A 72089-nucleotide genomic window follows, 5' to 3' on the forward strand; every position below is an offset into this window, starting at 1 on the left:
ATATATTAATTACTTTGACTAAAAGCTAAATAGAAAGTTAGTTAAGAGTGTCAAATAATATTGTTTGATGAATTTTTAATATAATTAATTGTATTAGTAATTTCTCTCATTTTTTGTGCGGATATGTCAAAAAAACAATTATTATATATATATATATATATATATATATATTAAAGATGAGACAATCATATTTTTTGGACATGTCCGCACAAAAGGGGGAAGGGGGATTTGAACTAGTGACATCCACTTCATTAAGTGTGGTCTCAACCGATTGAGTTACCTCTTGGGGACGAAACAATCATATTTTGATATGACTGTCTTATTTATATGTTTTTTTTTTTTTTTTAATGAGACAGTCAGATTTCGATATCATCTATTCTTTTTAAAGATTGGAAGATGAGATTTTGATATGATCATCTTTTTTCTTTTTTTTTTTTGTTTAAATGATCGGACACTTAAATTTTGATCTAATCATCTAAATTATTTATTTTAAAAGATCATACGGTCAAGTTTCATACGATCTTAGACTCTCATATAATGATTATATAAATCATATAATACAACCACCAACAAAATTTATTTCCTTAAACGTAAAACTTTATATTGTAAGGGGTTAATTTCCATATATATATATATATATATATATATATGATAATATGAGGCATTAAAATTTTGAAATTTATGTTCATTTATATCAAAATATCGCATTAATTAATGACTTAGACATAAAACTATTCATGCATGCATGCATATTGAATTAACCAAAATAAATTCAAATTTAATGTATTTTTTTTAAAAAAATATTATTTGATAAGAATTATAACGAATCTTGACAAATTAATGTAAATATGAGAAGTTAATAAACAAAAATTTCTTTCTTTCAAATAAAATTTGAATTTTTAATTCAAGATTGATACCAAATTTTCCTTAACTATCCTTGAATGTGCATAATAATTGCTCAACGTTTAAATAACCTAAACAATAAAGTTATATTATTTGAATTTCATTAAACTCTAAGTCAATAGTAATTAATGCTAAAAATAAAAAATGGTGCGTTTTGGTATTGGCTAATTAAGGATTTGTATTTAAATCACCTAAATTCTCGTGAAAACGCATTCAATTTTGTTTTGATTAAATGTGAGTCGTTGATGCCGATGCGTGATGGGATATGCACAAACTCAAAAGGCAATAATCTTATGTCCCGCATGTCCATCAAAGCACAAAGATCCAACGATTTCTTTTAATCATCAACTAATTAAGATCTTTTATTTTACAGTTCGGATCAATCATTGGGCGACGTGGAGCGTAAGTGCACGTGGAGAAACTCACAGTTAATAATTTCTCTGTGCCTAACGATAACGCTTACCAAGGCCAAAAATGCAATGTTGATTTTTAATATGAGCCGTTAGATTATTTTCTGTTTAATCTGACCCGTTGGTGAAGGGAAAATGGGATCCAGCTGTAGGCCACCTCATGCTCTGCAAATTTTATGGTGCTTTAAATAACCATGAGCTCAATCTTATAGATTTGATCCAACGATTTAAGTTAACTTTTAAAATTGATTATCATAATTAACGCTCAGGATCACAACATCCACTTATTTAAGCTATATATGGCCATATTGAATCATTAATATTGTTTGACTCTTGCGTTTATGGGCAAAGAATGTGTCTTCCTTTTTTATCTTGAATTTCATTAAACACATTACCTTAAGAAATTGAATTAAACAAAATAAATACAAATTTAATGTATTTTTATATTTCAAATATTATTTGATATTAAGTTATAATATGTAAATATGAGAATGCTAATAAACAAAAAATTCCTTCTTTAAAATAAATTTTTTATTTTTAATTGAAGATTTATTACCAAATTTTTCTTAACTATCCTTAAATGTGTATAATAATTGCTCAACATTTAAATAACCTAAACATAAAATTATAATATTCTTGAATTGCATTAAACACATTACCTTGAAAATTACATTAATTAAAATAAATAATAATTTCATAGATAAATATTAGTTGAACCCACTCTCTTTTATTTTATTTTTTGAATTCTTTTTTCTTTTCTCTTAGTAAGAATTAATATTATGTTAAATTGTTAATGACAACAGTAGGAATTTACAAATATAATATGTTAGTCATATAATTAATTAAATCGTATATGATATTGCTGAAAAAGATCAGAGCAAGATATTGATTTGATTTAGGAGTACTGTTGATTTGCAGAGATTTTTGAATATTTAAATCGTTTAGTTGAACTTAATTTTCAGGATCTGGCTTGCCCTTTCAGGATTCGGAGAAGGCGTTTAAGCCTTGCCCTTTCATATTAAATTAACATAAATTTTGGAGAAATCTTTGTTTAAGCCTTGCCCTTTTAGGATCCGACTTTTGTGTAGTCACTACAAGAAACTGACTCATTAGGGGCGACTTATTAGGGGCGACTTTATAGTCGCCCCTAATACTCAACTATTAGGGGCGACTTTTAAAAGTCGCCCCTAATAGTCAATTATTAGCGTCCACATAAAAGTGGACGCTAATAATGGGTCGAAAGGTTGACTATTAGCGTCCACTTTACAGTGGACGCTAATAAGTCAACCCTAATATACACGCGGGAATTATTAAAGGGGCGCGAAAAACTTAAGGGGCCAAGAAAAAACTTTTAGCGTCCACAATAGTCGACCCTGATAGTACACCAATAGCGTCCACTTCAGTGGACGCTAAAAGCTTAAAAAAAAAAAAAAAAAAAAAAAAAAAAGATCAATAGGGTCGACTCTCAAAGTCGACCCTAATACTTAAGTATTAGGGTTGACACAGTCGACCCTAAAGGGTACGTAGAAAAAATTAAAAAAAAAATTAAAAATTAAAATTGATGAGCAATAGTGTCCACTAAAAGTGGACGCTAAAGACGCATCATTAGGGTCGACTTTGAAAGTCGACCCTAATGGGTAACTATTAGGGGCGACTTTATCGCCCCTAAAGAGTAGGTAAAAAACAATTAAAAAAAATAAAAAATTAAAATTGATGAGCAATAGCGTTCACTAAAAGTGGACGCTAAAGACGCATCATTAGGGTCGACTTTCAAAGTCGACCCTAATGGGTAACTATTAGGGGCGACTTTATCGCCCCTAAAGAGTAGGTAAAAAACAATTAAAAAAAATTAAAAATTAAAATTGATGAGCAATAGCGTCCACTAAAAGTGGACGCTAAAGACGCATCATTAGGGTCGACTTCCTAATGGGTAATTATTAGGGGCGACTTTATCGCCCCTAAAGAGTAGGTAAAAAACAATTAAAAAAAATAAAAAATTAAAATTGATGAGCAATAGCGTCCACTAAAAGTGGACGCTAAAGACGCATCATTAGGGTCGACTTTCTAATGGGTAACTATTAGGGGCGACTTTATCGCCCCTAAAGAGTAGGTAAAAAACAATTAAAAAAAATAAAAAATTAAAATTGATGAGCAATAGCGTCCACTAAAAGTGGACGCTAAAGACGCATCATTAGGGTCGACTTTGAAAGTCGACCCTAATGCTTAACTATTAGGGGCGACTTTATCGCCCCTAAAGAGTAGGTAAAAAACAATTAAAAAAAATTAAAAATTAAAATTGATGAGTAATAGCGTCCACTAAAAGTGGACGCTGAAGATGCATCATTAGGGTCGACTTTCTATGTCGACCCTAATGCTTAACTATTAGGGGCGACTTTATCGCCCCTAAAGAGTAGGTAAAAAAAATTTAAAAAAAATTAAAAATTAAAATTGATGAGCAATAGCGTCCACTAAAAGTGGAGGCTGAAGATGCATCATTAGGGTCGACTTTGAAAGTCGACCCTAATGCGTAACTATTAGGGGCGACTTTATCGCCCCTAAAGAGTAGGTAAAAAAAAAAAAAAAAATTAAAATTAAAATTGATGAGATGTGCTTGAATCTTCTGTTGCTGCGATCGATCGCACCCAAGGTGCGATTGATCGTAGTAACAGAACGTTCAAACCCAATATTCGAGTACTAAAATTGTTTATGCATCATTAGGGTCGACTTTCCTAATGGGTAAGTAGGTAAAAAACAATTAAAAAAAATTAAAAATTAAAATTGATGAGCAATAGCGTCCACTAAAAGTGGACGCTGAAGATCCATCATTAGGGTCGACTTTGAAAGTCGACCCTAATGCTTAACTATTAGGGGCGACTTTATCGCCCCTAAAGAGTAGGTAAAAAAATTTTTTAAAAAAATTAAAAATTAAAATTGATGAGCAATAGCGTCCATTAAAAGTGGACGCTGAAGACGCATCATTAGGGTCGACTTTGAAAGTCGACCCTAATGCGTAACTATTAGGGGCGACTTTATCGCCCCTAAAGAGTAGGTAAAAAAAATTAAAAAAAAAAAAAAATTAAAATTTATGACCCAAAAATTAGGAAACTTTACTAATTATGACCCAAAAAATTAATTTTTTTTTTTCAATCAATTTTGACTTAAAAAAAAAAAAAACTAATATAATTGTTTTAATAAGTTCAAATAAAAAAAATTAAAAAGTGGACAATCAGCGTCAACATTATAGGTTGACGCTAATAGTATGGTTATCAGCGTCGACTAAGTCGACGCTGATAAAAAAATGTCAGTTTCGTACAAATTAGAAGGCGGGATCCATTGGCGCGGCGGATGAAATTTTTGGAAATTTTTTTTTTTGTATCTCCCCCTTTTTTCTTCTTCGCCTCTCTAACCCATTCTTCTCATGTTATCCCCTGCCTTCTGCAATTCTGCACAATACCAGGAGAGAGAGCTAGAGCGAGAGAGAGAGAGATCGACACAAGAGAGAGAGAGAGAGAGTGACGGACAAACGAAGATTGACAGATGAGACCGCGAGAGAGAGAGATGTGATTCAAAGTTGCAGACGCACAACCATGTATTTTCTCCCTCTAGTTGCAGACGCACAGCCAGGTTCTCTCTCATTCGGTCCTCTTTCTCGTTCTCCTCTCTCTCTCCATTTTGTTTTCTTAGGTTTTATTCAATTTTTTTACGTTAATCACAGACCTGATATATATCTCTTTGTCTCTCTCACTAATGAACATTTGTCTTTCGTTTTTATTTTTGTAGATTGGATTTTTGGTTCCTCTTACTCAAAATCTAGAGGAAGACACATCAATCCCAAAGCTCACTCTCTCCGAAGGCCCAAATGTCATCGGCCGCAACAGTGTCCCTGCGACCGACAAGAGGCTCAGCCGCAAGCACCTCACTCTAACCGCTTCCGCCGATGGCTCGGTCAACTTGTTTGTGGTGACTCACTAATCCATTTACGTTTTGCTTGTAGAGAATTATATATGGGGTTTTGTTTCAATTGTTTGACTGATTTCTTAGAGTGGGAATTGTAGGAGGGTACGAATCCCATTGTGGTTAATTCCGGGAATAAAAGAAGGAAGCTTTGCTCTCGAAAAAGCGCTTCCATTGTTAACGGTACTATCATAGAGCTAATTCCGGGGCATCATTTTGTGTCTGAATTGTACAGGATGGGGTGGAAAAGAAGAGCCTGGGAAAAGGAGAGAGTAGTGAGAAGGCTATCCAACGTTTTCAGGTCCCTAATGATAAGTTACCTTGGACCTTTCGCCTTTTGCAAGTGAAAGGGCTGCCGGCTTGGGCGAACACCTCTTGTGTTTCTATAAGGGATGTGATTCAGGTAACAATATTGTAAAATCTGCAAAGGCGTTTTCTGCCTGCTTTAATCTGTAAACTTAGTATGTAGTTTTTTTTCAGTCGAGAGTTTTCTGATGTAAATTGATGGTGTTTGTATCACTTTCAAAGAAATAAAGGATTGCCTATAACACTATCATACAAATTGTAGGAGATATGGAGCCACAGAGTTGGCTGATTGTTAAATTGGTTATTTTTTTTTGTTTTGATTATTGAATCAGCTATTTCTTTGGTAGGGGGATGTTCTCATTGCTATCCTTTCAAATTACATGGTAGATATTGATTGGTTGTTACCTGGTGAGTCCTGTTCACTTTGGTTCATCCTTGGTTTACTTTTGTTTCCTCTGTTTGAGATAGACTGTCAACATCTTAGACTAACAAATCCTGTTGAGAAGTAGTTATTTTGAATCCATAAAATCAATGTAAATAATGCGTGCATGTGTGCACACACAAGCACTTCACCTATAATATCTGAAATCATTTTCCAATTCCCATGTCTAGGTTGCAATTTGAAAGAGCTGAAGATAAACTTATCTGCACATTGTTATTGTTTGTTTATATTACTCTTGAGTTAGGCATACAGATTGCTATAGTTATTTTTTTTTGGCCCTTGGTTACAGGGATAATACCTGGTAGTTTTATTCATGAGCAAGTGGTCTTTTTGCTAATGCTGTTTGTGGTTTTTTTTTTTTTTTAAATGGGTATTTGTTCTGCTTCTTTGGGTGGTTTTTCACTGCTCCTCAGATAGGTTTGCTACATGTGTTGCCTATATTACAAGTAATATTTGCACTTACATAATTTGTTCCTGTTATTGTTACGCTTCCACTGCATTTTTTACTCTCATTTGCTGTTTGTGTATTATTTTGTATCTAGATGCAGTTATGGGCTAATCTCATCAGCTATTTGATGATTGCATTTTTCTTGAATCCAATGCATACATTCCTTTATAAGTAATGCTTTCTTTTTCTTTTTCCTGTTGTAGCATGTCCAACACTTGCAAAAATCCCTCATGTGTTGGTCGTTCATGGGGAAGGTGATGGAACATTGGATCATATGAAGGTTTGCCCTTTTTTTTTTTCTTCCAATTAAATGCTAACCTCTGCTATACATAAAGGTTTAGATTGGGGGAAACAGATGCTTACTTAGTAACTCTGATATTTTCTAGAGAAATAAGCCTGCAAACTGGATTCTGCACAAACCGCCCCTGCCTATTTCATTTGGGACACACCATTCGAAGGCCATGCTTCTTGTCTATCCTCGGGGAGTGAGGATTATTATACATACTGCAAATCTAATTCTTAATGGATTAGATTTGCTAATCTAGTTTTCTATTTTTAAGAAAACTGGCACTGTATCCAATTCTTAATGGATTTTGCTAATTATCTTGTATTGTTGCAGTTCTCTTCTCTTGGTTCTTTGGATGAGAAGTGGCTGGCTGAGCTGGCTTCCTCGATGTCATCAGGCTTTGCTGAAGATAAAACTCCTCTTGGTCTTGGGCAACCACGTATTATATGGCCTACTGTGGAAGACGTCAGATGCTCTTTAGAGGTACTAACAAGTAGGTCATTCTTGCAGACCTTTTTACCATACCTTGCATTACATGCTAGGTATGGTTATCTTGCAAAACCTCTTCCAGGTTTTGGACATTCGCTGTAGTTGGGTATTTGGTAGACTCAGCAATCGTTGTAGACAGCTGATTTCATGCTTATATTGATGGACGCATAAGACTTACAGCCATTGTAAAGCCAATAGCCAACAGACTCAAACACCTTATGAACAGCCATTGTAAAGCCAATAGCCAACAGACTCAACACCTTATGAACATAAGGCTTGACTGTAGATGAATTCTAAGAATAACTGGTCATTGAAGTTTTTGTAATATTATAATAGAAGCATCTTTGACTTACCAAAAAAATAATAGAAGCATCTTGGATGCTGACACATAAATTTGTTCTATGATTTGTTAAAATTTTCCAGATGTCTTAAAGCCAACTGTACAGTTCTTACTTCAAAGGCGAGTAAGAATTTTTGAAATGCATAAAAAGCCTATTAATCATGCCCATTTTCCAATGAGTTGGGACTAATCAAGTAATTTTGAACTCACGAAAGATGTGTCAAGTTGACTTAAGTTGACAATTTCTTCTCAAGAAAATAATTACAATGTAGAAATTGATTAACTCCAAATTTTTTCATGTAAATTTTAGAGTACGCATACCATATTAGATTCTTCTATTTGTCCATTTCTATACATTCTGAGTGAATTCTGTTTTTGTTCTTTCTTTCTTTCTTCCCCAGGGTTATGCAGCTGGAAATGCCATTCCAAGTCCACTAAAGAATGTGGAGAAAGAATTCTTGAAGATCACTGGGCAAAGTGGAAGGCAAGCCACACTGGTCGCTCGTATGTATATCTCATCACTAGAGAGAGTTTGTACCTTAAATGCTAATTAAGGTTGTATATTTCGATTGGAAGTCTAATATCAAATTTAGTCAGTTGCTGAACGAACTTGTTGGCTTCTTGTTATTTCATAACCATTTAGGCATTTAGTGAAAAAATGGTAACCAGAGAAACTAATAATTTTTTTTGGTATTTGTTATCTTAGATGTGTTGTACCTTCTGACTCAGAAATTCACAATATTTAGTGTTCCTACTTTCTATTTTTTGTTTCTTTAATTATTTTTATTAATTATACTTAACAGTAATTCTTTTCAATATTCCAGTTGTGCAATGCCACATATAAAGACATTCGCATGGTATAATGATCAGAAATTCGCGTAAGAGTTCATATTATGCCTGTTGGTTGGGTCATTAAATTTTCATAGATTAAGCATGGACCTTGAACTTTACTCTTCCCCAACAGTTGGTTCTTGCTGACCTCATCAAATCTTAGCAAAGCTGCCTGGGGAGCCCTCCAGAAAAATAATTCTCAGTTGATGATCCGTTCTTATGAGGTATGTATATCAATATTTGCACCAACTGAAAGATGAGAATTAAGTTACAAAATGCAAGTTAGATAATGAAGTTTGAAGAACATAGTTTAAAAACTAACCTCAGATCCGTAGACTGTTTTTCTTTGGATTAATGGTTATATAATTTGCCCCTTTGACATTATTGAGTCTTTTCCTTATTGCTCCAACTGAAGGATTGACATTGTATTTCTACCATTTTCTGTGTGTTCTTATTTCAGCTGGGAGTGCTATTTTTACCATCTTCTATTGAAAGACACGGTTCTGGATTTTCTTGTACAAATAATGGGGATGTCGTGGAGGTAATGACTATATCCTGGCTTGTGAGTTCTTTGATCATCTGAGCATTGAATTCATTGTCCGACATTTAGAGTGTTTTGTCATTTTTTTTCCGAATGAACTGAAAGTTAGTTCATTCGGCTACAATTTCTTTTACGCATACAGGGCAGCTGTGGGAGAATTGCCTAACCCAAAACACTTAGCTTAGGTTATTGGAATAAAAACGTATTACCTAAACAGAATGAGATAACCATAATCTATGATTAACTCTCCATATTCTTTTTATTGTCTTTTCTCAAGTAAGCTACCGAATTGAACAAGGATGAAAGTTGGAAAAGATATCCTTACCGCCAAACATGCACATCATTTTTCGGTTTAATGGATCTCTTAAACCACCATATAATGATTATAAAATAGAGCCCAAAATGGATTCTAAGGCAGCCAAGATAAATCTAAGTTCCACGAATATATGAATTTGTTTCCTGGTTTTGCGATCGATCGCACTTGGAGTGTGATCGATCGCAAAATATAAAAAACCTACTGGTACTGCGATCCATCGCACACAATTGTGCGATTTCCAGTGCGATCGATCTCAAAATGTAGAAAACTTACTGACGTTGCGATCGATCGCACTTGGAGTGCGATCGATCGCAACGTCAGTAGGTTTTCTACATTTTGAGATCGAAAACCTACTGACGTTGCGATCGATCGCACTCCAAGTGCGATCGATCGCAGATTTTTTTTTTTTTGATTTTTTAGGACCATTAGGGTCGACTTTGTGGACCCTAATGGTTAACTATCAGCGTCCACTTTAATTTGGACGCTGATAGTCAATTTTTTTTTTTTCAATTTTTTTGGACCATTAGCGTCCACAAAAGTGGACGCTAATGGTTGACTATCAGCGTCGACTACTTCCATCATCTTTAGGGTCAAAACATTGCGCCTTTTAGAGTCGATAAAGTGGACGCTAAAAGTGATCATTAGGGTCAACTCTAAGTGGACGCTGATAGTTAATTTGCTTGAGAATTTTTTAGGACCATTAGGGTCGACAAAAGTCGACCCTAATGGTTAACTATCAGCGTCCACTTTGGTTTGGACGCTGATAGTTATTATTATTTTTTTTTAAAGGACCATTAGGGTCGACAAAGTGGACCCTAATGGTTAACTAAAAGTGGACGCTAATGCTTGACTATTAGGGTCGACTTTCGCTTCCGTTTACATCATCTTTAGGGTCAAAACATTGCGACTTTTAGGGGCGATAAAGTGGACGCTAAAAGTGATCATTAGGGTCGACTTTTAAGTGGACCCTGATAATCAGACATTTGATCATTAGGGTCGGACTATTAGCGTCGACACCTTTAGGGTCGAAAAGTCGACGCTGTTGGCAACAGCGTCCACTTTAGGACCTTTAGGGGCGACTTTGAGTCGCCCCTAAAGACCTAATTTCTTGTAGTGAGTAGTGAAAAACTACAGCACAGATGCAGTTGCCCAAAATGGTACCGTTTTGGGCAGTAAAAAAATAAGATTTCTAAAAAATAATAAACAAATCATTAAAAATTAAAATTTATAAACAAATCAATAAAACAAAAGGGTTGGCTCCAGAAATCAATAAAACAATATGGTAAATCAATAAAACAAAAAAGTAGATTGTGAGTCCTTGGGTGGAGGTAGCGAGAGGCACCTCCTTCGTAACGAAGAAAGTGAAGGAGGTTCGGCCACTCCATACCGGCCGTGGGGGGTGGCCGAGACAATGGGTTTGAACCCCTTTGTAATTTCTTTGTTGGCTTTGTTGAGGTTTGGAGATGCTTGACAACTTTTCAAGGTCTGGAATCAAAGTTTTCTGGAATTTGTTGGGTAAATCTGCTGAATCTGTGAACCCCGAAACAAAATCATCTTGATCATCTTGGTCAATCCAGCTGGGCTGTGGGTTGTTTCTCTGTCTTCTGCTGGTTAGGTCTTTTATCTGCCATCTGGTTCTTGTTTGGTTTTTGGGGTGGTCCGGCCACCCCAAAAACCAAACCCAATTTTTTTTTTCTTCTGCCCTTTTTGCCTTTTGGGGTGGCTGGACCACCCCCAATGGTCATGGGGTGGTTTGTCCACCCCAGACCGGCCATGCGAGGTGGCTGGAGCCTTTGGGGTTTTTTTTTTTTTTTTTTTGATTTTTTTAATTTTTTTAGTTTTTTATTTATTAATGTTTTATATTTTTTAATTTTTAATGATTTATTTATTATGTTTTTTAAAAAACTTAACGAGTGGGTGGGACCCACAATTATTTCCTTCCCAAAACTTAATGAGTGAGTGGGTTGGACTACTGCAGCGCTATGCGGTAGTGAAGCAGATCCGCCCTTTCAAAAAATAGTCTGCAGCTACTTACAAAAAATAAAAATAGGAAAAAATATAAAATGGCCCATCAAACTACCAGTTATTTGCAATTTAACCCCCTAATATTCAAAATGTAATAAAATAGCCCCTCAAACTATCAATCAGTTGCAATTTGGCCACTCCGTTAGTTAGTACTGTTAAAATGGACGGAAAATGTAAAATGACGTCGTTTTGTTGATATTAAGTTACTAAAATGCCTTTTTTGAAAAAAAAAATCAAATTAAAAAAAAAAAAAGCCCATTAAAAGTTGTCGTTTTGCTCTCAAAAAAATCCCTTGCACGACAATTATATTCCAGCAGTTTCTCATTTCGTCTTCTTCGTCAGAACCCTTCCAGGGAGAGAACAAATAATTGGCTTGGGTCCCTCCTTGTGAGAGTGGCCATGGTGGCGGCGACAGAATAACCAAAGCAGAAAAGCGGAGAGAAGAAGCAAAGCAGAAGCTCCAACGGCAACACCCACGAATACCCACCTTTTGTTGTTGTTGTTCCCGGACTCGGAGCCAGTGTTGATGGGGGTGGCTGGTGGTGGAAGAGGCGGTGGAGACGGAGAAACTGATTTGTGAATTAGAGCAGGCTTGGTCTTAAGGGGAACCAGAAAGGGGGTGAAAGGGAAAATGACAGTTTGGTTAGGCAGCTGGTTTGCGTCGAGTTCGCACTGCTTGTCCACGCGGAATAGTTGGGCAATAGAATAAATGTCGTCATCCCAGGTGATCGTATATGTGAGCAAGTAGTTGACTCCAGCAGCTGTCTGGTTTGGAGTCGGGCAAGCACACCTGAGGGGGACCTCCAGATTGAGCCCCATTGTCAGATTGCGGTCGCCGTAAGGGTTCTGGGCCATCAAGGCCTGGTAGGTGGTGACGAAGAAATAAGTATCGGACTTGCTGCTCAACTTGTAGGAGGTATTGTGCTGGTAGTAAGGACCAGAACATGAACAATTATTGATCGGGATGAGGATCTGGGTGTCTGCCGGAATGGTGTCGAAGCTGGATATGTTGTTGGCGTCGGCAACAAGGGAGAGTTCGGAGCCCAGGAGCAAGCCGATTGTTGCTGGAGAATTGTAAGGAGGATTGGATCTGAAGGTGAGGTAGGCTTGGCAGGAGGTTTGGATCTGAAGGTGCATAAGAATAAGTAAGATACCAGGGAGAGAACAAATAATTGGCTCCCATTATTCTCATTATTACATAATGGATAATCTCGAAACAGCAAGATCATATGTTATGCAATCTATCTGCCATTAGTATGACCAACTGATTTGGAACGTTCAAGCTCATCTATCTGGAAGGGTTCCTAACGTAGAAGACGAAGTGAGAAACTGCTGGACGGAAGTATGATATGTAGTCGTGCAAAGGATTTTTTTGAAAGCAAAACGACACTGTTTAGTGGGTTTTTTTTTTTTTTTTTTTTTTTTTTTTCTTCTAAAAATGGCATTTTAGTAACTTAACCTCAACAAAATGACGTCGTTTTGCATTTTTCATCTATTTTAATGGTGCTGACTAACGGAGTGGCCAAATTACAACTGATTGGTAGTTTGGGTGGCTACTTTATTACATTTTGAACATTAGGGGGCTAAATTACAAATGACTGGTAGTTTGGGAGGCCATTTTATATTTTTCCCATTAAAATAAAATAATAATAATGCTTGCCAGCTGTTAAGCATTATACCAATTATGCTTGCCAGCTGATTTCATCCACCATGCAATTAGCTCCACGTGTCCAACTTGATTGAATAAGCTGCAGACCTATTTTCCCTTCCTTCCTTTCTCTTTTCGGAAACCAGACTCTTGTCGCAAACCAGACGTACGTCAATCTCCTCCTTCTTCCTTTCTTCTCGCCCTAGTTCCATCTCTTAGCTAGTTAGGATTAACTCCTCAGATTAAACTCTACCAAAGAAACACCTTACCCCAAAATGGACGGCGTTTTTTTGGCAAACGCGGATCCAGTGACAGCGTTTCATTTAAAAACGCCGCCATTGCTGGCCCATTATCGGCGGCCGCACAACACGCCGGCATATGATGTTTTAGACAGCGTTTCTATAAAACGCCGGAATTGGAAACGCTGGGAGAAAGTGTTTTTTTTGTACTGATTAGAAGTAATTGGAAGCTTCATATTTATGTGCTAGTTCACTTTACACTGTTTTCAAAGTTATGATGTAGCATGTCTTTTGTAAGTAATTAAACTTTGAAATTCCAATTCATTGTGAAGATGTAATTTATCTTTTTAAGCTTGCTAATGAATGAAAATCATGGTCTTGAGTTTACCTTAATTTTTGGATAACATGAACTTTTGCATAATGTTTATGGGTAACATTTTTGGAAAACTCTCATGAGACTTCACTTGTCCTCTAGGGAATTCATAGGGGTTTAAAAGGCTTGTTGCATATGCTAAATGCAATCGTACATCCCACGAAAGATGGATTTATCTTTTTGTTTTTTGTTTTTCTATTTAGTTTTTAGTTTTGTATTGCTAAAGGACTAGCAATATGTAAGTTTGTGGGTGTGTTAAATGCCAAAATATTCATATTTTAGCTCTTAACTTATATTTGTTAATCCTTTAGTTTTTATTAATTTATGTCATTTTAGTTCTTTTATGTGGTTTCTTTATTTTTATAGGCTTTTGGAAGAAAATGAAGCAATTTTGGAAGTTTCGGGCTTAAAAAGCTATTTTGGGAAAAGCTGGATGCTCTGGTAGTGCGATCGATCGCAGTGGAGCTGCGATCGAGCGCACTACAGGTGAAGACCAAGACGAGCGCAAGGCGTGCGCTCGTGCTCACAAGCAGTAGCCTCGATCGCACCTGCGATCGAGCGCCCAGCATAGAGGATCGATCGCAGTCCTGCGATCAATCGCACATGGGCTGCGATCGAGCGCACCCGTGCGTGAGGAGCAAGACAGCCGCCAACCTTTTTATGGAAAATGTTGATTTTAGTGTTTTGAGCTTTGTGAGAACTATGGCTCAAACCCTACATTTTTTTAGGGTTTCTAGAGTATTCCTAAGGCTTATAAATAGACTCTTCAACCTTTAGAATAAATACACAATTTCTAAGGAGAAGAATTGGAGCTCTTCAAGTTCAAGTTTCGGTTTATTCTTTCCCTTTTTATTTTATTTTATGAAGATGTTTAACATCAAACTCATGTGTAACTAATTTACTTAGTAGGACTAGATTGAATCCCTAATTATGTTTATTTAATATTTCAATATTGGCGCCTTTGTGATGATCATATCATGATATTTAACTTGATTAATTCATATTTTCATGAATTCCTCATATGTGTTTGCCTGATCAACATATGCATGTGGTATGGATTAGTTAGTTAAATCAATTTGGATGACCGAGTCTTGGGTTTAATAAAAGTAACAAAAGAAATCCTCACCGGGTTCTTGGGTTAATCAACATGGAAAACCAGGCCTATACACCCATGCCCTAGGTTCCGTGTGTTTGTCGATTTCCATAGAAACATGCTTTCTTAAAGAACAACTTAGTAGACACTCATGCTAAATCCTTTAAGAAAGAAAAGAGTTAGAATATACACCCATGCCTAACTCGTTGCTTAGTGAACTCTATAGCTTAAAAAGTATACACCCATGCCCTTAGGTGACAAACATTAGATATGCATAACATGATCAAAGCATTGACATATTGTTATATTATATAAGCATGATTAGTGGTGCATATTAAAACCCTACATTTTTATTATTATCAACTCAAAATCAATCTTTGTTTGTTTTACTTATGGGATTTATTTTACGCAAAATTTAGCGATCCTCGTGGGAATGATCTCGTGCTTGCACCATATACTACAATATTGATCTTGTACACTAGCGAGTAAAACGTACAATTATTTACCTATTAATTTAGGTAGATATTTGCACAACAAACATGTTAGGAAAACCTAACTTGTTTCGGATAGGTTCCAATTTAACTCCATGTAATTTGGTTTTCATTAGGAAAACCATTATGGGTCTCTTTTGCTTCACCACATGGCTAAGCTTCCGAACTGTCCAAAGGTTCCAAGCCCTCGGTAGTTCCAACTCATTAAATTCATCGCGGTTGGCGGGGCTACGTTGCAGCCTCCGCCAGCCCCTAACCAATTGTAGCATCTCCCTGTAAACATGTTTTTTGTCCCTTATGAGTTGGGCCAACATTCTTAACCTCCCCACTTAGTTCTCGTTTCTTCCCTACTCCATGTTTCAAAGTTAAGTTGGATTCATCTTTCTGTTCCTTCTCACCACGGGCTACCCTCCTCCACGTCACCATAGACTTATCCAATCCACCCACAACTTCATTCAATTTACTTCCACTACCCTTTTGAAAAACTTTGAGTGTTTTTTCTGCATCTGAAAAAAGAGGACCCATATATACATTCAATACCCCTGGGCTTGAAATTTTATCTCCTAAGCCCAAGCTCGTGTCCCCCATGCACTATAGCCCAAACACTAGGGACCATTGTGGCTAATCTGACACAGTAAAATCTTTCAGCTGATTTCCTTTTAAAGCCTACTTATTCCCTTCCATATTACTCATTCGTGTATCTCCAAATAAATGGATGGATTGACCTGCTCTTCAAGGCTCCCACTATCAACGCTCCCCTTTTCAACGCCTCCCATATTTATTGGTTTCTTATTTAGGCAAGTGAAAGAATGATTTTTGGACTCATGTGAGTTCTACAAAAATTTAATAGTAGATTCACCCATTCACTATACAGAGATATATAGTTGAAAGAATGATTTTTATCATTTCTAATAACTTAATAGTTGTCAAAAGAATGTTAAAGGCTTTAAGAAAAATAAAATGAGAGAAGGCAACATGTTACAAGGGCTTAGAAAAACAAATGACATACAATGTTTATTTTTCCTCTTTTTTATTTTCTTTTTCATTATCCTTAATATTTTGTATCTTGATTCTATCATTATTTTTGTATCTTTTATAATTTATATGTTATTTTTATCAGACACCGTTGACTTTAATTAGTTGGTTGCTATTATATATGAGTTTCGATCGCTTACCATCATTTTGCCAGATTCTATTGTTCCTCATTTTAATATTAATAGAAAAGATTTACAGAATAAAAATATTCCCAGTTATTGCTTGCGTTGGAGAATATGCTATATATGTTTTTAATGTAGCATGGCAGAGTGAAAAGTTGATACCACACATACTAAACTTCACAACTCTTCTACAAAACTTGAAAAAATATAGGAACTATAGGAAAAGTGAAGAAAAAAACTCCTTCGGAGTATTCTTATTGACAATAATGAGTAGCCTTTATTACAAAATAGCCTCTATTAAACTAATGACAAACTCGTTTGAGCGAACTTTCTATCAAATGATTAGTAGCAATCTCGCTCCACCGAGGGTGCAGCAAACATGAGGCAAACTTTCTATTTGATTGCCACTGCATCTTGCTTGGGCAATCATTGAACAACAGTCGAGTAAAAATCTTGCCACAATTTTTATTTTAAGTTGTTGAGGTTCAATAGTGCCGCTCGATCTGCTCACTTGGATGGCTCTTAAAACATGCCTTGCAGGGTGTGATTTCGAATGCCATAAAAGGATTTGGCTTCCCTCACTGGAAACCAATTAGTTTTTAGATGAGATAGTCAAAGGCCTAATCCAACAAATAATATCAGAGCTAGGGTCATGGGTTCGAGTTGTGAGAGCGTCATGTTGAGGGGGAGATTGTTGAGGTTCAATAAATGCCACTCTGCTCACTTGGACGGCTCTTAGAACATGCCTTACGAGGTGTGATTTCAAATGCCATAAAAGGATTTGGCTTCCCTTAATGGATACCAATTGGTTTTTAGATGAGATTGTCAAAGGCCCAATCGAACATAAGTGACTCTTGAGCAAACTCAAGGGAACTCTTGGGTGCTTTCAAAATCAAAGGCCAACCCTCTAGAAGCTTTCTTCCTTCGCTTAAACTTGTCCATAAAGTCTTAGCAAAATGGTCTACACCATCCTCTCCAGGTTGGACATAATTTTCCCTCAAATTCGCCTAATATAGACCTTCATGCCATATACGAAAAGAACCCATCAAAATGACACTAGGAATGAAAGGCATCCCCAAGAATCGTTCACCTTTCTCATTGGCACTCTAGCTCCTGGAGTTTTACATACATGCCCTACTTGTCTTACTGATGTAGTGTGATGTCGTGGGTGCAAAGACAAACAGCAAGAGAAGGAACAATATTGCTTAAAAACCTTAAGTCTATCAAGGATCTAAAAAATCTTCTTAAAATACTTGAGTCTATTTAGGGTTTGAAGAAAACATGTAGAAAAAACTCAACTCTGAGCTTTTTTATTGATAAAAACTGAATAAATATAAAAAACTACGTTCTTGAGGCTATAAGTATGTATTTATTGACCCCAAAACTCATAACCCTAGTAGTAATAGAAATTAGTCGGTTAACAACTTTACATTGGTTGTTCGAATGGAACATACCTCCGTTTAGATGGTCACAAAATAAAATTGAAATTGAAGTACGTAAACTGAAAACATAACATAAGCGTTCGAACAGACGTCTCGGGAATTACTATGGAGAATTTTCGATGTTGGCCGTTAATTCGCTAGGCCGTTCGAACGGGGCATCGAATGGATGCCTCGAGATTTACTATGGAGAACTCCCGAGAGTATCCTGTTCGCTTGACCGTTTGGATGGGCTATCGAACGAAGGTTCCTACGATTGTTTTGATCGCTCCTTAGCACAAGTTTGTGCTCTTGACCTGATTCCTCTTGTGGACACAGTTTCGGCCCCTTTCACACTTACATATGCTCCAATCCTCCTCATGAATTCCCAAGCACTTTGATCTACATCACTTACTTATAGTAATTCTACAAAAGACCACAAGCCCTAAGTCAAATGTACACACATCCTCTTACTCTTACTTCAGCCCCTACTCAGAGATAACCCTATTCACTTAGGCGTCAGAGTGTCTCCCACTAGTATTTACAACAAGTCATCCATGTGTCTTTGTTTTGCAAGAACTCTTGCCCGGATTAAAGGGAGGTAGTGAACCGTATCAAAAAAATTCATTGTCATTCATGGTGATTGTTTATAAAACAGAGACGGCTAAGAGTTACAGTCTAAGAACTAACTATCCTTTAATTTATTATAAACTCCCTTACATTTTCATTTACCAATTTGTTTCAGCATTCAATACTAAAATGTGCTAACAATGTACATTAATGGAATCTCTAAATTTTGGTATAACAGCTGAAGAATTCATTAGAGAGAAAAAGGTGAAAGTGATTATTGGCATGCACACATGGCAGGAAGCCGCTGTAGTAGCTGATGTTGGAGGGCAAGCTCATGTTCCAGTCATTTCGTTTGCAGCACCAGCCATCAACCCACCCAAAACGTCACTTCGTTGGCCTTATTTGATACAAATGGCTAAAAATGGTTCTAAGCGAATAAAGTGTATTGCAGATATTGTTCAGGCCTACAATTGGCAAACGGTCATAGGCATTTATGAAGATGAACCATATGGTGGCGATTCCGGCAAGTTAGCAGTTTTATCTGAGACTCTCAGAAATGTTCGTTCGGAAATTGAGTACCGATTGGTTCTCCCACCACATTATTTGGTGTCCGACCCGGAACATGTTGTCCATGAAGAGCTGGATAAGCTCCTGAACAAAACAAAGTGTCGGGTTTCCATAGTTCTTCAGTCATCATTAGAGATGGCGACTCATTTGTTCAGAGAAGCCAAGCAGATGGGACTCGTAGGAAATGACTCAGCTTGGATTATTGCAGACAACATTGCAGATTTGCTGCACTCTGTTAATGACTCTGCTATATCCCCCATGGAAGGTGCATTAGGAATCAAGACTACCTACTATTCTGAGAATCACCATTTTCATTCACAGTTTCAGAAAGTTTTCAGAAGTGAATATCCGGAGGAAGATAACTCCGACCCTGGAATTTATGCCCTGCGAGCATACGACAACATTGGAATTGTTATACAAGCGATAAAGAAAATGGCAAGTAACATTACTAGTACTCCAAAGATGTTGTTAGAGAATATGTTGTCAAGCAATTTCTCTGGTTTAAGTGGAAAAATACGTTTCGAAGAAGGCCAGCTCATAGACACTAATAATAATACATTGACGATTATTAACGTTGTTGGGAACAATGGAAAGGGATACGAGGAAATAGGCCTTTGGACACCAGAGCTTGGTTTCAGAAAAAGTGAAGAGAAAAATGAAAGTGAAAATGTTGGTAATACCCTGAAAACTTTGGCTGGCCGTCAAGTAATTTGGCCTGGGCACTTAAACCGGACTCCGAAAGGTTGGGAAATGCCGACAAACGAAAAGCCACTGAAGATTGGAGTTCCGGGGAGAACAACGTTCGAGAAGTTTGTGAAGGTCGAGTATGGAGGACAAATATGATGGTTTTTGCATTCAAATTTTCTCGAACTTGACAGAGCTCTTAGGGTATGATTTGCCTTTTGAATTTGTGGCGTACAATGGCACCTACGACGACCTGGTTTATCACATCTATAACAAGGTAATAACTTTTTTCTAGAACTACTCCTTTAAAATCAAGTTTGGTAAAATCACAATTCGACTTTTAAATTAGTTGTTCGACCTTTACAATCCTACCTTTTTAAAGACACACTTCCTTGCCTGCGGTTTAAATATGTAGATATTTTCACGTTTTCAAATTGCTATTGTGGTCTCGAACAAGATACTTTTCTCAATTTTGTATAAACGTTTTTTTGGCCTGTATAATTATATCCCACCCATTTGTATTGTGTTTTAAGTACCAGCTGAACAAGCCCAAGTAGAATAATCATAGTTGGTCTCTCTTACCTGCCTTTTTCAGAGAGGAAAAGAAAAAATCTACGAATAACTTGAATCTTTTTTCCTTTATTTTTTTCTCTTTTATATAGTTACAATTATTTGTTCTAACTAGGATTTATATATATGGTTGTGATGTGGGTGAAAATATCACAATAAATATCACAATAAAAAGACTTACGATGCTGTGATCAGCGACGTGACTATACTTGCCAATCGGTTGCAATATGCGGATTTTACACTTCCGTATGCTGAGTCTGGTTTGGCGATAATAGTTCCAGCAAAACGAGAAGGGTCACCATTGACGTTTACCAAGCCTTTCAGCTGGAGCATGTGGGCGGTGACCGGTGCCCTCTTGCTGTACACAATGATCATTGTTTGGCTCCTTGAGCGCCAATCCAATCCCGAATTTGGTGGCACATGGAAGAATCAGATTAGCACTGCACTTTGGTTTACCTTCTCTTCTCTATTCTTTGCTCATAGTAAGTATCAATATACAGAAAATTCTCTCATCTTTTCTCTCTCTCAAAACCTTCTAGTTTTCAAATTCGAGTATGTCTCACTTGCTAGAATACAAACTATGAGGACATTCTCGTTTGACTTGTTATAACTCAGGCTCCGTTTGTTACGACGTAAAATGCTTTCCGTCGGAAAATATTTTATTGAGAAATGATTTCTTGAAAAACATTTTACGGTGTACGTTTTGCGTGTACGGAAAATCACAAATTATATATATATATATATATATATATATTAAACTCTAAATTATGAAAATGTCCCGACCAAGTCTTAAGGTGTCCGAACCGATTCCCGCAAGGACCCCACTGAGACTCACCTTGGACCCACCCGGACCCCACGTAGACCCTATCAGGACCCCTTCAGGATCAGCCTGGGGCCCTAGTAGGACCCACCCAAGACCCGACATTGACATTTCGTAATTTAGTGTTGAAAAGTCTCGACTGGGTTCTGGGTGGGTCTTGTCAATGTCTGTCAATTTGAAAATGAGATACTCAAAGTCGAAAAATGGTTTACGGTTTGGAAAATAGTTTTAAAAACTGTAAACCATTTTTCGAAAGTTAAAGAAGAATTTATGGTCAAGGTGAAAATATTTTCCGTTGACTATTATTTTACGTCGTACCAAACACCCGAAAATACGGAAAACATTTTTCATAAATCATTTTACGATGAAACAAACGGAGCCTCAATGCATACCAATTCGTCGGAGTTTGACTCAATAATGAACCTTAAGAACATTTCATTTTTTTCTGTTTTCTGTTTATGTTATTACAGAAACATTGGTTTACTTATGATTTAAAAGCACTCATAATACCAGATGAGTTCATTTTGCAGAGGAGAAAGTACACAACAACTTAACACGTATGGTTGTTGCAGTGTGGCTCTTTCTGGTGTTGATCCTAACCTTGAGCTACACTGCTAGTCTGTCTTTATTGCTCACAGTGCAACAACTGCAACCAAATGTTACAGATATTGAGTGGTTGAAGAACAACAACTTGAAAGTTGGCTATGATGGCGATTCGTTCGTACATAAATACTTGCAGAATGTGCTTAACTTAAAGCCGGAGAATATCGTGAGTGTCAGCAGTGAAGACGGCTACCCAAAGGAATTCAAAAGCAACAATATATCTGCTACCTTTCTTGAACTCCCGTATGAGAAAGTCTTCCTCGATAAGTATTGCAAGGGATTCACTGGCACCATACGTGCCGCCAGATTTGGAGGATTGGGCTTTGTGAGTTGTTTTTGTTTTTGCCTTTTCCGTTTCCATCCATCCATTACTGTCTGATTTTTCACTCTTTTGAAATCTTCTTTTGCTCCCCCATTCAGGCCTTCCAGAAAGGCTCGCCATTTGCGAGGGACTTTTCTGTAGCCATTCTAAATCTATCCGAGAAGGGGGATTTGAAGTCACTGCAAGAGAAATGGTTGACTCCCTCGCATGAGTGCTCACCCAACATAACTTTCAGCGAACCTCAAAGACTGAGCTTTCAGAGCTTTGAGGTTCTCTATCTACTATCTGTTGCCACCTCTGCCATTTGTCTTGTATTGTCGGTAATATGTCATCGGCGGCAACATCAAGTTGCCTGTGAAGGCCAAAACGTTACTCCGGGCGATGAGAGCGTTTGGAAGATGGTTAGACTCGTAAGATACTTGAGCATCAAGAATCCACGAAGAACTCCAGCTTTGGCAGACACAGATGACAACTTATTGAAGAAAACAACTATACTTGTAAAATACTTTTATGTCAAGAACCGAAGAAGCACTTGAACTCGGGCAAATACATCGGGTACGAATGAGACACATTAGATGAAATGAATGTTCATCGAGGTGGGAGTTCATCATGATGTAAATGAATAAGTTCATTTGACGATCCGGCTTAATACTTGTTCGTATAAACTTGACTTGAATTCGATTCGTTTAACAAATGAGCCTATCGTGAACATAAAATTAGGCTCAATTATTAAACGAGTTATATTCATATAAAATCAACTTGTAGAAGCTCATATAAACTCGTATATATTTATTTTTATTATATTATTTTAATTTCGTAGTTAGAACTTCTTCGGTATCTAGGAATTCTCTTTCTAATGTAATATATATATTTTGCATGGTTAATGTCAGTCTAGATATAAACATTTGTCATTGTTTGTACATGACTGTTTTTGTATGTATAAATGTGTGCACACATAATGAATCTATATACCTACTATAAAACATATATATAGGTATATAAATTCAAGATTAGATTATTTAAAGTTTAAGTTAATTTATTAATTAATTCAAATAATAAAATATTAACTAATAATTACTTAACTAATAATCAATATGAATTTACAAAAAAAAAAAAAAAATCAAAATATTTACTTTATATAAGGAATGAATAAATTAACTAAAGAGCTCGTGAACAAGTTCAAGATTGTTCCAATAATAAATGAGCTAAGTTTGAACAAATTATCTAACTCAGTGATAAGTTCGAGTTCAGCTCATGTTCGAAATAACATTAAATAATCAGAGTTTTGACCATTCAATATTTGGCTTGACTCGACTCAACTACAACCCTACTTTCTGGCCACCTATAGCACCTTTCATTCTTCGCCTGCCAGCATAGACTAAAATGATATGGATTCCTGAATGTTAAGGAGGATCACACAGATGAAGGTTGAGAATAAAATTTCCTGTGTAGGCCATGTACCAGTATAATATTTCTTCATAGGCACATGCATGACAGTAACAAAGATATAAAGCTAGTTTGCAAATCCCTTTCACAGTTAATGACAATCACTCAGCTTTCTCAAGTTCTCATTCAACCAAACATATTATATTCTACAAATCATCAGAATTTATAAAATGATTCCTCTGGGTGCAAGTTTAACTGTCAAGTGTCAGTAAGATACACATGCATGCATACACAAAGTAAGAGGCATGCAAATTAAGATTCCTCAATCAATCCCGGCTGCTGCTTTCATCAGTAAAATTCGAAATGATTAAGAACTCAAAGCACTAAAAATCCACCGGACAAGCTCCAGAGGAACATGATTCCCAGTGTTAGACAACAAATAATATCTAGAAACTCATCAGTTTCTTCCTCTATGAATCAAAACTAGCTCCAGCAGAGAACTTCAATAAATCAATGGCTTCTAGTTGTATACTTCTGGTGCATACCGATTTTTGTGAAATCCGACTGCCTTCTTACTCTGGGCACACACCTAGGCTACCGATAGCCTCTTCCTCTTCCACGTCCACCCCACCCTCTCCCTCTGCCTCTAGTCCCACTTCTCCCACCATGAGACAAATCTTCCACTGCTGTATTAACCAGTTGGTTTTGCAAACCACCAGCTCCACGACCCTTTTTAGAAGGCACGTTGCAGGATCCATTAGCAGCAGTAGCAGGTCGCTTCCCTCTGTACACAAGGTTCACACAAGCTATAAATGTGTCCACCATAAAGAGAGAGAGAAAGAGAGTGAAGGGAGCAGGGGAGGAAGAAGATAATCAGGAAGAGCTCTCGTACCTAGTTGTGGCGGGAACAGAAGGTTTTGTTGCTTCTTTCCAAGATAGGTTGATACTTTTATCTCCAATAAACGAGGGTGTTTTTGAATGTAATGGCTGGATATAGAAATGAAATATCAGTTTTTACAGTAAATAAATAAAAGACCATATATATAGACGCAAAAACTTTGTTCCTTTGCACCTTTGTTATCACATGCCCGCAACCCTGTGGTTGTATTCTGCTTTTGAGCTTCCTGCACATTAAATGGAAAATATGTAAGATAAATGATGACAAAAAAGCTCATACAGAAAACAGGATCTCCTGAGAACAAACTCACAACGTTATTCTTTGCTTCATCAGATTTGGTAGCTACCATAGCTTTGTTGTACTCAGCCATTCCCCAAGTTAATTTCTTCATGGTAGCCCTAGTCAACTCCTCAACATTACTCAACCTGCAAAATCAATTGTAAGAAAATCATACACAAAGAAAAAGTTGCAACTTTGTAAAAGTAAACCATATATTATACTGCCCATCTAATGTAGATCGAAGTGTTTTGGATTTCATGAAGAAGACGGGAATGGATGGTAGTTGGAAAATACCCCGGAAGATGGTGACGCGATCCCAGACTCACGCTGCAGAAAAGGGAGTTCCTGGAACTGTGATTGATGGCACGTTGATTGCGATCGAGCGCCTTGGAGTAGCGATCGAGTGCACGATGCCTGCGCTCGAGTGTCCAACCCCTGGAAATATGATGTCCGTCTCTGTTATTGCAACCAATACCCCTCTGTAACTGCAAACGATCGCATGCTCGAGCGCACCTAGCCTCTGGAAGTGCGATCGAGCGCACTCGGGGCACTATGTTACTTTTCCGCGTTTTATTAACTTTAAACCGACTTTCTTTCCTTGTTTTACTAGGATTAGGGTCTTGAAAGTCCCTATTCCGTGTTTTAGTTCTATTAGGAGTATTGGAGGCTATAAATACATGCTTATAGCCTCTAGCAAACTTCGTTTATGAATGTTATTTGGTTTTCTCAATAAGAATACTCAGAGTTGAGTTTCTTCATTACTTTTCCTTAAATTCATGGATAGCATCTATTGATTTGAGAAGGTTTCTTTGATTCTTGTGATAGTCTCACAATCTTAGGAATATTTATCCCTTCTACTTGCTATTTTCTTGTTCATCACTATCCATTGCTGCATCAGTTGGTGTTAGAGCCTAAGTTTCTTTCCATAGCGCCAAACACAAGAGGAAGGGGTAACCACTATGCAAATTTGGAGAACGTGTATGAACGTGAGGACTTAGTTCTTGGAGAACAAGCAGCGGCACAATGGGAACTTATGGAGGACACAATCGTAGAATTGAGGGCGCAACTTGCAACCGCCAATACACGATTGGCCAATTCGGAGTTCCACCGTGTGCATCACCACCAACCCTCACCGCCCGGCTTGGATGGGGAAGACGAACAAGGTACGGAGAATGAAGCTGGGAACCCTTTTGCATGGTGCAGAGTACACGGCCATCAACCCCATGTACAAGCCCATGCCAATCGATGGGAGAGCAGTTTCAAACTCGATATTCCTGAATTCCACTGGGTCTTCAACCCGAAGAATTTTTGGACTGGGCAGCGGTAGTTGGACAACCTCTTGATTTCAATGGGGTGCCTAAGGATCAACGAGTTTCTTTGGTCGCAACCAAATTCCGGGGAAGAGCTGTGGTGTGATGGCAGCAATTGAAGCAATCAAGAAAGCAGTAGGGCAAGAAGAAAATCAACAGATGGGAGAAATTGTTGTAGCATATGCGACCAGCCTTTTTACCCTACAATTATACACGAACCATGTATCAAAAGCTGCAAAATTTGGGCCAAGGTTCGAAGTCTGTGGATGAATACACGGAAGAATTCTACAAGTACCTCACACGTGTGGATCTAGCCGAAACAAACGACCAACTAGTGTCACGATACATTGGAGGTTTACGCCAACAAATTCAGGATTCCCTAAACCTCTTTGATCCCCCTAATGTGTCTGAGGCCCATCAAAGGGCACTATTTTTAGAAAGGACGGCTTCTAGAGGGTCTTTTGGAGGATTCGGTGGAGGAACTAGGGGAAGCACAAACTAGTCAAGTGGGCGATTCATGGGGCGCAGCACAACTTCAACTCCAAACGAACGCCGTACCCCAACCACCACGGGACCACTGACCCGAGCCGCAACATCCAATGGGCCTAAATGTTTTAAGTGTGGCGAACCGAGCCACCGAATGGCGGATTGCCGCAAAGGGGAAAGGTATGGTAAGAGACTACTCATCGACTCAGGAGACGCCTTCAGAGGACAAGGCGAGGAGGATGAGAAAGAAGCAATTTTCAACAACTATGATGGGGTTGATGAAGAATTTGTTACCGGGGATGACAGCCCTTTATTAATGCTTAGGAAGGTGTGTTTTACACCCTGGAAGGCGAAAAGAGACGATGGCCAGTGCCACAACCTTTTTCAAACGACATGCACAATTGGGGGCAAAGGGTGCAAGGTTGTCATTGATGGGGGTAGTTGTGAGAACGTAGTAGCGGAGGAAGCGGTCTAAAAATTGGGCCTTGGGACGGAGAAACACCATGCACCATATCGCTTGGAGTGTCTCAAGAAAGGAAACGAGGTAATAGTATCCAAACGTTGCCTTGTGAATTTTTCGATTGGAACTAAGTATAAAGATGAAACATGGTGCGATGTGGTGGTCATGGATGTATGCCATTTACTACTTGGAAGGCCATGGCAATATGATCAGAGTGCTCATCACGACTCATCACGACGGGAGAAAGAACACCTATAGTTTTTTGGTGGACAATATAAAACTTATTCTCCTCCCAAATCTGAAAGAAGATTCCAAACCTTCTAAAGGGGTAGGTCAAACGTTGTTAGCCAAGCATGAGCTCATTAAGGAGATGCTCGATTCAGATTGTGTGTACCTATTATATGGCAAGGAGTGTGGTTCCACAGAGGAAATGCTGGCTGCGGTAAAGGGTTTGTTAGAAGAATTTTCAGATGTGTTCCCAGTAGAGTTACCCAAGGATCTACCACCTCTTCAGGACATTCAACACTAAATCGACTTGGTGTTGTTAAGCGCTAAAATATTTATATATTTAGCTCTTAACTTACATGTTTTAATCCTTTAGGTTTAGTTAATTTATGTCATTTTAGTTATTTTATGTGTTTTCCTTGATTTTGTAGGTCATTAGAAGAAAAAGAAGCCATCTCCAAAGTTTTGGACTTAAAAAGAGCTATTTTGGAAATTGGGAGGCTCTGGCAGAGCGATCGATCGCAGGGGAGCTGTGATCGAGTGCACTACAGGCGATGACCACAATGCACAAGGCACCCACGATCAAGCGCAAGCACAAGGAGGATCGATCCCAAACCTGCGATCGATTGCACATGGGCTGCAATCGAGTACACCCGTGCGTGATGGCCAAGTTAGCCGCCAGCCTTAATAAGGAAAGAGCAACTTTTAGGGTTTTGTAGCTTAGTGCGAACTGGGGCTCAAACCCTACAATTTTTAGGGGTTCTAGAGTATTCCTAAAGGCCTATAAATAGACTCTTAAGCCTCTAGAATGGAGATACTTTCCAAGGAGCAGAATTTGAGCTCTTTAAGTTCAAGTTTCGGGTTTATTCTTTTTTTTTTCTTATTTTATTTTATGAAGATGTTTAACATCAAACTTATATGTAACTAATTTATTTAGTAGGGTTAGATTGAAGCCCTAGTTATGTTTAGTTGATATTCAATATTGGTGCCCTTGTGATGATCTTGTTGTGATATCTAAATTGATTAATTTCTGTTTTCATGAATTCATCATATGTGTGTGCTTGATCAACATATGCATATGGTATGGACTAATTAGTTAAATCAATTTGGATGACCGAGTCCTGGGTTTAATAAAAGTAACAAAAGAAATCCACACCAGGTTCTTGGGTTAATCAACATGGGGAACCAGGAGTAGACACCCATGCCCTAGGCCTCATGTGTTTGTCGATTTCTACAGTTTTATGCTTTCTTAAAGAACAACTTAGTAGACACCCATGCTAAATCCTTTAAGAAATAAAAGAATTAGAGTAGACACCCATGCCTAATTCGTTGCTTAGGGAAATCAATAGCTTAAGGAATAGACACCAACGCCCTTAGGTTGACATACATTAGATATTCATAACATGATCAAAACATTGGCACATTGATATATTAGCTAAATATAATTAGTGGTGGATATTAAAGCCCTACCCTTTTATCATTATCAACTCAATTCCAATCTTTGTTTTAGCTTACTTTTGGAATTAATTTTAAACAAAATTCAGCAATCCTCGTGGAAATGACCCCGTACTTGCACCATAAACTACTATGTTGACCTCGTGTACTTACGGGTAAAACATCCAATTATTTGCCTTTTAATTTAGGTAGGTAATTATGACAACATGTTTTTGGTACCATTGCTGGGGATTGCGGCGAAATTTGTTTAGAATTATTTTCCTTTAGTTGTATTGTTTTAATTTTCAATTTTCAATTTTGTTGTTATCAAAAATCAAAAAGATTTTCCATTTTTCTTAACTTTTCTGTTTTTTGTTTCAAGTTGCAGACTTGCGATTCTGTTATTGCTATCGAACGTCAGCTGAGTGCGATCGAGTGCATTGCGATCTAGCACACTTGCTTGCGATCGAGCGCAGTTCCAGAGAGCATCCGGACAAGCGGCACTGAAGCTATCTTGACTGAAGAAGCAATTCAATTGATGCAAGGTCGTCGATCTCAAGATTCAACAATCATTCCACTCAATCCTGAAATTGAGGGGACAATTAGACAAAAACCTAGAGACAAAGAAGAAGAGGAAGAAATTGAGATGGAAGATTTGCAAGAGAATCCACCAATAGTGCCAAGACCACTGGAGGCAAATCCACCACCGGTGCGGAGACCGATGAAGCAGGCATTCGTCCCAACGAACCTCAATCAACCTTCATGCATAGCATATCAACCAGAGGTGGAATGCAACTATTATATTTCTCCTGAAATCCTCAATGCATTGACTCATTTCAGGAGCACAGCTACTGAGGATCGCAACTTGCATCTTAAGGAGTTCTTTGATCAATGCAAGTTGCAGCACATCCAAGGCTTAACTCCAGAGAGACTCAAGTTAGTCCTCTTTCCCTTCTCTTTGAAAGATAATGCTAAATTGTGGTATAATTCTATGCCTGCAGATTCTATCCATACTTGAGAAGAATTAGCCACCAAGTTTTTGAAGAAAGTTTTTCCCAGCCCAAAAGACAAGACAGCTTAAAAGGGAACTTCAGATGTTCCAACAAAAGAGATGGAGATCTTTTCTTTGATGCATGGGATCACTTCAATTCACTACTTCTCAAGTGCCCACTTCACAACATCCCTCAAGATGATCAGGTACAAATTTTCTATGAAGGTTTAGATGATACTAACAAAGGGATGGTTGATTCAGCTTGTGAAGGAGCACTTATGAAAAAGAGTAGTGAGGAATTAATGGAGCTGTTTGAAACACTAAGTAAGCATTCCCAACAATTCTGCTCTAGAGGAATGAGATGAGTAAAAAGCAAAAGCATGTATGAAGTGAATTTCAATGGGGAATCTCCAAATCAAATGCCTGCTGTGGAAAATAAGTTAGATATGATTGTCAAAGCCATGACTGCTCAGAAAATCTCACCCATTCAATAGGACACACAAGTCTAGGTATGTGCTATATGTTCCCATTTAGATCACGCTACTGAAATGTGTCTGTTATCTCCATTTGCAGAGTAAGAAGAGATGAATTATGTGGGACAAAACAATTACCCCCACAAGAACAATCCGTACTCCAACACCTACAATCCAGGGTGGCGCAACCATCCAAATTTCTCATGGAGTAATAATCAAGGACAGCAGAAGGGTCCCCAACAAGCAAGCCAGCCGACCCAAGAGTCAAAGATGATCCAACTAGAGAATATGATACACACTCTGGTGACTTCACAATAGCAATTTATGGCTAATCAAAAACAATTCAATACAAAGGCTGATTAAGCCATCCAAAGACTAGAAGTGCAAATGGGGCAGATGGCAAAGGAGCTGAGTGAAAGGAAGCAGGGAGAATTTTCAGCCCAAACAATACCCAATCTAGGGGGTCACTAGCAGCTAAAAGCAGTCACAGTTCTCAGAAATGGCAACGTCATTGGAACTTGGAAGCCACCTCAAGCATCTCCAGATGAAGCATCAACTTCCAAGGTAAACAAAATGGAGAAGGTAAATGCACCACCCTTCCCTCAAAGGTTAGTCAAACCAAAGAAAGAAAAGCAGCTTATGGATATTTTTGAGACCTTGAGGAAAGTGGAAATCAACATTCATTTATTAGATGCAATTAAATAGATTCCTTCATATGCTAATTTTTTAAAGGATTGGTGCACTAACAAAAGGAGGTTTCAGGATCATGAGACAGTGGTCCTAACAGAAGAGGTAAGTGCAGTTTTGTTAAGAAAATTACCACCAAACCTAATAGATCCGGGTAGTTTTACCATTCCTTGCAGGATAGGAGACCATCTTTTTGAGCATGCATTGCTGGATCTGGGAACATGGGTCAATTTGCTGCCTTACACGGTATATGAAAAGCTAGGCTTGGGGGAACTTCAACCAACCTCAGTCAGCTTACAATTGGCAGACAGAAGCATCAAAAGACCAAGAAGTATACATGAAGATGTGTTGGTAAAGGTAGGTACATTTATTTTACTTGCGGATTTCATTGTGTTGGATGTAGAAGAATCCCTTATGCCATCAGCCTTGCCTATCATCTTAGGAAGACCCTTTATGAGAACTGCGGATACTACAATAGGTGTGAAAATGGGCTCTGTAAGTGTGAAGGTAAATGGTGAGACAATAGAGTTCAAAATATTTGATGCAATGCAATTACCTCAAGATGATTTTAAATGTTTTGATGTTTGTATGATCCAAGGTGTTAGTGAGCTAGTTTTGCAGGATCCACAAAAAGATCTAGTAAAAAACCCCCTCACTCACAAGTTCACAAGGCAGGACATTGGGCCAGTCTATGCAGATGTTACTAATGACATCAGTAGAGCAAGGCACCCTCTTCAAGCCAAGATAAAGCGGCAGTTGCATGAACGGGACAAATTGAGGTATGAAGTAAATAAGGACACCAAGCTCCACAAGAAAAGACCCAAGGACCATCATCACAGAAAGCATGTCAAGAAGGAGTTCTATATGGGACCGAAATTATTGACCTATAAAGAAAGTCCTATACCTGCACCACCAAGGACACTTGAGCCACATTCTGTGGAGCTCAAGTTCAACTCTCCACACTAGAGACATTACAGTTACAAGTAAAAGCGTTTGAGCAGTCCAAGCGCTCAAGCGCATCTACTCAGAATAGTGGTACTGAGGCCACTGAAGGCAATACACTTTTCTATCTTTGTTTCCCATCATATCAATTTCCTTACTTTACATGTGTTCTCACTTATCATTTGTGTTTCCTTTTTATTTTAGAACATTGTTGTACATTATGCATTACAAAAAAAAAAAAAAAAAATTTACATTTTGTTACTACAATCGATCGCAACAAGTATGCGATTGAGCGTAGTAATCAAATTTTGGCTTTGTATATTCTGTTAGTGCGATCAATCGCACCTTGTGTGTGCTCGAGCACACATCACCCACTCACGCACATCCTTGCATGAGTGCGATCGAGCGCACCATGTGTGCGATCGAGCGCACTCAGGCAGCAAGCCACGTGACCTATTTAGGCCACTTTCTCCCCATTCCCCCTCACATTCTCATTTTCTCCCCATTCCCCCAACTCCAGCACACCCCTACTCCCATCACTCCTCCACCGTTTTTCACCACCTCTACCACACCGCCACCACACGGTTCTCCTCTCTGGCCACTGTACCACCACTTTTCCACCACACAACCATACAAACCGTTCTTTATTCCCATCAACACCCCAACTCTGATTAACTCCCCAACCTCCATTTTTTTTTTTTTACTATCTTTTTTCTGCAATCGTGGGTGTTCATCCACCCACATTGCTTTCCTATGGTTGGGTTTTGGTGTTTTTGCAGGGGGTTTTGGAGTTGTGTTGACATGCCATAGCAACCTTGGTCATCACAGTGCACACCAAGTGTTCGACAAAAGTCCCTAATCAAGCTCATCATGCCAAGAACTCAAGCTTCGTCCTCCCGGGGGTTCAATATCCAAGCCACTTCTCCCCCTCCAACTTTTGAGGAGCAGAAGTAGTTGTTTGAGACCACTTTCGCCATTCGCAAAGATTTTTAAAACCTTGAGGCTACTCAATGGGCGGTCGCTGAATTCAAGCGTCGTGGCTTAAGAAGCTTTTCAAGCCGGTCACTTCCACAGCATACCGAAAGCTAGTGATCGAGTTCTATGCCCACCTATCTCACGACTGCAATGGAGTGCACATTGGAGGAGCTGAGTCCACACACTCATGGGGGTTGCCCTTCCCATACTTAATCACCTACATCCTCCGGAAGAAAGGCATCAAGGGTACTGTAGCTGATGAGCTAGTCACTACTACCCCCATCTTTGGCATTCGCCAATGGAACAAGAGCTGTTCACATATGCTCCAGGCACCTCCAGCACCAACAGCTGGTGCGGAAGAAAGCGAGGGCCGAGCCGATGGCCGAAGATGAACCCGCAGTTGAGCCAGAGACAGCAGAGGAGGAGGCCCCGATCATTTTTCGTGCAGCACAATACCGCTCACTTAGTGAAGAAATGACGGGCCTTCAGAGAGAGTTTGCTGATCAAAGAAGGGAGGCTTGAGAAGATAAAGAGTTGATGGATCAATGACTCCTTGCCTTAGAAGAAGTGATGCGGTCCATTCTTAGCTATTTGCCACCACCATTTGGAGCATCTTCTTCTAGACAGCATTGAGCAGGGACCACCGTTTGGCTGAAGACGTTAAACTTAGCACTCATGGGAGGCACCCTATAGTTTATCTTTTTATTTTATTTGTTTAGTGTTTTTTAAGTTAATCTTTTTAGTTATCTTTAGTTTTGTTTCTTTTTACTTGTTTTTGTATTTTCTTACTTTGCAGGGACAAGTGTGCTTCAATTCAAGTTTGGGGGTGTGCTATGAAACATTCTTTCCAAGACTATGTTGTCCATCTCCCGGGTACACTCTTTCCTTAATTTAGACACATTGGGGACAATGTGTCATTTAAGTTTGGGGGTATGGGCACACATGTTCACACACACTTTCTCCCAATTTCATGTGATTTGCTTTGTGTGTTTGTTTGTTTATTTGAAATAAAAATAAAATAAAAAAAAGTTTATGCATGTTCATGTTTGCCCTAAAAGTTTGAGTTAATCTAAAAGAATTGTGGCTTAAATTCATCAGTGAGCTTAAAATTTTGAACACATGATCTGATGAGAGAATTTTTTAGCTTGGTTACTTGCTTAGAACAGTTGAAAAATCACATGTTTGATTTGATCACACAAGCACATTAGCACATAATTTGTGAGGTATGACAAGACGTCTGATGTGTGTGTTTCTATATCTTGGGTGAATTGGATGACTTATTAGATGGTCATTTTGGCATATATATATATATATACACATAAATGATCATTGATAAGCTTTTCATTGAGTAACTGGACTTCTTGCCTCAAAAGTATTGAGTGTTCACGTCAAGAGGTGAAAATTTTGGATTTGATCAATGTCATGGTTAGTTTGGTTTTGTAGCCTTTTTGACTCGAGTGAGTGGGTCCTTAGGGGTGTCTCTACACCTAATGCCTTAAAACCATCTGGTTTGGGAGTCATTGACTTAACACTCACTACATGAGTCAATTAGAAAGCTTAAGGAAACCAAACATTGCATGCCTATATATTGTTCTATCTTGTAACACTCAAATCACTGAATAAAAATGTAGTCCTTTGTTCTCTTCTTCTTTCCTTTCTTCTTCTTCTCTTTACAAACTTTCTTTCTTTAGTCTGTATTTTCACATGGTATCAGAGCAATAAATCCATAACGTCGTTCTAGTTCCTTTTCCGCTGTCTCTCTAAGTCATTTCATCAAGCACCTTAGCCGCATCACATATGTTTGTTGAGTCACAGGTTGCAAGCTCACTCCTTCTCCACAGTTACCGCACACCGACATCAACCTTTGGTCATCGTAGTGAAATCTAACCATCCATTGTTAGTTTTGTTGGGAGATTCGACCACCCCTTGGTATTTGCAGCGAGATCCAACCGTCCCTTAATTGAAAATTTGCATCCAGATCTGACTGCTCCTCGGTATTTTACGACGAGATTCAACCACCCCTTGGTGTTTTTGTGGCGAGATCCGACCACCCCCAGTAGTTTATGGCAAAATTCAACCGACAAACGGCCAATTATTTGTTTTTGTTTATCAAACTGAAGGAAGTTCCTACCATTAGTTTGCAGGGGAGTGTTAGAAGATAAAATCTAATCAAGTCAAGCATATCCAAGCAAGGCAACAATCCTATGATTTACTCCTCCATGTTTCATAGGATTGCATATTATTCTCCATCACAACCCATGATTCACGCCATGATATATAGGATGCGTTCCCTTCATATGCCTATATATTGTTCTCTCTTGTAAAATTCAAATCATTGAATAAAAATGTAGTCCTTTATTCTCTTCTTCTTCTCTTTACAAACTTTCTTCCTTTAGTTTGTATTTTCACAAAGGGAACTTTCCCGACCATTTTTTCTTTTCCACAAAATACTCCAGATAATTACACTGAAATGATAGAGAAATGAAACATCATCCAATAAGAAAAGCTCCTATACTATCTGCATATACGAGTTTCAAATTTCATATTTCCCATTTTCGCACTGATGAACACAAATGAAAGATGAGCAGCAAAATAAGTCAAATCATTAAATATAGACACACACAAACATTTTCCTACTAAACATTTAAACAAAATCATTTCCACCTATAGATATAATCATTGAGAACATAACTATCAAAGTATGCATAAAATAAAATAAATAAAAAATATTAATGGTACTCTTCACACCAATTTATCACACTAATAAATACAACAAGTCAGCTGGTATGAAATTGGTGTGTTAAGTAGCATTACTCAAAGAAATTTGATGTCAAAAGCATAAGCAAGCAAAGATTAAAACCGAATACATGGATATTGAAACAAAATCTAAAAGCCCAATGAACTCAAATAACATGCTCACTATTTCAAGACATGGAAACTGAAGTATTACCTTATATATCAAAAACAGGTATAATGTGTGTTAGTATTTTTGTTAGCATAATTCGGTTCTAAAATGCAAAGGCTACAGTTCACGGGCTCAAACACTAATATAGAATGCTTAGAATCCAATCCCCACTGTGCTAATACAATTCATATGTGGTGAGCATTAAATTGAATCTCTTAGAGTTTGAGTTATTCCTTTGATAAATCTACGGTTAAGAAGTCTATTGGAAGGGTCTGGTAAAGGAGAATCACGTTGAAGAAGATTGTGAGCAATGAGACGAGTTGTAAGCTTATCGATCTTACAGAGCCAAGGTCTTGTAAAGGGTTGTAAGTGTTCCTAGTGTCAGTAATCTCTAGATAATCTTTTGATAGTGATTCCTGGATTTGGCTGTCCCAGAAAGGTTTTACTTTTAGATCGGTTTCTAAAATGTTTCCTCTTTGTAACCAAAATATATGTGTCTGGCTCTTTATTGCTTTATATATTTTGGTGATTGAATTCTTTATTGCTTCACAGTATTAATTCTGCATAAATTGTGATAAACAAGTTTTTGGAGTCGGCATAGCGTTTTTCAATTGGTATCAGAGCAGGTTCACTCAGTTTGGATTAAATTCCTGAGTGAGATCTTTTGACTCCTTGTTTGCTATGAATACTTCTCAAGGGGAATATAAACTTATAAACTCCTTCAACAATTTGTTGAAAAAATTCACGTTTTTGAGACATAAATACACAAATTTATTTCATTGTTTTACAAAGAGGAATGCATTAGATGAGAGTGGCTAAGCCCTAGTATGATAAGATTTGACTTTTGACTTGATTTTCTTGTCAAAACCTTCTATTGGTGAAACTTTCTCCTCATTTTGTATGTTGGTAAATCTTCTCATTGGATGGCTTACACATACAACACACAAGCATGGGTTGAATGGAACAAGATAGTGAAACAAATAAAATTAAAAATATATATATATATTCCAAAAGGAATTTATTTCATTGTGTCAAACTTGTGCAATTTGTTTTACAAAGAGGAATGTATTAGATGAGAGTGGCTAGGCCCTAATATGATAAGAATTGACTTTTGACTTGATTTTCTTGTTAAAACCTTCTATTGGTGAAACTTTATCCTCATTTTGTAAGTTGGTAAATCTTCTCATTGGATGGCTTACACACACAACACACAAGCATGGGTTGAATAGAACATTTTTTCTTTGCTTGGGTTAAGTAATATGAGTTTCTTGTCATTTCTAATCTCATGTATATTTTGCATAATTGGAGCATGTTTGGGATATTCATTGTGAAATACATGAGTCGTTGATGTGTGTATCATATATGTTCATTTGACTTTTGAGGGGGAGAAACCTGTATTTTTTTTCTTTCCAGTTTCTTGTTGATAAATGAGTCATACATTGAGGGGCAGTTTGTGTTGATGTGCCTCCATGATCTGCATTAAACTTCATGCATTTTTCGTTTATATGTGATCATGAGTTTTTCTTGTGTTATTCCTGTTCCATATATGCCTTGATGTATCTTGTGAAGTGTTTCAGGAAACATAAAGACATTTTGTTATTCTATGACAAAAAAGGGGAGTAAAGATGGAGAGATGATGAGATGTCTCAGCATATTGGTTTTGTCACCGAATTGCCAAAGGGGGAGTTTGTTAGTATTTTGTTGGCTTAATTCAGTTCCAAAATCAATATGCCGAGACATTCCATCATCTCTCCATCTTTACTCTCCTTTTAAGGTTTCGTCTTCGTAACCAAAATATCTGTGTTTGCCTCTTTATTGTTTTATATATTTTGATGATTGAATTGTTTATTGCTTCATAATATTAATTTCGAATAAATTGTGATAAACAAGTTTTTGGAGTCGGCATAACGTTTTTCATTGTGTTTGTTCAAATAGTTGAGGAACTTGCTGCTTGAAGCACCCCTCTGTTTGATTAATTAGAAGATTGTCAGACAGACATATAATGAGTGGTTTAAAGGAAAAAACACAAATGAAAGAAAAAAAAAAAAAAAAAACAAATAAAAAACAAATAAAAAGAGAAACAAAAAAGGAGAAGAGAAGAGGAGGATGGAAGCCATACCTCATTTCCTCCCTAAATGCACCCACTATGGTGGTGGATGTGTTCCACATGGTCGGCTTTTGGGATAATCGGTGATTTAACATGGTATCAGAGCTAAAGGTCTTAAGTTCGAACCTTGACTCTATCATTTACCCTTCATTTAAATTAAATATTTTATGTGTTGTACCCCACTTATTAAAATGAAGTTTGAGCCCACAGGTAAGGGAGAGTGTTAAAATATTAATTAAGTGATTAAATTTATCTCTTCCTATTAGCTTAACCTTCTAAAATAATCAGTGATTTAACACCACAAAGGAAACCAACGAAAGAGAAACCTAAAAAAGGTTTCAAGAGAAAAGTTTGATTTGAATCTTAACAGCTAGTGCTTATGTCCACGCGTTTCCGTTCAAACCAATAATTTCAAAGATTCGAGAAGTTTGATTTTACTAAAACTGATTCAACAATCTCAATTCAATGAATAAATTCTGAAAGTAATCTACTCAATTCCTATTACATGCAGTACTTATAATTGGTGACATAGTCTAAGGTATTTCAGTCGACTTCTTTACCTGACCAATTCAAACATACAAATTAAAATTCCAAGTCATGCTCTAGTAAGTGCTCTTTTCTGTCACATGCTGTCATGATCTATATTTAGTAATTTATTCCACAATAATAAATACAGATTTCATTAGACCCCATATTTTATAAACATCTTTAAAATATTTTAGAGAGTTTTGATTTAATGCGGAACTGCTGACATTGCAAACTTCATAAAGATCGATGGTAACCTTAAATTAACACTTTTTAAAGTTTAAGGTTATGATCGTAAAAGTGATGAAAGATCAGAAGTGGTAAATGAAGTTTACTCAAGACCATTCATATCCGACGGGCCGGGTCGAATTTGAAAGAATATGGCAATTAAGTTAGTTGGTAGTACGAGTCCTAGGAGCAAATGCCTCCCAAGACGCAAGAACTGTCTTGCAGGTTAAAGGCCCGGGACAAATCATGCATGGACAGCGCGTCCATACCAAGCCCCATATTAGTAGCCTAAATAAAAGTAAGATTTATTTCATATTTGGCTCAATGGCTTAGTCTATAAATAGGCTCCTATATCAGGTATGAACCTTAGACTGAATTTTTGGCATTTAAGCATACTTTTCTCCAAAATGTTAACTTAGGCGTCGAGTTCTCTTAACTGGTTATTGTTTTGTAGTGGTCATTGGAGCGCAAAGAACAAAGGTCGGAAAGCGGAGAACACCCTATTCACGCTGTACCAGAACTCTTCTAACACATAGCATTTAACCACTTTACAGAAGAAAAAAAGAAAATAAAAGAAAGATTTGAAGATTTTGGAGCCACGGGTTCAAGGACTTCAAAGCCGTTGATCAATTCTCTTCAAGGTGAGCCTTAGTCAAAGCTCGAAAATTAATTTTTGTTTTCCATTTCTGTTGTGATTCTCAAAAATTCATTACACAGTTCAACGTCGACTGACCGTAGAATTCTCGTCGTTCTCTCACGACGGGTAATATGTTAGCGATCACGAGTCAATGTTGTTTGGAGTACACCTTACGGCAAAAAAAAAAAAAAAAAACAAAGCTTTAGATTCCAAGCCCAACAAAAAGCTGCGAGTCGTGTATGTTGTTGGATTTCAAATCTTTGACTCCAAACCTCAAAGACACTTCTTTTCTCCCTTGAATGACAGAAATATGGTTTGACATTAAACTTATAGTCTAGAATCATATTAAAATATCAATTATTTTAAAAATTAAAAGAAGCAAGAATCGAAAAATTAAATTATTTAATTTATTTTCTATTATAATCTTATTAATCGAATATGTTAGGGGTCCACAATTTCTATGAAAGAGGCAGCGCAGACCCCTAGCTTTAACCTCCTCAGTCACCTCCTCATCACCACTCATCTCTCTTCTATAAGAAAATAGGCAAGCAAACAGAGTTGCAAGAAACGTGTGCAATTCTCCATCACAGATTCACATGCCAACATGATGGAATTTTGCCACCATTTAAGAACGACCCAGCGACAAGTCTAAGTTGTAGATTTTACAAACTGCTAGCGTGCACTGTACGTATACGTAACCGAGTAATTAATTAATGTTGTCTTCTAGCAAACCAAGTCAAAGAAATGAACTTTCACGCCTAGTTGCCTACCAATTTCCTTCGTTTTCCTAGAAACCAATCACATTGATTTAGTTTTAGTTTGATAATCAGCAAGAAACCAGAAAAACCCATTAAAACCGGAATCAGTACTGATTAACTCCCTATCCCAAAATTTCCTGCAATGGCTTGGTCAGTTGTAATGGTCAGCAAAATCTCAAGATCATCAGTACTACTCTTTCTTGCACTCGTCTCTTTTCTTTTCGTTCTCTACCATGGAGCTGAAGCCGCCATTGCTAAAGAAGTTATGAATATAGGTGCTATCATTGATGTTAATTCCCGCATAGGCAAAGAAGAGAAAATCGGCATGGAAATTGCGGTTCAGAACTTCAACAAAACGTCCAAGACTCACAAACTCTCCCTCTCTATCCAGCATCCTCATAGAGTAACTTCTATTGGTTAGTATATCTCTAGCTATTTATTACCAATTCTATTACATTTTAAATCACGACTTTTCAAAAATTTAAGCTGAAAAGAAAGATGTAAATTTATTCACTTAATCATTACTTTAATGGGAATATCTTAATTCTGATTGGATGCAGCTGAAGAGATGATTAAAGAGAAGAAGGTGAAAGTGATTATCGGCATGCACACGTGGCTGGAAGCAGCTGTGGTAGCCGACATGGGACATGAAGCTCAAGTTGCTGTTATTTCATTTGCAGCACCCGCCATTAACCCATCGCTGATGCAACTCCGTTGGCCTTTCTTAATACAAATGGCTAAAAATGGTTCTGAAGAAATACAATGCATTGCTGATATTGTTCAAGCGTACAATTGGAAAAGGGTCGTGGCGATTTATGAAAATGAACCCTATGCCGGTGATTCTGGGAAGTTGGAACTTTTGTCGGAGGCTCTCCAAAATGTGGGTTCGGAGATTGAGTACCGTTTGGTTCTTCCACCATTTTCTTTTCTGTCTGATCCGGTAAGAGTCGTCCAAGAAGAGCTTGATAAGCTACTGCAAATCCAATCTCGGGTTTTCATAGTTCTTCAGTCATCATTAGAGATGGTGACTCATTTGTTCAGAGAAGCTAAGCCGATGGGACTTGTAGGGAGGGACTCGGCATGGATAATTGCAGAAAGCATTACAAATTTGCTGGATTCTGTTAACAACTCCGTTATTTCCTCCATGGAAGGCGCTTTGGGAATCAAGACCAACTATTCTGAGATCAGCAGGCATCATCATTTTTATTCCCAGTTCCGGAATAATTTCAGAAGTGAATATCCGGAAGAAGATAATTCTGTGCCTGGAATTTATGCCGTGCGAGCATACGACAGCATTGGAATTGTTATAAATGCGATACAGAAAATGGGAAGTCCAAAGATGTTGTTAGAGAAGATGTTATCAAGCAATTTCTCTGGTTTAAGTGGAAAAATACGTTTCGAAGAAGGCCGGCTGTCGGAGACTCCGATGTTGAGGATCGTAAACGTGTTTGGGAAGAGTTACAAAGAAATAGATTACTGGAAAACAGGGTATGGGTTTTCGGAAAACCCAGCTGACATAGTAGAAAAAGAGAAAAATGGAAGTAGTAATATTGCTGATAGAGCTAGAAGATTGGCCGGTCCAGTAACTTGGCCTGGGAACTTACAACATCGTCCTCCGAAAGGTTGGGAAATGCCGACAAATGCAAAGCCACTGAAGATTGGAGTTCCGGGGAGAACAACGTTCGAGAAGTTTGTGAAGGTCGAGTATGGAGAGACACCAAATCAGAACAAATATGATGGTTTTTGCATTCAAATTTTCCATGAGGTGCTAAACCTTTTAGAGTATCACCTGCCTTACGAATTGGAGCCCTACAATGGCACCTACGACGACCTGGTTCATCACGTCTATAACAAGGTAACAACTTCACATATATATTAATATTCCCTTGAAAATAGGTTTATTAATAAAATTTATATTCTTTTTTAGGTTTTTTTTTAACAGTTTTTTTTTTTTTTAATTTTTAATTTTTTTTTTTTTTTTTAAGAATAAAATTTACATTCCAACACAAACAAAACACCAAAACACACCAACAAAAAAGTTAGAACTGAGTTCTTTACGTCAAACAACGAGAAAGCTTGTTATATATATTCTGCATGTTAAGTTATATATTAGTGTTATTTCGGGCGTCATATATTGGTACATGTGTTGCATAGTATTTAGTACATAAAAACTTATATTTTTTGGTTAAAACATCACGCAGCGTAAACAACTAATTGCATGTTTAATAATAGTTTTGGAAAGTGGTTTTTTTGTTTGTTTGAAAAAATGTATTTTCATGTGATATTGATCGATGTGAGAATCTATAAATCAAATTAGTTTCCAACAGGAGATTATGGAAATAAAATTTTTATAGACTTTTTTGTTTATATTGATTTCCCCAAGCCACGTTGAGGTGACTTCATATTTGCCAAATTTCCACTTGCCACCTTAATTTCTTACCTAGCTAGTGGACCTAATAGTCAAAATCACCTTCTCTCTCTCTCTATGACGGAAACGACTAGCTTGTGTGTTTGATAATAGTTTTGAAAAGTCGTGTGGCTAGCAAAATCTTTCTAGTCTTTTTAATTTTTTGAACTAAAAATTAACCTCGATCTACACCTATATTTTCCAAAATATTCCTATGATGTGAATTTTTTTAATTTTTTTTTTTTATTAATATTTTCTAAAAAGTGTTATTATTATTAAGAGTTTGACAAAATTTTCAAAACCTCTTTTCCATTTTCAAATATTAGTTACATATAGATTTTCAGATATTACCTCCACCATCGGTACATTTTTCAAAACAAAACGCATATATAACTCTTCTCACAAATCACTATCAATAAATAAAACACAAGGCATTTCTCAAAAAATAATTAAACATACACCCAAATTTTTAGGTGTGGACTTTCCTTGTTATATATTAGAAAAATAAAAAAAACTGTATAAAAAAAATAATAATAAAAAAATTAAAAAAAATAAAAAATAAAAAATAAAAAAAACAACTTGCATATGGTGGTCGGCCACCCAGTGATGGCGGAACCGATTTATTAGGCAGCCTCGCAGTGGTGGCTGCCAAGGCTATTCGACTATCTCTTGGTGGCTGCCAATGAGCTACTTGTTTACCTAGTGTGAGTAACAGGGGTACTCAGCGGCCATGCATGTGGTGGTTGTCAGGGTCGTGGTGGTTGTCAGGTCACCACCACGTTAGTTGTTGCCACCATTGAGCAGCAATCTTTTTCCTTTTCTTTCTTTTATAAGCTTAGAAATATTTCTTAATTTTTTGTTTTTTCAAAACACCCCTCAAAACTTTACCCAAGCAATTTTCTTTTGGTGGATTTCACATCCAACACTTTTTTCAAATGTGATCCTCACCAAATTGAATTAACAATTTGGTTAGAATATTAATCACCAAATGTATATATTCATTAATTACCTAGCATTTAGTTAGAAGATTCCGAATCTGTATCAAATTGGAGCTTAATTATAATGTAGCTATAAGTTCCATAAATATATTGGACGGTCCAAATAATAAAGAAAGTCAAAAAAAAAAAAAAAAAAAATCAATTGTGGACCCAGGGAATCTTAATTAATTTTTCCACAGTTTTTACTTAATAATTAAGCATATCAATTCTTGTCATTATTTATTGATTGAATATTAGGCCGTATGAAAGGGAAAAAGATCATTTCTAGTCCATTTTGGACCGGAGAATATCGAGTTAATGGTCAAGATTTCTTATAAGAAATGTAAGGGCTACAAATTGAACACATGTTCTTGTAATAAAAAAAATAATAAATTATTATTAAAGTTTAATAAAAAAAACAACAATATTTAAAGTCATAGGGCTAGCCGGACCACCCCATTGAGGTGACCAGCCACCCCATTTTTAACCACCTAGACTGGGGTGGCCGAAGCCACCTCGGTGGCCCTTGGGGGTGATTCGGCCACCCTCAAAGGCAAACCCAATTTTTTCATTTGGGTTTGTCTTTGGGGGTGGCCAAACCACCCCCAAGGGCCACAAGATGGCTTCGACCACCCCGGACCGGCCCTTGGGGGGTGGCCGAACCACCCCAAGGGCCTTGGGGGTGGTCAAGGCCAACACTGTAATTTTTTTTTTTTTTTTTTTTTTTTTTTCATTTGACCCTTCGGGTGGCTCGGCCACCCCCAAGGGCAATCGGGGTGGCATCGACCACCCTAGACCAGCCGATCTGGGGTGGTTGGCCACCCCAGTGGTTAAAAATGGGGTGGCCGGCCACCCTATGGCTTTTATTATTTTTAATTTTTATTCAACTTTAAATAATAGTTTTTTTTTATTACAAGGATAGGTGTTTCAATTTGTGGCCCTTAAATTTCTTATAAGAAATTTTGGCCATTAACTAGATACCCGTCAGTCCAAAATGGACTGAAGGGGATCCTTTTCCATATCAAAGGAATTTGGAGGACTTTTCTCTTTGTCCATTAACTAGCATATCATTATTGTCATTATTTATTGATTGATTAGGTTATGAAAGGAATTTGGAAGACTTTTCTCTCTCTCTCTCTCTCTCTCTCTCTATTTATATATATATATAGTCTTTTTTAATTTTTTGAACTAAAAATTAACCTCTACACCTATATTTTTCAAAATATTCCCATGGTGTGAATTTTTTTAAATTTTAATTTATTTATATTTTTCTAAAAAGGGTTGTGGCTTGAAAAGTTTAATGTTTTGAATTGTTTATTAAGAGTTTGACAAAATTTTCAAAAACTCTTTTCCATTTTCAAATATTAGTTACATATAGATTTTCATATGTAACCCCCACCATCAGTACATTTTTCAAAACAAAATGCATAACTCTTCACACAAATCACTATCGATACATAAACGCAAGGCATTCCTCAAAAAATAACTAAACATACACCCAAATTTTTAGGTTTAATTTTTTAGGTGTGGACTTTCCTTATTATATATTAGAAAAATTAAAAAAACTGTTAAAAAAAAAAAAAAAAAAATAGCAACTGGCATGGTGGTGGTCGGCCACCCAATGATGGTGGAGCTGATTTATTAGGCAGCCTTGCAGTGGTGGCCGCCAAGGCTATTAGACTGTTTCTTGGTGGCTGCCAGTGAGGTACTTGTTTACCTTGTGTGGTAATAGGGGTATTCAGAGGCCATGCACATGGTGGTTGTCAAGGTTGTTCAACAGCCTCGTGGTGGCTGTCATGGCTGTCAGGTCACCACCACATTAGTTGTTGCCACCATGGAGCACCAATCTTTTTCTTTTTTCCTTCTTTTATTTGCCTAAAAATATTTCTTAATTTTTTGTTTTTCCGAAACACCCCTCAAAACTTTACCGAATCAATTATTTTTGTTTTTTGTTTTTTTGGGTAAAGTTTATTTAACTCCTTCAAACTACTACCCCAATGATAATCTACCTCCCAAATTATCAATTACGACAATTTACAGCCCAAACTACTAAAACAATGACAATGTACCCTAAATTTTTTAAAAATGATGAAATTACCATTACTAAAATAAAAATAAAAATACTAAATTTTAAATTTTTTTTTCAAATTTTTAAAGGTATTTTTGTCTTATTGAAAATTTTATAGGGGTAATTCTGTCATTTTACTAGCATTCAGGGGTACATTGTCATTGTTTTGGCAGTTTGGGAGGTAAATTATCGTAATTGATAGTTTAAGGGGTAAATTATCATTAATTGGGGTAGTAGTTTGAGGGGGTTAAATGGACTTTACCTTTTTTTTTTTCAAATGTGATCCTCACCAAATGAATTAACAATTTGGTTAGAAGATTCCGAATCTGTATTAAATTGGAGCTTAATTATAATGTCGCTATAAGTTCCATAAATATATTGGAAGGTCCAAATGAAAAAGAAAGTCAAAACAAAAATAAATAAATAAAGAAATTTTGGACTCAGGGAATCTTAAGTTTTCCACAGTTTTTACTTAATAATTAAGCATATCATTATTAACATTGTCATTATTTATTGATTGATTAGGGTATGACAGGAATTTGGAAGACGTTTCTCTTTGTCTATACATTAACTTTTTTTTTTTTTCTTTTTTGGAAAAACTGAATATCTTATTCCATAAATCGTTCAAAAAATAAAAATAATAATAATACAATCAAAGAGGAGGTAAAGTTTGCTCTCTCTTTATAATATTATAGATACATGGGGGATTTCATTCCTCCACCTAATCTCTACGACATGCTTGATGGCCTCCTTGGCTAAGCCATGTGCTGCAAAATTACCGTCTATATATTAACTAGTTGGTCCTTTTAGAGGGATAGAGTAGCATCTAGGAAGAGCAATAAATCTTTATATATATATCCGCACGAGGAGAGGGAAATGAGAGAGATATGAATTAGTGACCTTCACCTTCACTTCATGAGGCGTTGCCTCTAACCAATTGAACTACCATTCAAGAACAATAGTAAATCTTTGACTAGCTAAAATGAAAACGTTATTTTATATGAGTTTGCAATAAATTAATTAATTAAACTTGTTTTTTTTTTTTTTCTTTTATATATGTTTGCAATTTGTTTGTTTCTGATAAAAGATATTTTTGCTTGTCGTGTGGGAAAAAACACAATGGAAGTCATATGATGCTGTGATCGGCGACATTACCTTACTAGCCGGCCGAATGCAACACGTTGATTTTACAATGCCGTTTGCGGAGTCAGGTTTGTCTATGATTGTTCGGGCAAAATCGGAAGCATCGGCATGGATGTTTATGAAGCCCTTCACGGTGGGAATGTGGGTGGCGACTGGCGGCATCTTGATATACACAATGCTCGTGGTTTGGTTCCTGGAGCGTCAATGCAATTCAGAGTTTAATGGCCCCTGGAAGAACCAAATTAGCACTGCGCTTTGGTTCACCTTCTCCTCTCTCTTCTTTGCTCATAGTAAGTATCAAATTTCTATATATATACATATATATATATATATATATATATATATATATATATATATATATATATAGTTTCTGGTTTGGGAATGTTTTAGATGAAAGATTTTAAAGAGTGTAAAAAGCAAAGCTAAACATTTACAAGTCCTAACTCACAATAAACTATATTGCTTTAAAATAAGTAATAAGTGGGTGTATACACTAGTGTATATGCTCTAGTAGGGTACGAAGTACCAAACACACGTGCATGACGATATGGGGGTTTGATACTTAAATATAAACTACTCACCGACTTTAGTATGGGGGTTTAGTATTGATTTGTAGTGATATGGGGGTTTGATACTTAAAATAGTTTGATACTTAAGTTCTGTTATTTAGGTGCGTGACGATATGGGGGTTTAAGTTCTGTAATTTCAACTGATTTATTTTATAGTTATATTTAAGTATGAAGGGTCATTTAGACACACGTGGGTGACGAAATGGGGGTTTGATATTTAAGGAAAGCAACTCAATAACACGCCTCATTTCATTTTTTGTTTTGCTTGCGACTTGAAAGCACTCATAGCACGTGGTGTTATATTGCAGGTGAAAAAATACACAGCAACCTGAGTCGTTTGGTGATTGTACTATGGCTCTTTGTGGTGTTCGTCCTGACATCAAGCTACACCGCTAGCCTGTCTTCAATGCTGACAGTTCAACGGCTGCAACCCAAAGTTACAGATGTAGAGTGGCTAAAGAAGAACAACTTGAAAGTTGGTTGCGATGGTGATTCATTTGTAAGGACATACCTGAATAATGTGCTTCTCTTCAAGACAGACAACATATTGAATGTCACCAACGAATACAATTACACAGGAGAATTTGAAAGCAACAATATCTCTGCTGCCTTTCTTGAACTCCCATACAAGAAAGTTTTCCTCAATAAGTACTGCAACGGCTACATTGGCACCAGACCCACCACCAGATTTGGAGGATTGGGCTTTGTGAGTAGCAACTCATGAATCTTCAACTTCTTTATAATCCAAATCCGCTCCTTCTTTTCTGCAGAAAGTAATAAAATTATTTTCTTTTCTCTCTCTCTATGCAGGTATTCCAGAAAGGCTCTCCAATAGCGAGGGATTTTTCGAAAGCCATTCTTATTCTATCAGAGAATGGTAAGTTAAAGGTACTGGCGGACGAATGGTTGACTCCCACGGACGAGTGTTCAACCAACATAACTTCCAACAGCACTCAAACCCTGAGCCTCCAAAGCTTTTGGGTGCTGTATCTGATATCCTTTGTCACTTCCACCATTTGTTTTCTACTATCACTAAATTTCTCACCAATAAATCGTCAGAAACATCAGCATGCATACGAAGGAAATGTAGCTCCAGATGATGGAAGTGTTTGGAAGAAGGCAGTTAGAATAGTAGGATACTTTCATATCAAAAGTCCAAGAACAACTCCAACTTTAGCGGACGCATCGGATATAAATGCAGACACAACAGATCATGTAAATAATTGTTCTTCTGAGACTCCGGAGCCTGTCGAGTCCTCCCCACCAGCTGAAATAGAAATGCTATGAACTCCTAACAGTAGGAAATAGGAAGACTCAGATTAATTTTTCGTGTGCATAGTTGTAATGCAAGCTCTGTTAATTATAAAATGTTTATTCTGTATAAGCAGAAGTGTTGGCCAGGAACCAGTATATTATTTAAAATTGAGTAAATATATTTGTTAGATTATATGTTGTTCCACGTGGATTATGTATATGTACTGTTTATATTATTGGTGTATAATATTTATAATTATGTCACTACCAACAAAAAAAAAAAAAATAGTAACGTTTGAAATAGAGGCATGCATTTTAATCAAACGTGTCATATGGGGACGTTTTACTGTGCAAAACCTTACTAAAAATTAAGAATTCTTTTACAATAAAATGCCACTTTTTTGTATAAGCCCTTAAAAATGGGTGTTTTACTGTACAAGCGCCTCCACTATAAAGTGGGGGCGCTTGTACAGTGGAACACCCCCTAATAAGGGGGCGTTCCACTAGGGCAAGTGCCCCATTTGAGAACATAGGGGTGCTTGCCTGGTAGGCGCTCCTAAATATATGTAACATGATCAGTTTTACCCTCCAATTAAGTAGAATGTTATAGATTGTAAAAATATTGTGTTTTTTGCATGGTTTATTTGGAACTTGAGATTGTATAGTTAATGCTTTTAATTAATATTAATGTTCATTGAGGTTTTGGTTTTAGAGTGAGTTTTGAATGTAATTATAAGAGGACTTGTAACATATTTTGTGAGGATGTTGTAATTTGTTGGGAGCAATTGATATTGTATGTGAGATTGTACTATGAGATTGTATGTGAATAACATTTTGATTCAAATATATATTATAAGATTGTATAGTATTAAATTTGGATTTGTTATTAGGTTTTCCAAACAGAAAAATAAAAATTAAAACACAATTAAAAGGTATATGGGAAATTTTTTTTTTTTCCATATATTAATTATTGGGGGCGCTTGCCCACGTTGGCACCCCCTTAGCTTTTCCAAAAGGGGGCGCTTGCACAGTGCCAAGCTCCCCTTTCTCAATTTAGAAACATTTAGCTTAAAATGCCTCCTTTTGGAAGCATTTTTTACTGTACAAGCGTATCTAAATTGAAGTCTAGTTGCTATGATTTGAGGTGTGCGCCAAGTGCCCCTATTCAAGTGTCTCTAAATCTCAATTGGGACGTTTTTTTTTTTTTTTTTTACCAAAAACGCCCCAAATATTCATGCCATCCTTAGTTTTTTTTTTTTGTAGTATATATATATAAGTATATGTTCCATGATTATGATGTTGAATGATGTTATGTTGATATAATTCTTGAAGAGACAAAGCTAAGAGCATCAATAGTTTGACAATTGTATTAAAAAATGAAATTTTCCAACCAATCCCAAACAATACCTAGATGAGAGTGAATATGTGTTTTTATAAAAACTATCCCAAATCAAAAATTATAGCACCAAATATAATAAAAGTAGTAAATCACTCGATTTATACAAGAATTTGGTGAAGAAGTGGAAACTCTTTGAAAAACGCATTAAAGATAAAACCATTTCAGAGCAGCCAATTAAACCCAAAAAACTCATCCACAATAGAAGAATTCAATTAAAAGTATGACACACTTACAAAATCTTTGTAACTGACACCTATTCCTTGTACCAAGCAAACAACATGTTTAGACAGACTAAAAGAAGCAACATAAAAGACTTTAATACCATATTAAAAAATTAAAATATCAAAGAGTGAAATGAGATCATTTTCAGAATAAGGAGAAAATAAAGAAAGATAAAATTTAAGGTATTAGTTCAGCGTTAAAGCCTACATATCCTATTAGAATGCCAAATATGACTGTATTTTTATTGTATTTGTTGAAATAATGATTAAGCCCGGGTACCATGTTGAAATTTGTGGGTAAATATAAAATACGAGAATAATAGCATAAGCAAGAGAGAAAAGAAAGATAAAGAATTACGGATAGTTCAGTGTTAGACAAATACGCTCACCATTCCGAATAGCCTATATATAGGACTGAATTGTGTTCATTAACTTATTTATTTGCAAAATTGCTTGTGAATTCACTTATCCACGGAGATGAGTGAAAGATGAAATTAAGAATGATATATTATCATTTCTCATATTTTAAATATAAAAGGTACTGAGAGAGAATAATACAAAAATTCAGAGTGGTTTGATGATAGAGTACTCCTACATCTATCGATATAATATACCCAATAAAATTACTTGTTTGCTATGTTGATTTGATATTATATATATTGTTTTACAAGAAGTCCTATTTATATATAGAGCATATGTGGACAATGTGGTGTTGGTAAGATAAGCCATAGAAGTCAATGGAGGTTTTCCACTCCTTTATGTATACGTGATATTGTAATGACTGAGAAATCGTTGAATGTTGAATGAAATACTCGAATTCCACTTCAAAAAAAAGAAAAAAAAAAAAGAAAAAAGAAAAAGATAAGCCATAGAAGTCAAATATTATACTTATGGTTAGAAATTCTATGGATCCTATTGAATACATTAAAATTGTAATCCTGAACAAATAAGGAATAAAATGTTATGACTATTCTAACACGATTCTACATCTCTTGTCAATTTAATGCACCTTAATTTGTATCCTATTACGTACTCACATGGCCCCCATCTAACTAGTGCAAGGATGCTAAGTTAATTCATACTCGATTTTAAAGCTCAATTATTTGACTAGTCAAGCTTGAAGATTGAACAAATCAAAATTGGTTTGATATATTCATAGATAAACAAATAAAATTTATTTCATGTTTTATAAACATTATTACAACCAAAGGATATTTAATTAATTAGACAATTCTTTTAATATACTTAGAATTAATGTAGGTCATAGATATGTACTAACAGAGCAAATAGAAGTTTCTTAAGTAAAAATTGCATTAATTAATAGGTGTCTTGGCAAGGTGATGAAAATCAAACATAAAAATTGTTTATAAAACATGAAACTGTCAGGTATTCCTCATACATCTATTAAGGTATTTTCCTAGGCAAGAGGATGTTGTTACTTGTTATATATTGATATTCTTTGACACGCAACCATTGATGGAATTAGAGGCTCTGTCTCGAAAGAGCCTGTTACTGTTCATCAAAAAAAAATTCAAACTCTCAATATTTTTATTTTTTTTATATCACATCAATCAAGTTTTCCTACAATCCGGGCCACTAAACGGTTCCAAACCAATGCCAAACAGAGCCAGAGAAATTTGACGTCTCTATTGACCATTTCCGCTAGGCTTTCAAAGGTGTCTTTCCTCGAAGAATCACGCACAAAGCATACTACCCTTCCAAATTTGAACTTTCTCAATTAATGTCTGATCCTTGTTAAATATCCAAACTGACGTTTGGAGACTTTAAGTCTAACAATGACTAATTAACGTTGGTGGATTCCCTTGATCATTGCCAAGAAAATTCGACTCCATACAAGACAAAGTCAAAGATGCAATATTCCACATTCATATTCTTCCAGATAACGCGTTTTCTTGTTCCTTCTCAGATGATGATCAACGGACGCACATAGAAGATGTTGATAAGGTTGCCAAAACAGTATTCGACGTCCCATCTGCCCTATGCAGTACCGTCAGATGCAAGTAATTAGCGGGGTTTCGAGAGCTTGGTTGCTCTTCCCCGCACTGATATTTGTTTACTGTGATCTTCTTCTATGGAGCTGAAGCAAAAAATAACGAAGTTACGGGTATAGGTGTTATCATTGATGTTAAAAGCCGTATGGGAAAAGAAGAGAAAACAGCCATGGAAATTGAAGCTCAAAACCACAACAAAAAGTCGAAGACTCACAAAGTGCTTCCCCATTTCCCGGACGACCTTAGAGGAGCTACAGTAGCTTCAATCGGTAAGTTATGTTTATAACTTAAGAGATCATTTTTTTTCAATTATTTCTTTTTGTAAATCTAATAGATTTATCGTTAGATTTTTGGACTTATATGGATTCTACAAAAATTTAATAGTAGATTCACCCATTCACTATACGGAAATATATAGTTGAAAGAATGATTTTTATAATAACTTAATAGTTGTTAATTACTTAAAAATATTAATAAGATATATAAACACCGTTATATACAATAAAACACATTTTGCACTGTAAAATGATTTAAGAACATGCATGCCTGGCCACCCTAAAAAAAAATAAAAAAGGTCAAAAGAATGTTAAAGGCTTTAAGAAAAATAAAATGAGAGAAGGCCACATGTTACAAGGGCTTAGAAAAACAAATGACATACAATGTTTATTTTTCCTCTTTTTTATTTTCTTTTTCATTATCCTTAATATTTTGCATCTTGATTCTATCATTATTTTTGTATCTTTTATATTTTATATGTTATTTTTATCAGACACCGTTGACTTTAATTAGTTGGTTGCTATTATATATGAGTTTCGATCGCTTATCATCATTTTGCCAGATTCTATTGTTCCTCATTTTAATATTAATAGAAAAGATTTACAAAATAAAATGTTCCCAGTTATTGCTTGCGTTGGAGAATATGCTATATATGTTTTTAATGTAGCATGGCAGAGTGAAAAGTTGATACCACACATACTAAACTTCACAACTCTTCTACAAAACTTGAAAAAATATAGGAACTATACGAAAAGTGAAGAAAAAAACTCCTTCGGAGTATTCTTATTGACAATAATGAGTAGCCTTTATTACAAAATAACCTCTATTAAACTAATGACAAACTCGTTTTAGCGAACTTTCTATCATATGATTAGTCGCAATCTCGCTCCACCGAGGGTGCAGCAAACATGAAGCAAACTTTCTATTTGATTGCCACAGCATCTTGCTTGGGCAATCATTGAACAACAGTCGAGTAAAAATCTTGCCACAATTTTTATTTTAAGTTGTTGAGGTTCAATAGTGTCGCTCGATCTGCTCACTTGAAAGGCTTTTAGAACATGCCTCGCGGGGTGTGATTTCAAGTGCCATAAAAGGATTTGGCTTCCCTCACTGGACACCAATTAGTTTGAGATAGTCAAAGACCTAATCCAACAAATAGTATTAGAGTTAGGGTCATGGATTCGAATCGCGAGAACGTCATGTTGAGGGAGGGATTGTTGAGGTTCAATAAATGCCACTCTGCTAACTTGGACGGCTCTTAGAACATGTCTTACGAGGTGCGATTTTGAATGCCGTAAAAGGATTTGACTTCCCTTAATGGATACCAATTGGTTTTTAGATGAAATTGTCAAAGGCCCGATCCAACATAAGTGACTCTTGAGCAAGACTCAAGGGAACTCTTGGGTGCTTTCAAAATCAAAGGCCAACCCTCTAGAAGCTTTCTTCCTTTGCTTAAACTTGTCCATAAAGTCTTAGCAAAATGGTCTACACCATCCTCTCCATGTTGGACATAATTTTCCCTCAAATTCACCTAATATAGACCTTCACACCATGTACGAAAAGAACCCATCAAAATGACACTAGGAATGAAAGGCATCCCCAAGAATCATTCACCTTTCTCATTGGCACTCCAACTCCTGGAGTTTTACATACATGCCCTACTTGTCTTACTGATGTAGCGTGGTGTCGTGGGTGCAAAGACAAGCAGCAAGAGAAGGAACAATATTGCTTAAAAACCTTGATTCTATTAAGGATCTAAAAAATCTTCTTAAAACGCTCGAGTCTATTTAAGGTTTGAAGAAAAAATGTAGAAGAAACTCAACTCTGAGCTTTTTTATTGATAAAAACTGAATAAATATCAAAAACTACGTTCTTGAGGTTATAAACATGTATTTATTGACCCCACAACACATAACCCTAGTAGTAATAGAAATTAGTCGGTTAACAACTTTATGTTGGTTGTTCGAATGGAACATACCTCCGTTCAGATGGTCGCAAAATAAAACTGAAATTGAAGTACGTAAACTGAAAACATAACATAGGCATTCGAACAGACGTATCAGGAATTACTATGGAGAATTTTCGATGTTGGCTGTTAATTCGCTAGGCTGTTCGAACGGGGCATCGAATGGATGCCTCGAGAATTACTATGGAGAACTCCCGAGAGTGTCCCATTCGCTTGACCGTTTGGACGGGCTATCGAACGAAGGTTCCTACGATTGTTTTGATCTCTCCTTAGCACGAGTTTGTGCTCTCGACTTGATTCCTCTAGCGGACACAGTTTCTTGGGCCCCCTTCACACTTACATATGCTCCAATCCTCCTCATGAATTCCCAAGCACTTTGATCTACATCACTTACTTATAGTAATTCTACAAAAGACCACAAGCCCTAAGTCAAGGGTACACACATTACATCCTCTTACTCTTACTTCAGCCCCCTACTCAGAGATAACCCTACTCACTTAGGCGTCAGAGTGTCTCCCACTAGTATTTACAACAAGTCATCCATGTGTCTGTTTTGCAAGAACTCTTGACCGGATTAAAGGGAGGTAGTGAACCGTATCAAAAAAATTCATTGTCATTCATGGTGATTGTTTATAAAACAGAGACGGCTAAGAGTTACAGTCTAAGAACTAACTATCCTTTAATTAAATATAAACTCCCTTACATTTTCATTTAACATTTCAGCATTCAATACTAAAATGTGCTAACAATGTACATTAATGGAATCTCTAAATTTTGGTATAACAGCTGAAGAATTCATTAGAGAGAAAAAGGTGAAAGTGATTATTGGCATGCACACATGGCAGGAAGCGCCTATAGTAGCTGATGTTGGAGGGCAAGCTCATGTTCCAGTCATTTCGTTTGCAGCACCAGCCATCAACCCACCCAAAACGTCACTTCGTTGGCCTTATTTGATACAAATGGCTAAAAATGGTTCTGAGCAAATAAAGTGTATTGCAGATATTGTTCAGGCCTACAATTGGCAAAGGGTCATAGCCATTTATGAAGATGAACCATATGGTGGCGATTCCGGCAAGTTAGCAGTTTTATCTGAGACTCTCAGAAATGTTGGTTCGGAAATTGAGTACCGATTGGTTCTCCCACCACATTCTTTGGTGTCCGACCCGGAACATGTTGTCCATGAAGAGCTGGATAAGCTCCTGAACAAAACAAAGTGCCGGGTTTTCATAGTTCTTCAGTCAACATTAGAGATGGCGACTCATTTGTTCAGATAAGCCAAGCAGATGGGACTCGTAGGAAATGACTCAGCTTGGATTATTGCAGACAACATTGCAGATTTGCTACACTTTGTTAATGACTCTGTTATATCCCCCATGGAAGGTGCATTAGGAATCAAGACTAACTACTATTCTGAGAATCACCATTTTCATTCACAGTTTCAGAAAGTTTTCAGAAGTGAATATCGGGAGGAAGATAACTCCGACCCTGGAATTTATGCCCTGCGAGCATACGACAGCATTGGAATTGTTATACAAGCGATAAAGAAAATGGCAAGTAACATTACTAGTACTCCAAAGATGTTGTTAGAAAAAAAAAAAAAAAAAAAAAAAAAAAAGATGTTGTTAGAGAATATGTTGTCAAGCAATTTCTCTGGTTTAAGTGGAAAAATACGTTTCGAAGAAGGCCAGCTCATAGACACTAATAATAATACATTGACGATTATTAACGTTGTTGGGAACAATGGAAAGGGATACGAGGAAATAGGCCTTTGGACACCAGATCTTGGTTTCAGAAAAAGTGAAGAGAAAAATGAAAGTGAAAATGTTGGTAATACCCTGAAAGCTTTCGCCGGCCGTCAAGTAATTTGGCCTGGGCACTTAAACCGGACTCCGAAAGGTTGGGAAATGCCGACAAATGCAAAGCCACTGAAGATTGGAGTTCCGGGGAGTCCAACGTTCGAGAAGTTTGTGAAGGTCGAGTATGGAGAGACACCGAATCAGAACAAATATGATGGTTTTTGCATTCAAATTTTCTCGAACCTGACAGAGCTCTTAGGGTATGATTTGCCTTTTGAATTTGTGGCGTACAATGGCACCTACGACGACCTGGTTTATCACATCTATAACAAGGTAATAACTTTTGTCTAGAAATACTCCTTTAAAATCAGGTTTAGTAAACTCACAATTCGACTTTTAAATTAGTTGTTCGACCTTTACAATCCTACCTTTTTAAAGACATGCTTCCTTGCCTGCCGGTTTAAATATGTAGATATTTTCACATTTTCAAATTGCTATTGTGGTCTCGAACAAGATACTTTTCTCAATTTTGTATAAACATTTTTTTGGCCTGTATAATTATATCCCACCCGTTTGTATTGTGTTTTAAGTACCAACTGAACACGTCCAAGTAGAATAATCATAGTTGGTCTCCCTTATCTGCCTTTTTCAGATAAGAAAAGAAAAAATCTATGAATAACTTGAATCTTTATTCCTTTATTTTTTTCTCTTTTATATGGTTACAATTATTTGTTCTAACTAGGATATATATATATGGTTGTGATGTGGGTGAAAATATCACAATAAATATCACAATAAAAAGACTTATGATGCTGTGATCGGCGACGTGACTATACTTGCCAATCGGTTGCAATATGCGGATTTTACACTTCCATATGCTGAGTTTGGTTTGGCGATAATAGTTCCAGCAAAACCAGAAGGGTCACCATTGACGTTTACCAAGCCTTTCAGCTGGAGCATGTGGGCGGTGACTGGTGCCCTCTTGTTGTACACAATGATCATTGTTTGGCTCCTTGAGCGCCAATCCAATCCCGAATTTGGTGGCACATGGAAGAATCAGATTAGCACTGCACTTTGGTTTACCTTCTCTTCTCTATTCTTTGCTCATAGTAAGTATCAATATACAGAAAATTCTCTCATCTTTTCTCTCTCTCAAAACTTTCTAGTTTTCAAATTCGAGTATGTCTCTCTTGCTAGAATACAAACTTTGAGGACATTCTCGTTTGACTTGTTATAACTCAGGCTCCGTTTGTTACGACGTAAAATGCTTTCCGTCGGAAAATATTTTATTGAAAAACATTTTACGGTGTACGTTTGGCGTATACGGAAAATCACAAATTATATATATATAATCATATTAAACTCTAAATTACGAAAATGTCCCGACCAAGTCTTAAGGTGTCCGAACCGAGTCCGGCAAGAACCCCACTGCGACTCACCTTGGACCCACCCGGACCCCTCGTAGACCCTATCAAGACCCCTTCAAGATCAACCCGGGACCCTAGCAGGACCCACCCAAGACCCGACATTGAAATTTCGTAATTTAGTGTTTAAAAGTCTCGACTGGGTTCTGGGCGGGTCTTGTCAATGTTTGTCAATTTGAGAATGAGATGCTCAAAGTCGAAAAATGGTTTACGGTTTGGAAAATAGTTTTAAAAACTGTAAACCATTTTCTGAAAGTTAAAGAAGAATTTACGGTAAAAGGGAAAATATTTTCCGTTAACTATTATTTTACGTCGCACCAAACACCCGAAAATACGGAAAACATTTTTCATAAATCATTTTACGATGAAACAAACGGAGCCTCGATGCATACCAATTCGTCGGAGTTTGACTCAATAATGAACCTTAAGAACATTTCATTTTTTTCTGTTTTCTGTTTCTGTTATTACAGAAACATTGGTTTACTTATGATTTAAAAGCACTCATAATACCAGATGAGTTCATTTTGCAGAGGAGAAAGTACACAACAACTTAACACCTATGGTTGTTGCAGTGTGGCTCTTTCTGGTTTTGATCCTAACCTCGAGCTACACTGCTAGAATGTCTTCATTGCTCACAGTGCAACAACTGCAACCAAACGTTACAGATATTGAGTGGTTGAAGAACAACAACTTGAAAGTTGGCTGTGATGGCGATTCGTTCGTACATAAATACTTGCAGAATGTGCTTAACTTCAAGCCGGAGAATATCGTGAATGTCAGCAGTGAAGACGGCTACCCAAAGGAATTCAAAAGCAACAATATATCTGCTGCCTTTCTTGAACTCCCGTATGAGAAAGTCTTCCTCGATAAGTATTGCAAGGGATTCACTGGCACCATATGTGCCGCCAGATTTGGAGGATTGGGCTTTGTGAGTTGTTTTTGTTTTTGCCTTTTCCTTTTCCATCCATCCATTACTGTCTGATTTTTCACTCTTTTGAAATCTTCTTTTTCTCCCCCATTCAGGCCTTCCAGAAAGGCTCGCCATTTGTGAGGGACTTTTCTATAGCCATTCTAAATCTATCCGAGAAGGGGGATTTGAAGTCACTGCAAGAGAAATGGTTGACTCCCTCGCATGAGTGCTCACCCAACATAACTTTCAGCGAACCTCAAAGACTGAGCTTCCGGAGCTTTGAGGTTCTCTATCTACTATCTGTTGCCACCTCTACCATTTGTCTTGTACTGTCGGTAATATGTCATCGGCGGCAACATCAAGTTGCCTGTGAAGGCCGAAACATTACTCCGTGCGATGAGAGCGTTTGGAAGATGGTTAGACTCGTAAGATACTTGAACATCAAGAATCCACGAAGAACTCCAGCTTTGGCAGACATAGATGACAGCTTATTGAAGAAAACAGCTAAACTTGTAAAATACTTTTATGTCAAGAACCGAAGAAGCACTCGAACTCGGGCAAATATATCGGGTACGAATGAGACACAATAGATGAAATGAATGTTCATCGAGGTGGGAGTTCATCATGATGTAAACGAATAAGTTCATTTAATACTTGTTCGTATAAACTTGACTTGAATTCGATTCGTTTAACAAATGAGCCTATTGTGAACATAAAATTAGGCTCAATTATTAAACGAGTTATATTCATATAAAAGCAACTCATAGCTCATATAAACTCGTATATATTTATTTTTATTATATTATTTTAATTTCGTAGTTAGAACTTCTTCGGTATCTAGGAATTCTCTTTCTAATGTAATATATATATTTTGCATGGTTAATATCAGTCTAGATATAAACATTTGTCATTGTTTGTACATGACTGTTTTTGTATGTATAAATGTGTGCACACATAATGAATTTATATACCTACTATAAAACATATATATAGGTATATAAATTCAAGATTAGATTATTTAAAGTTTAAGTTAATTTATTAATTAATTCAAATGATAAAATATTAACTAATAATCAAAATGAATGTACAAAAAAAATAATGATAATATTTACTTTATATAAGGAATGAATAAATTAACTAAAGAGCTCGTGAACAAGTTCAAGATCGTTCCAATAATAAATGAGATAAGTTTGAACAAATCATCTAACTCAGTGACAAGTTCGAGTTCAGCTCATGTTCGAAATATTATTAAATAATCAGAGTTTTGAACATTCAATATTTGGCTTGACACGACTCAACTACCGCCCTACTTTCTAGCCACCTATAGCACCTTTCGTTCTTCGCCTGCCAGCGTAGACTAAAATGTTATGGATTCCTGAATGTTAAGGAGGATCACACAGATGAAGGCTGAGAATAAAATTTCTTGTGTAGGCCATGTACCAGTATAATATTTCTTCATAGGCACACGCATCACAGTAACAAAGATATAAAGCTAGTTTGCAAATCCCTTTCACAGTTAATGACAATCACTCAGCTTTCTCAAGTTCTCATTCAACCAAACATATTATATTCTACAAATCGTCAGAATTTATAAAATGATTCCTCTGGGTGCAAGTTTAACTGTCAAGTGTCAGTAAGATACATACGCATGCATACACAAAGTAAGAGGCATGCAAATTAAGATTCCTCAATCAATCCCGGCTACTGCTTTCATCAGTTAAATTCGAAATGATTAAGAACTCAAAGCACTAAAAATCCACCGGACAAGCTCCAGAGGAACATGATTCCCGGTGTTAGACAACAAATAAAATCTAGAAACTCATCAGTTTCTTCCTCTATGAATCAAAACTAGCTCCAGCAGAGAACTTCAATAAATCAATGGCTTCTAGTTGTATACTTCTGGTGCATACCAATTTTTGTGAAATCCGAATGCCTTCTTACACTGGGCACACACCTAGGCTACCGGTAGCCTCTTCCTCTTCCACGTCCACCCCACCTTCTCCCTCTGCCTCTAGTCCCACTTCTCCCACCATGAGACAAATCTTCCACTGCTCTATTAACCAGTTGGTTTTGCAAACCACCAGCTCCACGGCCCTTTTTAGAAGGCACGTTGCAAGATCCATTAGCAGCAGTAGCAGGTCGCTTCCCTCTGTACACAAAGTTCACACAAGATATAAATGTGTCCACCATAAAGAGAGAGAGAGTGTAGGGAGCAGGGGAGGAAGAAGATAATCAGGAAGAGCTCTCGTACCCAATTGTGGCGGGAACAGAAGGTTTTGTTACGTCTTTCCAAGATAGGTTGATACTTTTATCTCCAATAAACGAGGGTGTTTTTGAATGTAATGGCTGGATATAGAAATGAAATATCAATTTTTACAGTAAATAAATAAAATACCATATATATAGACGCAAAAACTTTGCTCCTTTGCACCTTTGTCATTGCCAAAATGTTATTACATGTCCGCAACCCAGTGGTTGTATTCTGCTTTTGAGTTTCCTGCACATTAAATGGAAAATATGTAAGATAAATGATGACAAAAAAGCTCCTACAGAAAACAGGATCTCCTGAGAACAAACTCACAACGTTATTCTTTGCTTCATCAGATTTGGCAGCTACCATAGCTTTGTTGTGCTCAGCCATTCCCCAAGTTAATTTCTTCATGGTAGCCCTAGTCAACTCCTCAACATTACTCAACCTGCAAAATCAATTGTAAGAAAATCATACACAAAGAAAAAGTTGCAACTTTGTAAAAGTAAACCATATATTATACTGCCCATCTGATGTAGATCGAAGTGTTTGGGATTTCATGAAGAAGACGGGAATGGATGGTAGTGTGAAAATACCCCAAAAGATGGTGACGCAATCCCAGACTCACGCTGCAGAAAAGGGAGTTCCTGGAATTACGATCGATCGCATGTTGATTGCGCTCAAGCGCCTTGGAGTAGCAATCGAGCGCACGATGCCTGCACTCGAGTGTCCAACCCCTAGAAATATGATGTCCGTCTCTGGTTTTGCAACCAATACCCCTCTGTAACTGCGAACAATCGCATGCTCGAGCGTACCTAGCCTCTGGAAGTGCGATCGAGCGCACTCGGGGCACTATGTTACTTTTCCGCGTTTTATTAACTTTAAACTGACTTTCTTTCCTTGTTTTACTAGGATTAGGGTCTTGAAAGTCCCTATTCCGTGTTTTACTTCTATTAGAAGTATTGGAGGCTATAAATACATGCTTATAGCCTCTAGTAAACTCAGTTTATGAATGTTATTTGGTTTTCTCAATAAGAATACTCAGAGTTGAGTTGCTTCATTACTTTTCCTTAAATTCATGGATAGCATCTATTGATCTGAGAAGGTTTCTTTGATTCTTGTGATAGTCTCACAATCTTAGGAATATTTATCCCTTCTACTTGCTATTTTCTTGTTCATCACTATCCATTGCTGCATCAGTTGGTATCAGAGCCTAAGTTTCTTTCCATGGCGCCAAACACAAGAGGAAGGGGTAACCGCTATGCAAATTTGGAGAACGTGTATGAACGTGAGGACTTAGTTCGTGGAGAACAAGCGGCGGCACAATGGGAACTTATAGAGGACACAATTGCATAATTGAGGGCGCAACTTGCAACCGCCAATACACGATTGGCCAATCCGGAGTTCCACTGTGCGCATCGCCACCAACCCTCACCGCCCAGCTTGGATGGGGAAGATGAACAAGGTACGGAGAATGAAGTTGGGAACCCTTTTGCAGGGTGCAGAGTACACGGTCATCAACCCCATGTACAAGCCCATGCCAATCGATGGGAGAGCGGTTTCAAACTCGATATTCCTGAATTCCACGGGGGTCTTCAACCCGAAGAATTTTTGGATTGGGTAGTGGCAGTTGGAGAAATTCTTGATTTCAAGGGGGTGCCTAAGGATCAACGAGTTTCTTTGGTCGCAACCAAATTCCAGGGAAGAGCTGTGGTGTGATGGCAGCAATTGAAGCAATCAAGAAAGTAGTAGGGCAAGAAGAAAATCAACAGATGGGAGAAACTGTTGAAGCATATGTGACCAGCCTTTTTACCCTACAATTATACACGAACCATGTATCAAAAGTTGCAAAATTTGAGCCAAGGTTCAAAGTCTGTGGATGAATACACAGAAGAATTCTACAAGTACCTCACACGTGTGGATCTAGCCGAAACAAACGACCAACTAGTGTCACGATACATTGGAGGTTTGCGCCAACAAATTCAGGATTCCCTAAACCTCTTTGATCCCCCTAATGTGTCTAAGGCCCATCAATGGGCACTATTTCTAGAAAGGACGGCTTCTAAAGGGTCTTTTGGAGGATTTGGTGGAGGAACTGGGGGAAGCACAAACTGGTCAAGTGGGCAATTCACGGAGCGCAGCACCACTCCAACTCCAAACGAAGGCCGTACCCCAACCACCACGGGACCACCGATCCGAGCCGCAACATCCAATGGGCCTAAATGTTTCAAGTGTGGCGAACCAAGCCACCAAATGGCGAATTGCCGCAAAGGGAAAAGGTATGGTAAGGGACTACTCATCGACTCGGGAGACGCCTTCAGAGGACAAGGGGAGGAGGATGAGAAAGAAGCAGTTTTCGACGACTATGATGGGGTTGATGAAGAATTTGTTACCGGGGATGATAGCCCTCTATTAATGCTTAGGAGGGTGTGTTTTACACCTTGGAAGGAAGAAAGAGACGATGGCCAGTGCCACAACCTTTTTCAGATGACATGCACAATTGGGGGCGAAGGGTGCAAGCTTGTCATTGACGGGGGCAGTTGTGAGAACGTAGTAGTGGAGGAAGCGGTCTGAAAATTGGGCCTTGGGACGGAGAAACACCCTGCACCATATCGCTTGGAGTGGCTCAAGAAAGGAAACTAGGTAATAGTATCCAAACGTTGCCTTGTGAATTTTTCGATTGGAACTAAGTATAAAGATGAAACATGGTGCGATGTGGTGGCCATGGATGCATGCCATTTATTATTTGGAAGGCCATGTCAATATGATCGGAGTGCTCATCACGACGGGAGAAAGAACACCTATAGTTTTTTGGTAGACAATATCAAACTTACTCTCCTCCCAAATCTGAAAGAAGATTCCAAACCTTCTAAAGGGGCGGGTCAAACGTTGTTAGCCAAGCATGAGTTCATTAAGGAGATGCTCGATTCAGATTGTGTGTACCAATTATATGGCAAGGAGTGTGGTTCCACGGAGGAAACGCTGGCTGTGGTAAATGGTTTGTTAGAAGAATTTTCAGATGTGTTCCCAGTAGAGTTACCCAAGGATCTACCACCTCTTCATGACATTCAACACCAAATCGACTTGGTGCTGTTAAGTGCTAAAATATTCATATTTTTAGCCCTTAACTTACATGTTTTAATCCTTTAGCTTTAGTTAATTTATGTCATTTTAGTTATTTTATGTGTTTTCCTTGATTTTGTAGGTCATTGGAAGAAAAAGAAGCCATCTCCAAAGTTTTGGACTTAAAAAGAGCTATTTTGGAAATTGCGAGGCTCTGGTAAAGCGATCAATCGTAGGGGAGCTGCGATCGAGTGCACTACAGGCGATGACCACAACGCACACGGCACCCATGATCGAGCGCAAGCACAAGGAGGATTGATCACAGACCTGCGATCGATCGCACATGGGCTACAATCGAGCGCACCCGTGCGTGATGGCCAAGTTAGTCGCCAGCCTTAATAAGGAAAGAACAACTTTTAGGGTTTTGTAGCTTAGTGCGAACTGGGGCTGAAACCCTACAATTTTTAGGGGTTCTAGAGTATTCCTAAAGGCCTATAAATAGACTCTTAAGCCTCTAGAATAGAGATACTTTCCAAAAGAAGAATTGGAGCTCTTCAAATTCAAGTTTCGGGTTTATTCTTTTCTTTTCTCTTATTTTATTTTATGAAGATGTTTAACATCAAACTTATATGTAACTAATTTATTTAGTAGGGTTAGATTGAAGTTCTAGTTGTGTTTAGTTGATATTCAATATTGGTGCCCTTGTGATGATCTTGTTGTGATATATAAATTTATTAATTTCTATTTTCATGAATTCCTCATATGTGTGTGCCTGATCAACATATGCATATGGTATGAACTAGTTAGTTAAATCAATTTGGATGACCGAGTCCTAGGTTTAATAAAAGTAACAAAAGAAATTCACACCGGGTTCTTGGGTTAATCAACATGGGGAACCAGGAGTAGACACCCATGCCCTAGGCCTCATGTGTTTGTCGATTTCCACAGTTTTATACTTTCTTAAATAACAACTTAGTAGACACTCATGCTAAATCCTTTAAGAAAGAAAAGAATTAGAGTAGACACACATGCCTAATTCGTTGCTTAGGAAAATCAATAGCTTAAGGAATAGACACCAATGCCCTTAGGTTGACATACATTAGATATTCATAAAATGATCAAAATATTGGCATATTGATATATTAGCTAAATATAATTAGTAGTAGATATCGAAGCCCTACCCTTTTATCATTATCAACTCAATTCCAATCTTTGTTTTAGTTTACTTTTGGAATTAATTTTAAGCAAAATTCAGCAATCCTCGTGGAAATGATCCCGTACTTGCACCCTAAACTACTATGTTGACCTCGTGTACTTGCAGGTAAAACATCCAATTATTTGCCTATTAATTTAGGTTGATAATAATGACAACAAGTTTTTAGCGCCGTTGCCGGGGATTGCGGCGAAATTTGTTTAGAATTATTTTCCTTTTGTTGTATTGTTTTAATTTTCAATTTTCAATTTTGTTGTTATCAAAAATCAAAAAGATTTTCCATTTTTCTTAACTTTTCTGTTTTCTGTTTCAGGTTGTAGACTTGCGATTCTGTTATTGCCATCGAACGTCAGCCGAGTGCGATCGAGTGCATTGCGATCGAGCACACTTACTTGCGATCGAGCGCAGTTCCAGGGAGCATCTGGACAAGCAACACTGAAGCTACTTTGACTGAAGAAGCAATTCAATTGATGCAAGGTCGTCGATCTCAATATTCAACAGTCATTCCACTCGATCATAAAATTGAGCGGACAATTCGACAAAGACCTAGACACAAAGAAAAAGAGGAAGAAATTGAGATGGAAGATTTGCAAGAGAATCCACCAATAGTGCCAAGACCACTGGAGGCAAATCCACCACCGGTGCGGAGACCGATGAAGTAGGCGTTCGTCCCAACGAACCTCAATCAACCTTCATGCATAGCATAGCAACTAGAGGTGGAAGGCAACTATTATATTTCTCCTCAAATCCTCAATGCATTGACTCACTTCAGGGGCACAGCTACTGAGGATCCCAACTTCCATCTTAAGGAGTTCTTTGATCTATGCAAGTTGCAGCACATCCAAGGCCTAACTCTAGAGAGACTCAGGTTAGTCCTCTTTCCCTTTTCTTTGAAAGATAATGCTAAACTGTGGTATAATTCCTTTCCTGCAGATTCTATCCATACTTGAGAAGAATTAGCCACCAAGTTTCTGAAGAAGTTTTTCCCAGCCCAAAAGACAAGATAGCTTAAAAGGAAACTTCAGATATTCCAACAAAAGAGATGGAGATCTTTTCTTTGAAGCATGGGATCACTTCAATTCACTGTTTCTCAAGTGCCCACATCACAACATCCCTCAAGATGATCAGGTACAAATTTTCTATGAAGGTTTAGATGATACTAACAAAGGGATGGTTGATTCAGCTTATGGAGGAGCACTTATGGAAAAAAGTAGTGAGGAAGCAATGGAGCTGTTTGAAACACTAAGTGAGCAATCCCAACAATTCTGCTCTAGAGGAATGAGAGGAGTAAAAAGCAAAGGCATGTATGAAGTGAATTTCAATGGGGAATCTCCAAATCAGATGGCTACTGTGGAAAAGAAGTTAGATATGATTGTCAAAGCCATGACTGCTCAGAAAATCTCACCCCTTCAATAGGACACACAAGTCTAGATATGTGCTATATGTTCCCATTTAGATCACACTACTGAAATGTGTCCGTTATCTCCATTTGCAGAGTAAGAAGAGGTGAATTATGTGGGACAAAACAATTACCCCCACAAGAACAATCTGTACTCCAACACCTACAATCCAGGGTGGCGTAACCATCCAAATTTCTCATGGAGTAATAATCAAGGACAGCAAAAGGGTCCCCAACAAGCAAGCCAGCTGACCCAAGAGTCAAAGATGAACCAACTAGAGAATATGATACACACTCTGGTGCCTTCACAATACCAATTTATGGCTAATCAAAAACAATTCAATACAAAGGCCGACCAAGCCATCCAAAAAGACTAGAAGTGCAAATGGGGCAGATGGCAAAGGAGCTGAGTGAAAGGAAGCAGGGATAATTTTTAGCCCAAACAATACCCAATCCAGGGGGTCATTAGCAACTGAAAGCAGTCACAATTCTCAGAAATGGCAAGGTCATTGGAACTGAGAAGCCACCTCAAGCATCTCCAGATGAAGCATCAACTTCCAAGGTAAACAAAATGGAGAAGGTAAATGCACCACCCTTCCCTCAAAGGTTAGTCAAACTAAAGAAAGAAAAGCAGCTTATGGATATTTTTGAGACCTTGAGGAAAGTGGAATCAACATTCATTTATTAGATGCAATTAAACAAATTCCTTCATGTGCTAAATTTTGAAAGGATTGGTGCACTAACAAAAGGAGGTTTCAAGAGCATGAGACAGTGGCCCTAACAGAAGAGGTAAGTGCAGTTTTGTTAAGAAAATTACCACCAAACCTAATAGATCCGGGTAGTTTTACCATTCCTTGCAGGATAGAAGACCATCTTTTTGAGCATGCATTGCTGGATCTGGGAACAGGGGTCAATTTGCGGCCTTACACGGTATATGAAAAGCTAGGTTTGGGGGAACTTCAACCAACCTCAATCACCTTGCAATTGGCAGATAGAAGCATCAAAAGACCAAGAAGTATACTTGAAGATGTGTTGATAAAGGTGGGTACATTTATTTTACCTGCGGATTTCATTGTGTTGGATGTGAAAGAATCCCTTATGCCATCACCCTTGCCTATCATCTTAGGAAGACCCTTTATGAGAACTGCGGATACTACAATAGGAGTGAAAAAAGGGCTTTGTAAGTATGAAGGTAAATGGTAAGACAATAGAGTTCAAAATACATGATGTAATGCAATTACCTCAAGATGATTTTAAATGTTTTGATGTTTGTATGATCCAAGGTGTTAGTGAGCCAGTTTTGCAGGATCCACAAAAAGATCCAGTAAAAAAACCCCCTCACTCACAAGTTCACAAGGCAGGACATTGGGCCAGTCTATGCAAATGTTACTAATGACATCAGTAGAGCAAGGCACCCTCTTCAAGACAAGATAAAGCGGCAGTTGCATGAACGGGACGAATTGAGGTATGAAGTAAATAAGGACACCAAGCTCCATAAGAAAAGACCCAAGGACCATCATCACAAAAAGCATGTCAAGAAGGAGTTCTATATGGGACCGAAACTATTGACCTATAAAGAAAGTCCTATACCTACACCACCAAGGGCACTTGAGCCACATTCTGTGGAGCTCAAGCTCAACTCTCCACACTATAGACATTACAGTTACAAGTAGAAGCGTTTGAGTAATCCAAGAGCTCAAGCGCATCTACTCAGAACAGTGGTACTGAGGCCACTGAAGGCAATACACTTTTCCATCTTTGTTTCTCATCATATCAATTTCCTTACTTTCCATGTGTTCTCACTTATCCTTTGTGTTTCCTTTTTATTTCAGAACATTGTTGTACATTATACATTAGAAAAAAAAAAAAAAATTTACATTTTGTTACTACGATCGATCACAACAAGTATGCGATTGAGCGCAGTAATCAAATTTTGGCTTTGTACATTCTGTTAGTGCGATCGATCGCACCTTGTGTGCGCTCGAGCGCACATCACCCACTCACGCACATCCTTGCACAAGTGCGATCGAGCGCACCATGTGTGCGACCGAGCGCACTCAGGCAGCAAGCCACGTGACCTATTTAGGTCACTTTCTCCCTATTCCCCCTCACATTCTCACTGTACTGTATAGTCCTCCAAGCACCCAACTCCGGCACCGTTTTTCACCACCTCTACCATACCACCACCACACAGTTCTCCTCTCCGGCCACCGTACCACCACTTTTCCACCACACAACCATACAAACCGTTCCTCATTCCCATCAACACCCCAACTCTGATTAACTCCCCAACCTCCATTTTTTTTATTATTAGTATCTTTTTTCTGCAATCGTGGGTGTTCCTCCACCCATATTGCTTTCTTGTGGTTGGGTTTTGGTGTTTTTGCAAGGGGTTTTGGAGTAGTGTTGACATGCCATAGCAACCTTGGTCATCATAGTGCACACAAAGTATTCGACAAAAGTCCCTAATCAAGCTCATCATGCCAAGAACTCGAGCTTCGTCCTCCCGGGGGTTCGATACCCAAGCCACTTCTCCCCCACCAACTTTTGAGGAGCGGGAGCTGCTGTTTGAGACCACTTTCACCATTCGCAAAGATTTTTAAAACCTTGAGGCTACTCAATGGGCGGTCGCCGAATTCAAGTGTCGTGGCTCAAGAAGCTTTTCAAGCCGGTCACCTCCATAGCATACCGAAAGCTGGTGATCGAGTTCTATGCCCACCTATCTCACGACTGTAATGGAGTGCACATTGGAGGAGCTGAGTCCACACACTCATGGGGGTTGCCCTTCTCATACTTAATCACCTACATCCTCCGTAAGAAAGGCATCAAGGGCACTGTAGCTGATGAGCCAGTCACTACTACCCCCATCTTTGGCATTTGCAAATAGAACAAGAACTGTTCCCATATGCCCCGGGCACCTCCAGCACCAGTAGTTGGTGCGAAAGAAAGCGAGGGCCGAGCTGATGGCCGAAGATGAGCCTGCAGCTGAGCCAGAGACAACAGAGGAGGAGGCCCCGATCATTTTTCGTGCAACACAGTACCGCTCACTTAGTGAAGAAATGGCGGGCCTTCAGAAAGAGTTGGGTGAACAAAGAAGGGAGGCTCGAGAAGATAAAGAGTTGATGGATCAACGACTCCCTACCTTAGAAGAAGTGATGCGGTCCATTCTCAGCTGTTTGCCACCACCATTTGGAGCATCTTCTTCTGGACAGCATTGAGCAGGGACCACCATCTGGCTGAAGACATTAAACTTAACGCTCATGGGAGGCACCCCATAGTTTATCTTTTTATTTTAATTGTTTAGTGTGTTTTAAGTTAATCTTTTTAGTTATCTTTAGTTTTGTTTCTTTTTACTTGTTTTTGTGTTTTCTTACCTTGCAGGGACAAGTGTGCTTCAATTCAAGTTTAGGGGTGTGCTATGAAACATTCTTTCCAAGACTATGTCGTCCATCTCCCGGGTACACTCTTTCCTTAATTTAAACACATTGGGGACAATGTGTCATTTAAGTTTGGGGGTATGGGCACACATGTTCACACACACTTTGTCCCAATTTCATGTTATTTGTTTTGTGTGTTTGTTTGTTTATTTGAAAATAAAAATAAAATAAAAAAAAGTTTATGCATGTTCATGTTTGCCCTAAAATTTTGAGTTAATCTAAAAGAATTGTGGCTTAAATTCATTAGTGAGCTTAAAATTTTGAACACATGATCTGATGAGAAAAATTTTTAGCTTGGTTACTTACTTAGAATAGTTGAAAAATCACATGTTTGATTTGATCTTACAAGTATATTAGCACATAATTTGTGAGGTATGACAAGACGTCTGATGTGTGTGTTTCTATATCTTTGGTGAATTGCATGACTTATTAGATGGACATTTTGGCATATATATAAATGATCATTGACCAGCTTTTCACTGAGTAATTGGACCTCTTGTCTCAAAAGCATTGAGTGTTCACGTCAAAAGGTGAAAATTTTGGATTTGATCAATGTCATGGTTAGTTTGGTTTTATAGCCTTTTTGACTCGAGTTAGTAGGTCCTTAGGGGTGTCTCTACACCTAATGCCCTAAAATTATCTGGTTTGGAAGTCATTGACTTAACACTCGCTACATGGGTCAATTAGAAAGCTAAAGGAAACCAAACATTGCATGCCTATATATTGTTCTCTCTTGTAACATTCAAATCACTGAATAAAAATGTAGTCCTTTGTTCTCTTCTTCTTCCCTTTCTTCTTCTTCTCTTTACAAACTTTCTTTCTTTAGTCTATATTTTCACATGGTATCAGAGCAATAAATCCATAACGTCGTTCTAGTTCCTTTTCCGTTGTCTCTCTAAGTCATTTCATCAAGCACCTTAGCCGCATCACATATGTTTGTTGAGTCACAGGTTGCAAGCTCACTCCTTCTCCACAGTTACCGCACACCGACATCAACCTTTGGTCATTGTAGTGAAATCTAACCATCCATTGTTGGTTTTGTTGGGAGATTCGACCACCCCTTGGTATTTGCAGCAAGATCCAACCGTCCCTTAATTGGAAATTTGCATCAAGATCTGACTGCTCCTCAGTATTTTACGACAAGATTTGAGCGCCCCTTGGTGTTTTTGTGACGAGATCCGACCACCCCCAGTAGTTTATGGCAAGATTCAACCGACAAACGGCCAATTATTTGTTTTTGTTTATCAAACTGAAGGAAGTTCCTACCATCAGTTTGCGGGGGAGTGTTAGAAGATAAAATCTGATCAAGTCAAACATATCCAAGCAAGGCAACAATCCTATGATTTACTCCTCCATGTTTCATAGGATTGCATATTACTCTCCATCACAACCCATGATTCACGCCATGATATATAGGATGCGTTCCCTTCATATGCCTATATATTGTTCTCTCTTGTAACATTCAAATCACTGAATAAAAATGTAGTCCTTTATTCTCTTCTTCTTCTCTTTACAAACTTTCTTCCTTTAGATTGTATTTTCACAAAGGGAACTTTCCCGACCATTTTTTCTTTTCCACAAAATACTCCAGATAATTACACTGAAATGATAGAGAAATGAAACATCATCCAATAAGAAAAGCTCCTATACTATCTGCATATACGAGTTTCAAATTTCATATTTCCCATTTTCGCACTGATGAACACAAATGAAAGATGAGCAGCAAAATAAGTCAAATCATTAAATATAGACACACACGAACATTTTCCTACTAAACATTTAAATAAATTCATTTCCACCTATAGATATAATCATCGAGAACATAACTACCAAAGCATGCATAAAAAAAAATAAAAAATAAAAATAGTAATGGTACTCTTCACGCCAATTTATCACACTAATAAATACAACAAGTCAGCTGGTATGAAATTGGTGTGTTAAGTAGCATTACTCAAAGAAATTTGATGTCAAAAGCATAAGCAAGCAAAGATTAGAACCGAATACATGGATATTGAAACAAAATCTAAAAGCCCAATGAACTCAAATAACATGCTCACTATTTCAAGACATGGAAACTGAAGTATTACCTTATATATCAAAAACAGGTATAATGTGTGTTAGTATTTTTGGTAGCATAATTCGGTTCTAAAATGCAAAGGCTACAATTCACGGGCCCAAACACTAATATAGAATGCTTAGAATCCAACCCCCACTGTGCTAATACAGTTCATATGTGGTGAGCGTTAATTTGAATCTCTTAAAGTTTGAATTATTCCTTTGATAAATCTACAGTTGAGAAGTCTATCAGAAGGGTCTAGTAAAGGAGAATCACGTTGAAGAAGATTGTGAGCAATGAGACGAATTGTAAGCTTATCGATCTTACAGAGCCAAGGTCTTGCAAAGGGTTGTAAGTGTTCCTAGTGTCTGTAATCTCTGGATGATCTTTTGATAGTGATTCCTGGATTTGACTGTCCTATAGAGGTTTTACTTTTAGATCGGTTTCTAAAAAGTTTCCTCTTCATAACCAAAATATATGTGTCTGGCTCTTTATTGCTTTATATATTTTGGTGATTGAATTTCTTATTGCTTCATAGTATTAATTATGCATAAATTGTGATAAACAAGTTTTTGGAGTCGGCATAGCGTTTTTCAACTGGTATCAGAGCAGGTTCACTCTGTTTGGATTAAATTCCTGAGTGAGATCTTTTGACTCCTTGTTTGCTAGGAATACTTCTTAAGGAGAATATGAACTTAT

General features: G+C 37.5%; 4 protein-coding genes, 1 long non-coding RNA gene and 2 pseudogenes across 5 annotated transcripts; 6 read left to right on the top strand and 1 right to left on the bottom strand.

Moving 5' to 3' along the window:
* The first annotated feature begins 1161 nt into the window (after nt 1–1161).
* On the top strand, nt 1162–7008 carry LOC132169821 (tyrosyl-DNA phosphodiesterase 1-like; annotated as a pseudogene).
* Nucleotides 7009–8402: 1394 nt separating this feature from the next.
* Nucleotides 8403–9385, top strand: LOC148589829 (uncharacterized). The gene is made up of 3 exons (XR_015912655.1): nt 8403–8456; nt 8543–8633; nt 8870–9385. It is a non-coding gene; the product is annotated as an uncharacterized LOC148589829 (long non-coding RNA).
* Nucleotides 9386–11612: 2227 nt separating this feature from the next.
* LOC148589830 (protein LYK5-like) lies at nt 11613–13317 on the bottom strand. The gene is made up of 2 exons (XM_088515333.1): nt 13204–13317; nt 11613–12416 (listed from the first exon to the last, which is right to left on the bottom strand). The coding sequence occupies exons 1-2, from the start codon at nt 13315–13317 to the stop codon at nt 11613–11615; spliced, it is 918 nt and encodes a 305-aa protein (XP_088371459.1).
* A 5173-nt stretch (nt 13318–18490) lies between these two features.
* LOC148589831 (glutamate receptor 3.5-like) lies at nt 18491–22382 on the top strand (annotated as a pseudogene).
* Nucleotides 22383–39694: 17312 nt separating this feature from the next.
* LOC132169778 (glutamate receptor 2.9-like) lies at nt 39695–48003 on the top strand. Its single transcript, XM_059580751.2, has 5 exons — nt 39695–39968; nt 40113–41407; nt 46131–46437; nt 47025–47422; nt 47527–48003. Exons 1-5 carry the CDS (start codon nt 39695–39697, stop codon nt 48001–48003), a joined length of 2751 nt encoding a protein of 916 aa, XP_059436734.2.
* A 2960-nt stretch (nt 48004–50963) lies between these two features.
* LOC148589832 (glutamate receptor 2.4-like) lies at nt 50964–55118 on the top strand. The gene is made up of 4 exons (XM_088515343.1): nt 50964–50976; nt 51518–51595; nt 51695–51871; nt 54631–55118. The coding sequence occupies exons 1-4, from the start codon at nt 50964–50966 to the stop codon at nt 55116–55118; spliced, it is 756 nt and encodes a 251-aa protein (XP_088371469.1).
* On the top strand, nt 51639–58564 carry LOC132169785 (glutamate receptor 2.6-like). Its single transcript, XM_088515344.1, has 5 exons — nt 51639–51871; nt 54631–55973; nt 56443–56749; nt 57595–57992; nt 58088–58564. The coding sequence occupies exons 2-5, from the start codon at nt 55128–55130 to the stop codon at nt 58562–58564; spliced, it is 2028 nt and encodes a 675-aa protein (XP_088371470.1). The 5' UTR covers nt 51639–51871; nt 54631–55127.
* Nucleotides 58565–72089: the final 13525 nt, after the last annotated feature.

The sequence above is a fragment of the Corylus avellana genome, chromosome 1 (assembly GCF_965113065.1).
Source record: "Corylus avellana chromosome 1, dhCorAvel1.hap1.2, whole genome shotgun sequence".
NCBI classification, from domain to species: Eukaryota; Viridiplantae; Streptophyta; class Magnoliopsida; order Fagales; family Betulaceae; genus Corylus; species Corylus avellana.

What these genes read in the sequence shown, in the direction of transcription:
- LOC148589830 (XM_088515333.1), bottom strand. Translation starts at nt 13,317, where the DNA reads ATGCCGGCGTGTTGTGCGGCCGCCGATAATGGGCCAGCAATGGCGGCG. An exon ending in GCCGTCCATTTTGGGGTAAG is followed by an intron (nt 12,417 to 13,203) that starts GTGTTTCTTTGG and finishes ATGCACCTTCAG; the next exon opens with ATCCAAACCTCCTGCCAAGC.
- LOC132169778 (XM_059580751.2), top strand. Translation starts at nt 39,695, where the DNA reads ATGGCTTGGTCAGTTGTAATGGTCAGCAAAATCTCAAGATCATCAGTA. An exon ending in TCATAGAGTAACTTCTATTG is followed by an intron (nt 39,969 to 40,112) that starts GTTAGTATATCT and finishes GATTGGATGCAG; the next exon opens with CTGAAGAGATGATTAAAGAG. An exon ending in CTCTCTCTTCTTTGCTCATA is followed by an intron (nt 46,438 to 47,024) that starts GTAAGTATCAAA and finishes GTTATATTGCAG; the next exon opens with GTGAAAAAATACACAGCAAC.
- LOC148589832 (XM_088515343.1), top strand. An exon ending in CGTCCCATCTGCCCTATGCA is followed by an intron (nt 51,596 to 51,694) that starts GTACCGTCAGAT and finishes ATGGAGCTGAAG; the next exon opens with CAAAAAATAACGAAGTTACG. An exon ending in AGCTACAGTAGCTTCAATCG is followed by an intron (nt 51,872 to 54,630) that starts GTAAGTTATGTT and finishes TTGGTATAACAG; the next exon opens with CTGAAGAATTCATTAGAGAG.
- LOC132169785 (XM_088515344.1), top strand. Translation starts at nt 55,128, where the DNA reads ATGGGACTCGTAGGAAATGACTCAGCTTGGATTATTGCAGACAACATT. An exon ending in TTCTCTATTCTTTGCTCATA is followed by an intron (nt 56,750 to 57,594) that starts GTAAGTATCAAT and finishes TTCATTTTGCAG; the next exon opens with AGGAGAAAGTACACAACAAC. An exon ending in GATTTGGAGGATTGGGCTTT is followed by an intron (nt 57,993 to 58,087) that starts GTGAGTTGTTTT and finishes TCCCCCATTCAG; the next exon opens with GCCTTCCAGAAAGGCTCGCC.